This window comes from Tachysurus fulvidraco, chromosome 1 (assembly GCF_022655615.1).
Source record: "Tachysurus fulvidraco isolate hzauxx_2018 chromosome 1, HZAU_PFXX_2.0, whole genome shotgun sequence".
NCBI classification, from domain to species: Eukaryota; Metazoa; Chordata; class Actinopteri; order Siluriformes; family Bagridae; genus Tachysurus; species Tachysurus fulvidraco.
The window spans coordinates 38,822,516-38,894,604 of NC_062518.1; the positions used below are offsets into that span (position 1 = coordinate 38,822,516).

The 72,089-nt window shown below is 38.7% G+C and overlaps 4 protein-coding genes across 12 annotated transcripts in view; 2 read left to right on the top strand and 2 right to left on the bottom strand.

Annotated features, from left to right (window-relative positions):
* Positions 1 to 469: 469 nt before the first annotated feature.
* Positions 470 to 8,882, bottom strand: gmpr2 (guanosine monophosphate reductase 2). Its single transcript, XM_027178434.2, has 10 exons — positions 8,699 to 8,882; positions 7,751 to 7,963; positions 7,429 to 7,548; positions 7,176 to 7,259; positions 6,722 to 6,895; positions 6,529 to 6,610; positions 6,250 to 6,356; positions 6,111 to 6,153; positions 2,253 to 2,412; positions 470 to 1,273 (listed from the first exon to the last, which is right to left on the bottom strand). Exons 2-10 carry the CDS (start codon positions 7,835 to 7,837, stop codon positions 1,084 to 1,086), a joined length of 1,047 nt encoding a protein of 348 aa, XP_027034235.1. The 5' UTR covers positions 7,838 to 7,963; positions 8,699 to 8,882; the 3' UTR covers positions 470 to 1,083.
* Positions 8,883 to 10,667: 1,785 nt separating this feature from the next.
* nedd8 (NEDD8 ubiquitin like modifier) lies at positions 10,668 to 14,188 on the top strand. Its single transcript, XM_027178267.2, has 4 exons — positions 10,668 to 10,994; positions 11,301 to 11,348; positions 12,008 to 12,090; positions 13,762 to 14,188. Exons 1-4 carry the CDS (start codon positions 10,977 to 10,979, stop codon positions 13,880 to 13,882), a joined length of 270 nt encoding a protein of 89 aa, XP_027034068.1. The 5' UTR covers positions 10,668 to 10,976; the 3' UTR covers positions 13,883 to 14,188.
* A 2,458-nt stretch (positions 14,189 to 16,646) lies between these two features.
* Positions 16,647 to 35,301, bottom strand: slc7a8a (solute carrier family 7 member 8a). Of its 2 annotated transcripts, XM_047819815.1 has the most exons (12): positions 35,044 to 35,301; positions 34,333 to 34,750; positions 28,161 to 28,365; positions 27,051 to 27,202; positions 22,543 to 22,668; positions 21,886 to 22,039; positions 21,386 to 21,509; positions 20,942 to 21,045; positions 20,523 to 20,619; positions 20,262 to 20,411; positions 18,717 to 18,894; positions 16,647 to 18,619 (listed from the first exon to the last, which is right to left on the bottom strand). In XM_047819815.1, the coding sequence occupies exons 2-12, from the start codon at positions 34,472 to 34,474 to the stop codon at positions 18,459 to 18,461; spliced, it is 1,593 nt and encodes a 530-aa protein (XP_047675771.1). In that variant the 5' UTR covers positions 34,475 to 34,750; positions 35,044 to 35,301; the 3' UTR covers positions 16,647 to 18,458. The 2 variants fall into 2 exon arrangements, with proteins under 2 accessions (XP_047675771.1, XP_027034100.1); XM_027178299.2 differs by having other exon boundaries at positions 34,333 to 35,301.
* A 17,938-nt stretch (positions 35,302 to 53,239) lies between these two features.
* The window catches only part of svep1 (sushi, von Willebrand factor type A, EGF and pentraxin domain containing 1), an 85,056-nt gene continuing 66,206 nt past the window's right edge, over positions 53,240 to 72,089 (top strand). For 3 of the 8 annotated variants that reach the window (XM_047819704.1, XM_027178315.2, XM_047819718.1), the window contains exon 1: positions 53,246 to 54,179. In XM_047819704.1, the coding sequence (XP_047675660.1) occupies positions 53,718 to 54,179 (462 nt within the window). In that variant the 5' untranslated portion in view covers positions 53,246 to 53,717. Of the gene's footprint in view, positions 54,180 to 72,089 lie in introns of all 8 variants that reach the window. The other 5 variants (XM_047819731.1, XM_047819727.1, XM_047819742.1 and 2 more) reach the window with 4 other exon arrangements.

The window sequence follows — 72,089 nt, forward strand, 5'->3', positions numbered from 1 at the left end:
TATTATAACTTTATTATTGGGGCAAGTCATGGCCTAATGGTTAGAGAGTCTGACTCGTTATCCTAAGGTTGTGGGTTCGAGTCTCGGGCCGGCCACGACTGAGGTGCCCTTGAGCAAAGCACCAAACCCCCCAACTGCTCCCCGGGCGCCGCAGCATAAATGGCTGCATACTGCTCCGGGTGTGTGTTCACTGCTGTGTGTGCACTTTGGATGGGTCAAATGCAGAGAACGAATTCTGAGTATGGGTCACCGTACTTAGCCGTATGTCACTTCATTCACTCACTCACTTTAAATTATACTTGGAATTGCACATTTGCACATCATGTTATGTTACTAAATCCCTTAAACAAGCCATTAAACAAGGCCCTTAAATGAAATATTTGATGAATTGATCAGTACTGATAGTATAAAACACACACAAAAAGCAACACACAATAAACTAGCAACAAGATCACTGCAGTGCCAAGAGGACTGTCATCTCCTTTATTCATCAGTGCATAGAGGACAAAAGTATAATTAAAATAAATGTGGAATGGTAACAAGTGCTGTCAGAGATTTGGTCCATTTTGTAGAAAACCAGAAAACACTACAGATAATTAATTAAAACCTGACCTATGTAGAAGTACATTAATAAAATTGTTACTACAATAAATGGAAGAAATCACAAGGCTTTTTAACAGGATTTGGCTTTAAGACACAGTGTCAATGAAGTAACAGCAGTTATAGAAGTCACTGGGTGCTTCACTATATATACGTTTCTATTTTAAATGTTTCCCAGTAAATGAAATTAAAGGAACACAACTAGTAAAGATAAAATGTTGACATTCTCAAGAGATTTTTAAGTTAATCTGAAGAGCTTATTTATGTGAAGGCTATGCAGGTGAATTTCTCTTAGACCTGATAGTCACAACCAAAACACTACTATGGGTAAAGGTTTGTACCTGTGTGATTCTGTGTGCACGATGTGAGGGATTGTCAGACAATAAACGTATAAATTCTAAAACCTGACGTGTATCTGACATAGTTTAGCTCTTTAGTTTAACTAATGCAGTAAAATCTGTCAGACCACACCAGCATTCAGTCTTAGTCGTTGCTCCCAAACACGGTGTTTAGTTGTTGAGTCACTCTAATGAAAGTTGTACGGCGACTCAGCTCCTTCAGCTTAGCAGCTCCTACGTAGGTGCAGGTGGAGCGAACTCCACCCAGCACATCCTTTACAGTGACCTCCACTGGCCCTTTATAGGCCACCTCCACTGTCTTCCCCTCAGACGCCCTGTGAGAGAGAGTGAGGGAATATATTAGTGCATGGTATTACTGGCTTGTGTGACAGCATTATCTAAGTAGAAAGTGACTCCTTCTAAACATGGACTCTCTAAATTTTCCACCAGCGATCTGCAAAATATAGACAAAAGCCCTATTCGGACAGGACTAGTTCTCCAAACGACGTTTGAGTTAGAATTTATTTCAGCCGACGTCTGTTATTTCATGTATGGATTCGGACGGGACTAACATCTCTGTGTTTATTACGGAGGTAGGAGTGTCTGTGTTTTACATGTGGGCGTTGCACAAGACCACGTTTCCAGGATGCGTGGATTGCGTATGGTCATATGACCGATCAATAGTAAAATGGATGTGAAAAAGAAAGCGGCATGACACTGGAGTTGACACTGAAACTTGAATACCGGTGCACTAGGGCTAATACGGTAGTTCACGTACCAAAACAGACAAGAAAACCCGTTTTGGAAAAAACATTTTCGGCAATCACAGACATTCGCATTCAGACTTAATTAGATTTCTCAGAGGACCACAGATTTTGCTGAAAAACAGTAGGTTTTTCAATTTGCTCTGGAATTTTTACACAGGTCGTGTGAGAAAAAGACAGACATAGCAGATTCGGACAGGATTAAAATCACAAAGTACGTCTGTGAAACTGAAATTTCTCTAACGACCCCCTGTAAATCTAGTCCTGTCCAAATAGGGCTAAAGAGAAAGCGTGGATGGTAAAGGGAGGTGATTTGGATCAGTTCCAGGAGATATTTCAATCTATTATATGTACAGTTTACATATACAGGATTTAACAGACATTTGGCAGAGCGATTTACATTTATCTCATTTATACGGCTGAGAAGTCAAGGGTTAGGGTCTTGCTCAGCTGTGGTAGCTCGGCAGTGTTGGGATTTGACCCCATGAACTTCTGATCAGTAGGTCAACATCTTGACTACTAGCACAAGACCTGAGCGTCTTTCTCTCACCTGTACTCTGCTACTCCTCCTGAGTGCTTCTTCATGGCCGTGTCGGAGCTCATGCCGTAGAACAGTTTGTACTTTTTGCCATTTTTCTCGATGGTCTCACCACCACTCTCTGAGTGACCTGCCAGCATTCCACCCAGCATCACAAAGTCTGCCCCTGCGCCTGTCCATCACACAAATATATTTCACAGAATGTTAGACACGTGAGCAGAATAGAAATGCTGGTCTTTCATTGTGTCATGGCTTGGACTATTCCCTTCCTGAACACCAAGGGGCATTTTTACAGGCTTTGTTTATATCCTGTGTCACGTGTCTTTGTTTACGTTTATTGAGATTGAGGATCTTTAACCCTGTCTGTGATCTGTGCAACTGGTCCTCCCCAATTAACGTCCCCTATTTATCCCTGTGGTCCTGCGTCTGGTTTTTTTTTGGGTGTCCTCCTAGTTGTGTGCCTCCTGTTTCAAGGTTTTGTTCTCTGTTTTATCAGACTCCTCAATAACTGAACCGAACTCAAGCACAACACAAACACACACATACACACGATCTGCACTGATCTACACCAAATACATCCATCCATCCATCCATCCATTTTCTACCACTTATCCGGGGCCGGGTCACAGGGGCAGCAGTCTAAGCAGGGATGCCCAGACTTCCCTCTCCCCAGACACCTCCTCCAGCTCTTCTGGGGGAATACCGAGGCATTCCCAGGCCATCTGAGAGACATAGTCCCTCCAGCGTGTCCTAGGTCTTCCCCGGGGCCTTCTCCCGGTTGGACATGCCCGGAACACCTCCCCAGGAAGGCGTCAAGGAGGCATCTGGAACAGATGAATGAGTCACCTCAGCTGACTCCTCTCCATGTGGAGGAGCAGCCGCTCTACTCTGAGCTCCTCCCAAGTGACCGAGCTCCTCACCCTATCTCTAAGGGAGCGCCCAGCCACCCTGCGGAGGAAACTCATTTCGGCCGCCTGTATCCGGGATCTTGTCCTTTCGGTCATGACCCAAAGCTCATGACCATAGGTGAGGGTGGGAACGTAGATCGACTGGTAAATAGAGAGCTTCGTCTTGCGGCTCAGCTCTTTCTTCACCACAACAGACCGGTTTATCGACCGCATCACTGCAGAAGATACACCGAACCGCCTGTCGATCTCCCGCTCCATCCTTCCCTCACTCATGAACAAGACCACAAGATACTTAAACTCCTCCACTTGAGGCAGGAGCTCTCCACCAACCTGAAGCGAACAAGCCACCCTTTTCCGGCTGAGAACCATGGCCTCGGATTTGGAGGTGCTGATTCTTATCCCCGCCGCTTCACACTCGGCTGCAAACCGTCCCAGTGTATGCTGGAGGTCCTGATTTGAGGAAGCCAACAGGACAACATCATCTGCAAAAAGCAGAGATGAAATCCCATGGTCCCCAAACCAAACTCCCTCCGGCCCCCGATTGCACCTAGAAATCCTGTCCAATTAAGTCAGAATAATTAACAGGACCGGTGACAAAGGGCAGCCCTGCCGGAGTCCAACATGCACCAGGAACAAGTCCGACTTACTGCCGGCAATGCGAATCAAACTCCTGCTCCGGTCATATACTGACCAGACAGCCCTTAACAGAGGGCCCCGGACCCCATACTCCCAGAGCACCCCCCATAGGTCACCACGAGGGACACAGTCGAATGCCTTCTCCAGATCCAAAAAGCACATGTGGACTGGTTTGGCAAAGTCCCATGAACCCTCCAGCAGTCTGGCGAGGGTATAGAGATGGTCCAGTGTTCCACGACCGGGACAAAACCCACATTGTTCCTCCTGCATCCGAGGTTCGACTATCAGCCGAATTCTCCTCTCCAGTACCCTGGCATAGACTTTTCCGGTGAGGCTGAAGAGTGTGATCCCCCTGTAGTTGGATCCCCCTTCTTAAACAGAGGGACCACCACCCTAGTCTGCCATTCCAGAGGCACTGTCCCCAACCACCAAGTGATGTTGCAGAGGCGTGTCAAGCAAGACAACCCCAAAACATCCAGAGATCTGCGGTACTCAGGGCGGATCTCATCCACCCCCGGTGCCGGTGCATTGTGGATTGGGTGGCAGCGACCCAATCCCCAGACACGGAATCTGGCTCTAGGGACATGGAATGTCACCATGTTGGGGGGGAAGGAGCCTGAGCTGGTGCGGAAGGTTGAGAGATACCGACTAGAGATAGTTGGGCTCGCCTCCACGCACAGCTTGGGCTCTGGAACCCAACTCCTCGAGAGAGGCTGGACTCTTTACTACTCTGGAGTTGCCCACGGTGAGAGGCGGCGGGCTGGTGTGGGCTTGCTCATAGCCCCCCAGCTCAGCTGCCATGTATTGGAGTTCACCCCTGTCAACGAGAGGGTCGTTTCCCTGCGCCTTTGGGTCGGGGATAGGTCTCTCACTGTTATTTGTGCTTATGGGCCAAATGGCAGTGTAGAGTACCCGACCTTCTTGGTTTCTCTGGCAGGGGTGCTGGAAAGTGCTCCGACTGGGGACTCCGTCGTTCTACTGGGGGACTTCAACGCTCATGTGGGCAGCGACAGTGACACTTGGAGGGGCGTGATTGGGAGAAACGCCCCCCCCCCCCCCCCCCCCGAGTGGTGTTCTGTTATTGGACTTCTGTGCTAGTCACAGTTTGTCCATAACGAACACCACGTTCAAGCATAAAGGTGTCCATCAGTGCACGTGGCACCAGGACACCCTAGGTCGGAGGTCGATGATCGACTTTGTGGTTGTTTCATCTGACCTAGGCCATATGTCTTGGACACTCGGGTAAAGAGAGAGGCGGAGCTGTCAACTGATCACCACCTGGTGGTAAATTGGATCCGATGGCAGAGGAGGAAGTTGGACAGACTTGGCAGACCCTAACGTTCTGTGAGGCTCTGCTGGGAATGTTTGGCAGAGTCTCCTGTCAGAGAGATCTTCAACTCCCACCTACGGCGGAGCTTCAACCGGATCCCGAGGGAGATTGGAGACATTGAGACCATGTTCTCCACTTCCATTGTCGACGCGGCTGCTCGGAGCTGTGGCCGTAAGGTCTCTGGTGCCTGTCATGGTGGCAACCCCCGAACCCGGTGGTGGACACCGGATGTAAGGGATGCCGTCAAGCTGAAGAAGGAGTCCTATCGAGGGCCAAGCGAGCTTCAGCCCGGGTGGTTGCGGAGGCAAAAACTGGGGTATGGGAGGCCATGGAGAAGGATTATCTGCTGCTACTATAGTAAGTGTTCAAAAGACTCACAACTTTTATTTGATGAAGGTTGAAGTTTACAGCTTATTCCGACACACTATAAAGTCTAAAGCCTATACATATACCCTTCTAGACCTGCTGATTTGTAACAGTCACTCTTTATGCAAATTGGACACTCAAAGCCATGTCACAATCATGCAGGGAACGCCTTAGTGTTATGGCTGAAAAGCTTAGCTAGATATACAAAGCCTGTGCATTTCAGCCTGACCATTTGAATATATTAGTTGCTGCCACAGTCACACATGTTCTGAAATGTCAGTACGATGCAGGTCAGTATGTAGTGTTTCACTGGAGGAAATGGAGCCGAGCCCAGTAGCCCATAATACACCACTGACACAAAGATCATCACAATTCCTGTCACATGATCCATACTATATACTGTGACTATATACAGATGTAGTGAACTTTTAGGCAACTCTACAGTATAGATATAATGTTCTCAGGTTTTTCTGAAGATTTAGGATGCAGAATGTAGAATACAAAAATCTATCCCAATAACAGTAATATTTATAACAGTCGCACCGTCAGATTATTTTCAATAACCACAAGCAAAAAGCTACCACTGTGCAATACACAGAACGGGGCAGATACCAGAGTACGGAAACATACCAAAAGCCTTAGAGACATCACCAGGACAGGTACATCCTCCATCCTGGGTGAGAAAGCATAAAGAAACTGATTAAAATCTAGCAAGAACATTTGCTCCCCTAAATAAAAGCCTTGGACTAGTTAGATAAGTGTATCTCACAGAGATGATGTGTCCACCCAGGCCATGTGCAGCATCAGCACACTCGATTACAGCACTCAGCTGAGGGTAGCCCACTCCTGTCTTCTTCCGGGTTGTACACACTGAGCCTGCGCAGAAGAACCAGCATATATGATATATAATCTAAATAATTAAGACACATATGTAATGATTGACAACACTCAGATACCAGTGGATGATATCTACTAGCTGTTTAACCCCAAAACCACCTGTTTTAGCATCATGAGAATTGAATGACACGATATACAGTAGTGTTATCACCTGGACCGATGCCCACTTTAATGATGTCGGCACCAGCGAGAATCAGCTCCTCCACCATCTCTCCCGTGACCACATTACCAGCCTTGATTGACAGAAGTTTACAACAATGTTTACAACAAATTCCATTGCTCTAGCTCACTATCAGTCTGTATAAACAGTGTGCTGTGTTTGCTATACAGGGTGAATCACTGACCATGATGGTGTGTGAAGGGAACTTCTGCCTCACGTCCTTGACAAAATGCACAAAGTGTTCTGAATAACCATTCGCTACGTCGACACAAACGTACTGGATCTGAGGCACAGCTGCCAAGATAGCAGCGAGCCTCTCGAAATCGTTCTCGCCTGTTCCCGTACTGACAGCCACACTCTGAAGACAGACAGAGAGACACAGAGGGAATGTGACCTTCGGAGCAGAATCACTACTAAGTGTATTCATTAGTAAGGAATTAAAACATGACGAGGTTGTGTGATGTGAAGCCTGTTATCATCCTGCAAGTTAATCACATCTCAAAGTGTATTCCTTTTATACCCACAGGAATCTCTGTGCATGTTTACATCTTAACATATAAAATAACTTCTAGTATATAAATATACAAGTAAGTAAATAAAGGCTTCTCATTTTATTTATTCCAAGGTGTTTTTTTTACCTCTAGGCATTCTGGATGCTTTGCCGCAAACTCCTTCCAGTCATCTGTAGAGTAATGTTTGTGGACGGCAGTGAAAAGTGAGAACTGGAGGAAAAAACAGTGGATTAGTAAACCTACTTATTGAAGTTTGTGAGATTACATGCGCTTTAACCCAGAACAAATAAATTACTTTCTGTACTAACAATGCTCTTATTGTACAGCATTGAAGTCATATACTGTAGGTTTCACACAGGAAGTGTGTTAAGATTCATACCGAATGCAGTGCCACAGCCATCTCAAAGGTTCCAACCGTGTCCATGTTCGCAGCGATGATGGGAATCCCTCTGTAACTGCCTTTTGAGTTTCGGAAATTAAAGCTGCGAATCAGATCCACCTTACATACAGGAGTAGAACATGAGACAGAAGACAGAAGACAGAAGAACGTGAGAGAGAGAAAGGCATAATGCATAATGTAAAATACCATGACTGTTTTGACAATCAGCAGTTTTAAATGCATGTATTATTTAAATTACTAAGGCGATATGTTATTTCAAATTTTGAACAATTGTACAGTAGAATAACAGACATCCGTGTACCTCGCTACGGGACTTGAGCGTGCTGCGTTTGGGACGGAGCAACACATCCTTGAAGTCGAGTTTGATGTCGTTCTCGATGCGAGGCATGACTGCTTCACCTTGGGACTGTTAGTGTATCTGTGTATGTGTAAAAACTGTATCTCTGTGCTGCGTAGCAGTGCGTTCTTTGTACCTTCTATTTGTTTAGACAGATAGGAAAGCCGTCTCACAATCCTGCGGGAAAGAACGAGAAGTGGAAATGGTGTCACACGTGTCACACTGCAAGGGGAACAAATCTTACTCTCCATTCAAAAATTAATACTTGAACGGATTTCATATCAGGATGCATGAACGTTCCCTCAAAATACACTATATGTATCGTGAAATTAAGCTTTCCTGAAGTTTTGCTAACAAAACAGTGGAACCATATTACCAGAAATCTAGACTTTAATTTTCACTTTGCAGCTTGTAAACATCAGCAAGCTTTAAAAGTACAGCCAAGTCACACCAACATTTGTTAGAGAGGTGCATGAGTATGTTTATAAACTGATATATCAATATGGGATCATCATGTCATAGCTAGTTTATGGTATACAGTATAAAGGTCTTATAGCTTTATAACAAATTCTGTATGAAGATAAAATTTTCTCTACAAAACAGGAGTATCATCCTGTTCCTCAATTAAAAACTCCCTACATCATGAAACAGGTTGTTTCATATACCAAAGATCAACCATATCATATTATTATTATTATTATTATTATTATTATTATTATTATAGGATAATATTAGTGTGTCGTTCCTGGTGTAAGTTAGCTTTAGCATTGCTCACTGTTTAAACACATAAAGCTCATAATATCTACAGAAATGACATACAGTCATCACACAGTCAGTTCTACACAATAAACTCACGCATATATGTAACATGTACACATGTAAACAGTGTAAACAGGAGTTATAATAATGTACCTTGTGCTGTGTAACTGGAGGTTGTCAGTGTCACTGGAGGTTGTTACGAAGAGAAAAATAGCGGTTGATTTAGTCAGGAAGCGACATAGTGGAAAAAGGCGGTGTTTCTGCCTCGGACCTGTACACTGATGTGTGTAGTGTAGTTTTATAAGTTAAAATGTCAATGCTAACTCAACGGAAGCTTTGTCTATGTGGACTACAAAAGCTAGGACACGACAAACTGCAGAGGTTGTCTGGGGGTTGCCAGGTTGGCGCTTTTCAAATCTCTACTTTATTCTCTGATTAAAGATTTTGTTTGTTTGTTTGTTTGTTGACATTGTTTCAAAGCAGCTTATAAACATAAACATTTATCAAAAGGTTATTATGAAGAATAACATAATTAATATGATACAAAATTCAAGATTAATATTAGATATGTTTAAATGTGTTTATATGCATCATCAATGAGCAAGTCTGAGGTGACTCAGGTGACTGTGGTGAGGAAAAACTCCCGTAGATGGTAAAGGAAGAAACCTTGAGGGGAACCAGACACAAAGGGGAACCTCATCCTCATATGAGTGACACTGGAGGGTGTGATTATAAATATACAGTCTGATAAATGTTGTATTGATGAGGAGGTTGTTGTCCTCAAAGACCACATGGAGTTCACATCTCCTCTTTATTAGAGCAGAGTCCAATTGGAGCTGTACATATAAAAATATATTTAGAATCCATGCAAAATAAATTCAATTTCTCTCGAACTGTATTGAATCCTGGCCCAGAAGGTGTCTCCCCCTTTCTGTCTCAAAGCATGTGCTGACCAACTGGCTCCTATCTTCATCCATATCTTCAGCAGATCACTGGAGCTGTGTGAAGTCCCCTCCTGTTTTAAACTCTCCACAATCATCCCGGTCCCCAAGAAACCCTCCATCACTGGACTGAATGACGACAGGCCTGTCGCTCTGACATCTGTCGTCATGAAGACCTTTGAGCAGCTGGCACTGGCCCACCTAAAGACTGTAACAGAACAAATGCTGGATCCCCTACAGTTTGCATACCGACAAAACAGATCAGTGGACCGACTGCACTACATTCTGCAACACCTGGACTGCCCAGGGACATATGCTCAGATTCTGTTTGTCGACTTCAGTTGGGATTTTAATACTATAATTCAGGAAATTTTCCACTCATAAGGCTCACTGTACCCCCTGCCATCTGTCAGTGGATCACTAGCTTCCTGACAGGCAGGAAACAACAGGTGAGACTGGGAGGTGTCACCTCCAGTATTCGGCCAATCTGGCGCTCCTCAGGGATGTGTCCTCTCCCTAATGCTATTCTCCCTCTACACTAATGACTGCACTTCAAGTGACCAAATTGTTAAATTCCTGAAATTTGCAGAAGATACTACGAATTGTCAGTCACTACATCATCTGTATATGTTACACACACTACTGCTGCTGCATATTGTACAAAAGCATAATATTGAACAATATTGTTATTTGCACTATCATGCACTTCTCACACTTTATGTACATAACTGATCAGTCATATATTCTGTATTCATATTTAATACCTAATACAATATCTATATTGTATCACATCTGCATTTTCTTGTATAGTCTGTATTATATTTTCTTATATAGTATAATGTTATTTATGTCTGTACTTTTGAAAGTCACAAACAGCTGGAACCAAATTCCTTGTGTGTGTCAACACATGGCCAGTAAACCTGATACTGATCCTGATTCTGTTTAAGTTAGGAAATGAATAATGTGGAATATATGTTTGTAGTTATAGCCCTTAGGTTCATATTTTGTAACACTGACAAAGTAATTTCTAAAATGTTTTCTTAGTTCTTAGTTTTCTTATTAGTTCTTTATTATTTTATAAAGTTCCAAAAATGGTTTTACAGGGTGGGATTTTATTTATTGATTTTCCACCATGACCTGGCAACCCATGCAGACACGCTTTTTGCTCTTTTTTTTTGTCGCTTTTTTAAACGCAGACCGTTTGCATGATTTGTGTATTATCTATGAAAAGTAGTACTTATTTATTATATTTCCGCATCTGTTCTTCTTTATAACTGAAAAAGAAAATAAATTTTGCCCCGTTGTTTCTGTCGGAACTCATTCAGACTTGTGTCTGGTAGGAATTATTTGAGAGTTACACAGGAACTTCAATTGTACGCAAAAGATCCATCCCGGAAATTGTTGATAAAGAAATATTCTGTCTTTTTCCTACTTTATTGGTTGTAATTCTTGCATTTATTCGCGTGTGTTAAAGCAACACAAACGCCACAATGCTGATTAAAGTGAAGGTAAGAAGGAAGTCGGTAATATGTCGCCGTTTGAATCACGCTGCCGGTTAACTAGCATCTTTAGCCGAGCACTTTAGCAGGATGTAACGTTACTTGTGTACATTTAAACTTCTTACACTCATTAAACGGCCGCTTTTTAACACAAGTGCAATAAATTTCTACATATTCTGTGCTTTATAACTAAAGCAGTGATGTGTGTGTGTCATTTAGTCATCTAGTTGTGTTTAATCACTAGGGAACTGGAGCTAAGCTTTATGTTAAATTGTTAGCTAATCATCTGCTGTGTGCTGTTTGTAACTCCTCTAGACTCTGACTGGGAAAGAAATAGAAATAGACATCGAGCCAACAGACAAGGTGTGTTTCCTCTCTGTCAGTTTAAATCACACTTGTATTATTATCATTATTAATTGCTTGCTGTCTTTTATTTGCCTAGTTTTACATATTATAATTTAAATACATTTAGAAAAGTTATTATTGTTGTTGTTATTTCCTTGCTGTCTTATTTTCCTACATTTACATATTATAATTTATTATTATTGCTGGTATTATTATTATTATTATTATTATTATTATTAGTTCCTTGCTGTCTTATATTTGCCTAGATTTACATATTATAATTTAAATATATTAAAAATATATTATTGTTATTATTGTTATTATTGTTGTTATTATTTCCCTGCTGTCTTATTTTCTTACATTTACATATTATAATATATTATTATTTATTGTTGTTGTTATTTTTTTCTTGCTGTCTTATATTTGCCTAGATTTACATATTATAATTTAAATGTATTTTAAAAAATGTTGTTGTTTTGTTGTTGTTATTATTTCCTTGCTGTCTTATTTTCTTACATTTACATATTATAAATTATTATTATTATTTATTATTATTATTTATTATTATTATTATTATTATTTCCTTGCTGTCTTATATTTGCCAATATTTGCATATTATAATTTAAATATAATGTCATATTGTTATATAATGATATAATGTATTTGTGTGTGTGTAGGTGGAGAGAATAAAAGAAAGAGTGGAGGAAAAGGAGGGAATTCCACCCCAGCAACAGCGACTCATCTACAGTGGAAAACAGATGTAAGAGAAGTCAAGGACACACACAGGCTTTAAAAGAGAATAATGCTTAAAATCTAATGATGAAGTTGATCCTATCTGAACATGTTATGTAGTATAATTGTTTTGGTGGGTTTTTAAACCAGACTGTTAACATTTTCTGACCTGTAATGATGAGATTATTCATATACCTCAAATTTCTATTCATGCCCGTTTTCTATTTTCCATATTATTTTACCGTATCCGTGAGTAAGGGCTGCTGCAATTAGGCATTTCTATTGTTCGAACAGGTTTAAGGTTTCAGTGATGCATTTGTGCGTTCTTTTATACATTGCAAAACAAGAAAACACAGAATTAAATCTTGAAATTGTTGATCTTAAGCTGGGAAGAAATCTATAAAATTCTTGTCACTATGATGTGGTTATTAGCAGGAAAAGAGCATGGCTGCTCAGAAGAGAAGAGCGCCATACAAATCCATAAATAAATTCACTAACACAGCACTGTGCAGTTATTTTTAGATACATATGAATGGTCATTTAGTTCTAGTTAGCAATGCCATGTTTTTTTTTCTAGTGATAACCATCAGAGTTGAAAGTTCTAGGCATGTTAGTAGAGATAATGCAGCGTCATCCTGAATTCTGAGAAATGGACCTGGTTAAATTTTTTGAAGAGAGTCACTGCAACTAAAGTCAATAAGTTTATTATAGACTTTTTGAAATTATTATAGATTTTTTTATTTTTATTTTATTCCAGCCATTTATCTACTTTACGGTTTCACGAGTTTCAGTAATGTCTCAACCTTTTCAGTCATTACAGCACAGCAGATCACCACATTTTAAAGTCCACACTGTAAAGCATAAAATAAATCTTTATACATTAGAGACCCAATTCACTTTCCCATACAGCACTGGTGCTGTACTAACACTGTGCTAACAGCTTTGAAATGTTGAATCCTCAGCATCTTGTGATGGCTCTACAGCTTAGTAAAAAGTGTCCAGTGTTTCAGACTTTTCAGCAGTTCTGTGGGGCATCCCAGAAGCCTGCATACATAGCAGAACACTTTAAAATATATATATATAACTTTATTCACAAAACAACCGCTACATGATTGCCATTTGTTCGGAAATACTCACAGATTCGTTTCTTCCAACTTTGGCTCCCAGTTTAGCAAAACATGGCATGTGAGGTGTTTGCTATGTTTCCTGTTAAAGTCCAGCACAACCAGACCGTGTCCCTACCGCCATGAGGATGATGTCATTATGTTCTTGTTCCGTCAAAAGCATTCTTAAAGCCTAAAATACAATCAAAAGTATCAAAACTGTTGGAAGATGATTTGCTAAAAGTGTCATCACCTTTGTATTTGGAGACTTTTGGGACACCTTGTATTACACAGAACATTACAACATGGAAATTGTCTGTGCTGTCCAGTGATGGAGTCTTGATGATCAGCTTCACCTTGCAACATGGAAATCTGAAAGTCCATCATTTTAACAGCACATATAGCTGCTACAATGTGTATAATTAAATAAGTTAATAGCTCATATTTTAGATAAAATAATTGTCATGTCTTTGTAGTCCTCTGATCATCAGAACAAGCAGCACTCATTAAGATTACACACTCACTTTTTCAGACACAAATACGTTCTCTTTATTTCACGTTATTCCAGTTCTAAATGTTCCTCTGCATGTTTTCAGGAACGATGAGAAAACAGCAGCAGATTATAAAATCCAAGGTGGATCTGTATTGCATCTGGTCCTTGCATTAAGAGGAGGGCGAATGCACCAACACCCCAACAACCTTCTGCAGGCTTTATAAACTCCTGCCCTGTCTTCAGCAGAACATGTGACCTGGCAGCCTCAACACACATGCCACGCTTCCCTAAACCCATCAACTCACCCAAAACTCCACAGTGGCAACTCCGCTGGCTGTTGTGTAAAAAAGTCTCTATGTTACGTAGCAAACTACAGCATCTTCCTGTCCTCATCCCTTTTCCCATAATTTATCCTTCTTAGAGAACTGTCACGCTTGGTTTGTTAAGTTTAGAGATCGATGCCGAAAATATCGTTATTAAAGTGAAACTGATGCAATCGGATTAGCAGTTAATAAAACACAGTATTGACATTTTTCTCCTCTTGAGTTTTTGTGTCTGTCGTTATTACAGAGGATCTACAGAAAAGTTACTAGGTTACTATTTTTTTCATGAAAGATCCACTTTAAATGACCTGTATGTCAGTATTTAGAGTCTGTTGCATACGTTTAATTCATTTACATTTCCTTATTTTGTGGAAATGCAGCTGAAAATGACTTTATTTGGGATGGTCTCTGAGCTAGTGGGAAAAAAAACATAGCTTGCAAATTTATACATTCCATTTGCTTTGTGTTAACAGTCCAGGTTGGTGGAGGTGGAATATTTTCTTAGCACATGTTTGGTCTGTTAATACCATTTCTTCATCATTTGAACTCTACAGTCTATTTGAGTTTTGCTGCTAAATATATGCATTAGTTCATGGCCACAATTTATGGATCTTTATAAAGTTTGACCCTTTATCACCACATACATTACAGCACAGAAGAATTCTTTTCTTTGCATGTATTAACTGCCCCTAGAGCAGGGAGGGTTAAGGGCTTTGCTCAGGTGCCCATCAGTGGCAGCTTTGCAGTACTAGAGCTTGAATACCGATCTTCTGATCAACAACCCACTTGAGCCACCGATATTTACCATATTTAAAAGGCTACAACCAGAAAAATCTGCTTTCAGGAACATGACAATGAGTTAAGGGTTCTCCAGTTATGTTCTCAGTCAAGGTCTCTGAATCCAGTAAAGCTTCAAAAATCTCAAAGCAATGGTTCTAACATTTTGTCTGATCTGAATATGTACCACTAAGAATTGCAGCTGTTGAGAGCAAAATGAGGCCCTACACAGTATTGTTATAGAGTTCCTAGTAATGTTAAGTTGGAAAACAGCTCCAGGTTCAGTCCTGAGCTCAGGTTACTTTCTGTACAAAGTTACACATGTTTGTGTGCAGTGGGTTTCCTTCTGGTTCCCCAAACCAAAAACACTTTGGCCTGCGGACTGGTTACTGGTCTGTGAGTGTGTGAACATTTACATTTACAGCGATTAGCAGGCAGCATTATTTATGTATACATCTGAGCACTTAAGGAATAAGGATCTTGCCCAAGGGCCCAGTAGTAGCTTTGCGGTGCTTTGATCCCTGGGTCAATGTTCAGCCCTGGCTTAAGATCTACCACAACCCTGACCAGGATAAACACAGGCACTGATGCATGAATGAAAGGATGACTGCAGGTATGAGTTCCCATATATTGGCATCGCCCACTTATCCCTGTAGGTGGTGCAATTTTACAACAAACACATCTTTTAGTTCATTTCATTTGGCAGACACAGGTCCAGAGTGGCTTACGTTTATCTCATTTATACTGCTGAGCAATTGAGGCTTAAGGAACTTGCTCAAGGGGTCAGGAGCGGCAACATGTCCCTAAGATTCAAACTCACAACCATTCATTCAGTACAGACACCTTAACCACTGAGCCACCACTGCCCTCTTAGTCATGCCTCATGAAACAAACCACTCCATGTATTTGTGTATACAGTATAATTAGTCTTCAATACACAGCTGAAACACACAATCCATAAAAAAACAAGACCAGTAGAAACTTCATCTGGAAGTAATGTGTCTTGGATGATTTTTTTTATTATATAATTTTTACCCAACTTTTCATGTGAAAAAACAAAACAAAAAAAAATTCAAATCTAACAAAATCCATAAAGTAAAATAGAAACATCAACTTAACAAAAACGTTTAAAATATCACAGACATCAATCACGTGTTGCTGATGGTGGGTACAGTCATATCCTGTGGACACATCTAAAGTTTTCACTCATGGGTTACATCGAAATCTTCAAAAATCTGGATATGCACTGTGTTTTTGGTGAAGGAAATGTGCCAACTTTTAAGATTTCCCATCGTTCATCACGTATAACATGAAAGCTCTAGTACATACTACTCTCTTGCGAAAGCTCTTGCAAAACAATGTGTTTAGATTATAAACACGTGTAAAGCATACACAGATTTTTAAGCTTGGATAAAGATTTAACTGAGTTTCTTTCTTTTACTGTTAGACGTACGACTTAAGTGTCCTGAAAGTCAGCACTAAACATCCCATTGCTCGTAAATACAGAACCTACACGCATATTTAATCAGTTATATATATATAGGGAACAATTGGCACTCATTTTAGTGGTGATCATTTTTCACAAGTATTAATTAGATTAAAGTGTGACATCACTACACAGGCACATAAACAATAGACCCTGTGACCATGAACAGCACGTAGCATCTTTAGACACAACAGCAGACTCTGCAGAGTTTGAACTTTCTGTCCATTTTGCTATTGTTGGTAAGTAATTCTGTCATATAATTTATTTCAAACATGCATCTATGAATTAAAAGGTTTGGGCAACGAGATGTATATATTTTAGGAGAATATGACCCTACATGAAATCCTGCTACACAAACGGCATCTCACAATAGCAAATATGGACAATATAAGCACAGTCAGCTGTGTATACCTTCATTTATTTATTTACAGCGGCAGCACAGATAGAACGTGAGACTACAGTATATTAGACACAGAGAGGAAAGAACAGGGCTGGTTTGGTCAGTTAAAGTTATTGCACCCACATTAACACTTAGAATACATCTACCTTATTTGTATCATAATATGAATATCAATAGCACTCTGAAGTAACATTTGAACCATTTTCATGTCTTTTCCACATTCATTTTAAGAACAAAAATATAGCACTCCCTTCTTACTCTTGTCATTTAACTTTTTTTTTTTTTGAAAAATAAACTAAAGACAAACGAGTTATAAAAAAAACCTTTTACCGACATGAAAGGACACATTCACACACATGCACGTGTCTTATACTGTACTTCAGAGTGTGTGAATATAACAGAAAATCAGCAGTGAAATCATGGAGGTTGTTATTAAATTAGCTCTTTCTAATAAGCAAGTCAGCAGCTAGCATAGAATTTCAGAGACTTTTTTGTTTTTCGGAAACTGTTTTATCTTCACAGAAAATGTGGAAAAATAAAAGATTGTTTAATGGTGATAAGAAAAAAATATTAAATGAATGCCTAAATACAGACATGTTATCTAAGTATTATATTATATTAGAATTAAGGCAATTAAAATGTTAGATTTGTACACCAGATAAAGACTCTGGTAGAAAACTACTCTGAAGCACAATAATGTGGTTCTTAAATATATATTTTATAGACATTTATCTCAAACTTTAAAAAAGAAAATCCCAGAGTTATCAATTGGATAAAAAAAAAAGAAAAGAAGAAAAAAAAAAAAGCATTGAATGAAAAACACAAAAAGTAATAATAACAATATTTAGACTGACAAAACATCATAAAAAAAATAAACAATTACAATAAGTATGGGTTTTTAATTTAAAAAAAAAAAGGAATTAAAACACTCCCACACACACACACACACCCACACAAACACAAACAAACACACAAAAGCTGTTCTTAGTGTATTGGTGCAGCTGAATCTACCATGAAAGATTGGAATTAAAACACTTTGGTATGTTCATACTACACTCAAGATAATAAAAAGGTAATGAAAGACTAATACTGCACTAAGCGGACGCTGCGCATCTGGATGTGGCATATATAAACATGCATTTATAGTGTGTATGTGTGTGTGTGTGTGTGTGTGTGTGTGTGTGTGTGTGTGTGTGTGTGTGTGTGTGTGTGTGTGTGTGTGTGTGTGTGTGTGTAAAAGATACATTTCCACTGACTATATATCTAGTAAAAAAGGGTGAGGAGTTCTTGAGATCTGACAATGAGAGGTCCAACGCTAAACTGTGTATGATAAAGAACTTTTAGTTTAGTTGGATCTCTACATCAGCAAAGACGATGGATTTATTTCAGTATTACAAATCAGACATAACCAAAAGAGTAGTGTCTTCTGTACATTCAGTTTTGATGGTTTATGATCTTTAAATTTCCCTAAGTTGTAAAACAGGACGTAGAGATGATCGATATAAAGAAGTGTAGTTGGATTCTTTACAGAAGCCGCCGCAGTATGGCGACCATGTTGAGGTGTTAAGGTTAAAATGTAAAGGTCCTTTATCCATCCTCACTTGTGTCCTGTCACCTCTACCTCAATCTACCTCACTTCTAAAAATGACAACCCTGCAGAGGCAAAGGCAGATGCAGCAATCGAAAAAAGGCGTACTAGTGTGTGCTTAATGAGTTCGCGCTCACTTTAGCAGTGTGGATCTCTGTGTCAGTCGGGCAGCCTGCATTTGACTGCATGTGTGTGTGTGTATGTGTGTGTGTTCGCATTGTGGTGTTCAGCAATCGGCCGAGTTTGGTGCCGCACTGTTCGCTCCAGACAGAGGAGCAGACTCCTCCTTCATCTCGATCCCTTCTCCTCCGCTGCCATCTTCAGGTTTCTCGTCTTCTGCAGGATAGACAACCACACAGAACTTCTGGCCCAGGTATGTCATCTTATCTGTGGGAAATTACAAAGCACAGTATTAATACTGTCACATTTCATATCATAGAAATTACAAACAAATTAGGACAGGGATCAAGTTTATTCCACATACCAACAAATGTGTTGAAGCACTGAGGCTTGCTGTCCCAGTAGACACCCAGGAAGTAGACAGGCACTCCGGTGAGCATAATAGCCAGGCCGATGCCACAAACCACAGGTTCAGAGTACAGAGAGAAGACCAGGAGGAAGGCCCAGAACAACAGATAGATCACTGGCCACACAAGGCTGATCTGAGATCAAAACACAATTGTGTCATTAGATATTCATGTGTCATTAGATATTCTTGTGTCATTAGATATTCTTGTGTCATTAGATATTCTTGTGTCATTAGATATTCCTGAGAAAACTCAATGTTTTTGTGAAACAGGATCTTACTTCTTCTGTTTCATATTTTTAAATCAACGTGGCTCACAGATCAGCTCAAGGTGTTTAATTGCAAAAACTGCATAGTCTATCATTTAAAAAAAGGAGTTTAATGTCACCGTAAACTTCGTAAATGCTGTAAAATTCTAAATGCTTGCAACATGGCTGAAAAATGGGTTAGTAATAAATTTCATGTTGCATCATGAAATCATGTCTGTGTTACACTGGTTTCCCAGAGAGGGGTGTGGAGGGCCAAGGGCTGTCTGTAATTTGCATAACATCAGAATACAGGGCTGTCAAGTGTCACGCATTGATAGTGACAGTCACGCATTTGGGTCTTTTCTCATGCTCTCCCACCACACATCGTATTTCTGACGCAGAAAAACATTTTGACTATTTATCATATGTTTAATAAGCCGCAGCGCCCAAAATGTCTCAGTCCGCACCGCTGTCTCTATGGAACCAATCAGAAAATAGCACTATTGTATTTGGGTAAGATTTAAAGCAACAACCAATGAAAAAAAAAAACATATACTGGAATTGTTCACAATCATCCTCGCTCACCCACAGAGAAAACCACTGGAGCTGCAAGCATCACTTTAAGCACAGAGTAAGTCATGATCTGTTTTAATGTTACAACAAATTCATAACATGTTTGAAACAAACAATGACATTTTGACTGCTGTTAGAGAAACTTTCCCAGATAATCAGCAGTACTATTTCATGAGTGTCTGTAACTTAGCCAACAGTTTTACAGCCTGTTCACTGACAACACCTGCTCAGAACAATAGTCTAGGCCCCCGGCTTTATGAAATTTTATAAAATAATGAATTTATCATAAAATAATGAATTTATGATAAATTCATAAATGAAATCTCAGAAAAATAAGGCTACTAACCACCAGCACTACACTGTACAATTTAATATGTTTTGTTTATTTCAAATATTAAGTTTTGGAAAGTTTTAATGTTGTAATGTTTTTTTTGTTTGTTTGTTTGTTTGTTAGTTTGTTTATTTTGGGAGGGAGGGAGGGAGGTTATTAAAATATGTCACTCTTGCCTTCAAAACTTGAGAGCCTTGAGAATGTGTTTTTCTTGAAAAGAAAAGTTTCTTTTTTTTTGAATGACATTTGCCATTATGGTGATTTAAAATCCATCATAGAAAAAAATATGATTTCGCAGTGACTTAAATAACAGGTACTAATAAGTATTTTTGAAATATATGACCCACTCACCTTGATTGGTCGTGGCATGTCAGGCTGTTTGATGCGCAGGACAATCTGCCCAGCGACTGTGACACCATAGAAGAGGTAGTTGATGAAGCCCACGTAGTTGATAAGCGTGTACATATCGCTAGTGCACAGCATCAGAAGGGTTGAGATACACTGAAAATGAAAAAAAAACAGAGCCAAAAGAAATTTATTCCTTAGGTGATGCCAATAGATCAAGAATTCTGTTTAGTAAACGGCTAAAGAAGGAGTGTATATGTGACTCACAGTAAAGAGCAGAGCAGGAATAGGTGTGCAGCGCTTTACATGGATCATAGCTAGCAGGCTGGGGAGATGGCCCTCTCTGGCCCCAGCGAAGAACAACCTGATAGAGAATGGTGCACGCAGACGTTTTAGAACATTCGATTCAACAGCAGACATCAGACACTAAGTGAAGAGAGAATGACATCCGAAGATGACAGATATATACCAGGAGAATAGAACAGAGAACATTCTACACAACCAGACGTATTTACGAGCCAGAGGACATATCTGCACGACAGGTCAGTGATTGGGAGAACATATGGAAGAACATAACGTAACATGAGACAAGAACGACAATGAGCCCATGGTGGAGGACTGTGGTCACATGTAATCACAAAGCATGAATGGATAAGATGGATGAATAAATGGATGGTGAGACTGACCGAGAGGAGGTGAAGAGGGAGCCGTTGACCCCCCCAAAGGTGGACAGAGCTACCGAGATGGGCATGATCCATGACATCACTCCCAACAGCTTCTCACCAAACGTCTGGGAGAGAGCAAAAGAGTGGTGAATGAGAGCTTGAGCAAGAGAAATAGTGGAGGAGAAGAGCCTGAAAAAGTCTGAACAATCCGAGGGGTACGTTTTGTCGACCTGAGTTTACAAATAATGCAGTTTTTCATATCGGAGTATGGCATAAGTATCAATTGGGAGAAAATGTAGGAACAATTGATACTTAGATATGTCATCAAATACTAAACAAAGTTAAATTCATCAGTTAGGTACCAAAACAATCTAAAGCATTTACAGAAGTCAGTACTCTGCTCTGTGGTGATCTGTAAACTAGTGAAAGGTTTCATTCAGAACAATCAAGAGACAGAAAACTCACCACAGCAACAGCGTTGGAGGCCAACAGCTCCTGGGGGCTCATGGCAGTGACGTAGGCAATGTTAGCAAACACGTAAACAAAAGTCACCAGAGGGATGGAGATGAAGATCGCACGCGGCAGGTTTCTGTTCAGAGAGAGGTGAAAAATAAGAAAGAAATGTAAGAGAATGGCGACAAAGACGTCTCTTCTGCCTGTCATTGTTTTGAACTGAATTGCCATTAGTATATTATTTCTAGTTCTAATAATAATATCTCAACAAAAAAAAAGGATGGCTAGTGACTTTATTTTGTCAATTATTATAAACTAGTATGGAATATTGCATTCATAAGTATTTAAAAAAAAAACAATACGGTGTAGAAAAGTACTGACAAATAAACAAAATTTTGGTTGAATTGAACCATGTATTAGTTGGCAATATAAATAGTCTATGTGCTGGAAGACTATTCAACTAAAATGAATGAAAAAATTACAACAAATAGACTTGTAAACTTGTGACTTACACATAGGGATCAACCAGTTCCTCTGTCACATAGTTAAGGAAGTTCCAACCTCCATAAGCAAATGAGCCTTGCAGAAATGCTAGAGCTATCAGACCCACATCATAGTCCTGAAACGGCTCGAAGGCATTGACTGGCTCCAGCCAATAATAGTCGCCTGTACAGACAGACAGAAAAAGAGTAAAGAATAATTAGAAACCTAAACCTCCTGGCCTCATGAAAGTTTTTGCTCTGAACCGCAAGCTCTCAGTTCTTGCTCACTGATTGAATCCACACTCACACAAGAGTGAGCAACAAGAAAGCCGTACCCTCACAGTGGCAGTGTTAAACACCAAGTACAAACTCACAGCATTCCTGTTTACTTTCTGTATTCAGGGTCTAATACCAGCTGTCACTGCAGTCACATCAGAACAGTGTGTGGATTAAACCCTGATATAACAAACCCCTCTGTACCGAGATCCTGTCTAATCCTCGACAATGCTCTGAGAAAACAGAATTATCACAGCTTGGCTTTCATGTTGCTTTTGACCTCGATGACTTCTCTTAAGACAACAAGGGGAAGATGTATCTTTGTGTGATCAATCGAAAGCAGTAACACACACAAACATCAAACATGCGTACGTGAATACACAGAGACACATTTAGGCAGATGGTTCTTACCCTTGCAGATCTGAACAATGCCCATGATGATGATAAGGATGAGGGCCAGGAGTTTGCCGGCAGTGAACACGTCCTGTACGCGAGTGGCCCAGCGCACGCTGGAACAATTCACCCAAGTCAGCAGCACTTAAACAGACAGAAAGCAGAAGATCAACATCAGAATCATGAACACATAAAGTATATTCATGTGTTTAATAAGCCGTTTATTATTTCTTCCACAATTAAACCTAGAACCAGATCAGATTTGAAACGAGCATGTTATAATAATTAACATTAAGAGCACGAGCCTTCAGGATCGAGGATTTTTTGTGACTTGCTGCATTGTAGTATTAATTATAAATAAATTAATAAGTAAATAAGGAAATGTATGGATATAGCCACTACAACTGATTTACTAGGTTTCAGGGGTGTATTACAACATTAAATGCAACTAATGACACAGTTTTCAAATAAACTAAACTCTTTTCCAGGGATTAAGAATCTATTCAACTAAAAGCGCTGATCTGGGATCATTCGGTACCTGGTGAATATATAATCATGCAGTAGTAATATAAACGATTCTATATCAATACTCTAACATGATCAATATAGACCTTGATTTTATCAGGCCATTTTAAGTTAATGTAAAATTGAAAAAAAAAAAAAAAGGGAAAACATGCACATCTGTGAATCAGGTATGAGGTCAATCAGGTTTTAGCTGCATTAGCTGTTTTTTTTTTTGCTTGTGTAACATAAAATTATGAGTCAAGTGAAAGAATCTCACAAGGCTCTCAAATTCACACACACACACACACACACACACACACACACACACACACACACACACACACACACACACACACACACACACACACACACACACACACTTTCGAGCTTACTTGTAGAAGCTTTAGGTGAACTTCAACCTCTGGACTTGTGATTATGCTGAATGCTTATAGTTTGAGTCCAACATGTGGACATACAGTACAATGCAGGAAAGCATTTAAATCCCACCTCTTACATGCATAAAGTTCTCAGTAAAAACACAGAACCTGTCTACCACATCAATCCTGTGTCTGAGAAGCACAAGGATCTTCAGTTCTCACTAGGACACTAATAACACCGGCTTCAGGAATACACCGTGTATTAAATCAGTCAACAACGAGCCAGTGTTTACGGTGTCAGTTACAAAGATCAACTGAGGAAAGATAACCGGAGTCCCAAACACCCTGATAACTACAATCGAAAATAAAATACTCTCACAGTCCTCTCAGGAAAGAACACTGCGAATTATCGTAATTTGTCACGTCACCCAGTGCTGACCTCAGGGTCTGGAGACATAAACAGCACAAGTGACACCTCGAGTGGTTTGTGTCACCTGAGCTGGTGAAAATGTTAAGAGTATTCAGTTCCATGTAAGCAATAACGGTGCTTTTATCTATTTATTGACATCCTCGGCATAAACAGTTTTTCATGATAGCTGGCAACTGCACCAGTTTAAACGAGTAAACGGCTAAAAAAAGAAGCTGCACTCAGTGATAATAAATCTCTGAACATCAACCACAAGTGCAATGTGTTTTCCTTTTGCACGTAGCTCAGCCAAAAGCCATCAACAAAAAACGATTTGTGTCTAGAATTAATTATGACTTGAACATTTTAACAGCTGGCAATTGATTACACTCTGAATCGATCTGACTGTATTTAGGTGCAGTAACATATTGCATAGCTACTCAAAAATTCTCTGCAATCAAAGCTAAAACAAGAATTTAGTCATCTTTATGTCGTCTGTCTATACTTCTCTACGGGTTTAAACGGCTTCATGTTGTATAAAAAACACGTCACAAATACGAATTCAATAAAAAATGAAATATAAGGTGTTTTTTTTAAGTATGTTATAGACAGACATGATATTTCATGTCACACTAAACAGATTATTCATGTAAATCTGTTAAATAAGTATGAGATTAATCCAAGGGTTCTCTCCATGTGTGGGGAAAACTGTAAACTGTAAATATCAAATCTTTCCTAAAGTCATATTTTAAGATACTGGGTAATGAGTAGCATGCTGTAAAAGATAGAGAAAATACATGAGACCCTGATTTAAAATGCATGCATAAAAAATAAGCAAACACGTATACGAGATATACAAGAACTGCATCCCAATCTTCACTCTCATAACTTTTAAATTAAATTATTCATTAAGGGCTGACAAAATGCAGAAATAGGCACAAAAACACTCCCAGAATTCTTTGCACAAATAAACAAACCGCTCATTTTGCCCAGAGCCAAAATGTCTTATTCAACAGCTTTCTTTCAAATGTTAGTGTGTCATTAAAGTAGGATAAAGTAGATGAGTACAAGGAGAGCACTCTTTGGAAACAGTGTGTTCTTTGTAACTTTCCTTCCTTTATTCTTACTGTAACAAAATATAAAAAAAAAACACTTAGTACACAAAAACAAAAAAAAGTCAACCTTCAACTCTTTGTGTCTAATCCAACTGTAAATCTAGTAAAGCATCCTGAGGGCATTTCTTCTTCCTAACTGATGGCACTATTGTGAAAAAGACAAAAACAGAGGTTGTGAAACAGCCCCCTGTCCTCCTGGAGATCCTCTTACACCAGGTTTAGACAAACAGGTACTGTAAAACTAGGTCAGCGTCTCTTCTCCACAATGTACTGTGTGTCTAGAACAGATTCTGGTTCTTTGGATCTTTCTTTTTCCTGTCTCCACTCATCCTGGGGTATTTGTGATGGAGTGTGAAGTTTGTAAAACGGCTTTTTTTTTTTTTATAAACTTCACACTTCAGAGAGAGAGAGAGAATATAGAAAAGTAGCATCTGCCTTTTTTTTTTAACAGCATTTAACAAACAAGGAAACATGAAGAAATCATCAACCAGCAAAGATTTAGGTCTCTGTAGGCAGACTGAATCCAGTGGCTGCACTGAGGTTATATTGTACAGATAAAAACCCAGTTTTGTCTAAATGTTTTGGATTGTTTTCCAGAATCATCCACAACAACAGCTCACAAAGTTCCAGAGATCACCAAAAAAAATATCTGGATATGAAGTGCATCATGAATTCGTCTGCAGACACAGAATCCATTCAGAATTTCTATATTTCGGGGTAACTTTTAATTACTTTTCTCTGTAAAGTTTCCAAAAGATTTTCAAGACAAACACATTTACTTGGACTGATGTAAATATTGCATGAACTGACTGTTTGTCTAAAACAAGCACTGAGTCGCAGTCACACATATAATGGTCCAGTTAGGAATTACAAAGGTCAGGTTCGATGCTAATTTGCTAATCACTCCATCATGGACAAACAAATAAGATGAAAATGTATGTGGTCTAGTTTTCCTTGCAGTTTGAATGCAGTCCAATGAGAAATAAACGTGTTTATCTGGTTTAAAGCAAGACTGTTTGTCTCTGGTATGATTGGCAATCAGATTATAAGAACTGCATCATCACTGATCTTCAGAGAGCCTCTCATGAGCGCAGCATTGTCCCAGTAACAGTTCTGATCTGGTATCGGTTTTCTTTCTGGCATGCCAATACACTAAAAATCAGCTCTGTTCCTGCATCGACTCTATAGCACTGATGCTTTGTTGGTACAAACCCCTATGATTATCGTCATGATGAGCAAGTTGTTATGGCGACCACTTTATGAGAAAAGGCTGCGCACGCACCATGACTGAATACCTTCTGGTATGAATAAGGAGCATTAAACAGCAAGAAAATCACAAACAGATGACAAAACAATGCATTTGCATAAGATGTTGTTTCTTTTGCGATGACTTGGTGGAGGTCAATAGGAATTGTGCATGAAATGGTGCTCAAATAAACTAAAAATATACACATAGCTTCAAGATCACTTTTATAGTCTCCAGGAAAGCTTCATAACATCATGTCTATATATATATATATATATATATATATATATATATAACTGAAAGAAATAATAATTCAGATCATGTCACTGACTATATATGGGGCAAGTCGTGGCCTAATGGTTAGAGAATCTGACTCGTAATCCTAAGGTTGTGGGTTCGAGTCTCGGGCCGGCCATGACTGAGGTGCCCTTGAGCAAGGCACCGAACCCCCAACTGCTCCCCGGGTGCCGCAGCATAAATGGCTGCCCACTGCTCCGGGTGTGTGTTCACGGTGTGTGTGTGTGTTCACTGCTGTGTGTGTGCACTCTGGATGGGTCAAATGCAGAGAATGAATTCTGAGTATGGCTCACCATACTTAGCCGTATGTCATGTCACTTTCATATATTGTGAATGAACGATGCACTGAAGTGTTTTTTTTTCTTTTTCAGGAAACCAGAAATAAACGTGAAAAGCCACGTTTGGTGCTCTGAGCTTGGCATAGCGCCAAATGTGTACCGTGCATGCAACATACTTATGCTTGTGTCTGTGGTGTCTTACCACAGTGTTTCTCTGTCTCTATCATCTATTTCCTGTCTTCTCACTTTCACTTTATTTGTCCAACCACCCCCCACCCCCCTGTGTTATGCTTGAGGACTTACAGAGACACAGGGCTGCGAGTAGGCGAAGGCCATTCTCTGGCGGGAAGCAGGTAGGGAAGAGCGGCTGAAGAACATAGTTGGAGAAGGTGAGAGCGATGACCGCTTGGTTGGTGGGGTAGATCACCAATACGGCAATCCATAATCTCAAGAACCTGTAACACACAAGACCATAAAGCACACAAAGATGATCACACGATCCTGTAGTCTATAAGTAGACTCATGTGTTTCTACATGTCCATATCTATTACATAAAACTAAATCCACTCTAGAACAAATATCACATTCATATCGTAGTATTACATAATATTAAACCCACTATCACACTCTGGAGAAATATGTTGCAAAATATGTTGGAATCATTTCCAGTGTATTTGTATTTCTCACACAGAGTAACACAATGTGAGTGTGGGGCTCAAAAGCATTGATTATACTCACTGGTATGTGAATAATGCATAAGCCTATTAGAAGCTCTGCAGTAGCATTGGGAAATGACCACAGTTTGTACTAAATCCCCTTAATTATGGTGAATGCTTATAGACACACATTGAAAACTTCAAAAAGTTTAAGTTTCTAGTTTAAGAAAAGGTCAATAGGGGAGACAAGTCATGAGACTTATCTGAGTGGTAAGAAAGGAAATACAAAGACTTTTCATTCATTTTCCAATTTTCCCTCTGCTATAGGTTCCTGCTTTGATAATCTTGTAAGCCTAATGCCTGCAATTCATTATGCCATTAAGTTTAGTATAATAAAATCAATTCAAAAGGCATTAGCGAAAGCTCAGAGAATACAGAACACAACAGATGCACTTTAAAGTCCGTCATCGAGACTAGGAATCATTTAATTTGCTAGAACATCCATTGTTTATCTGTGAAAACTGTTTCAGATGAAGATATAAAAATAATAATAATTCTGTCATGTCATATATATATATATATATATATATATATATATATATATATATGACGGAATGACAGAAAAGAGCACCCAAAGCCTCCATAAAAAAAACACCTTTAAAGTCTAGTGTTAGGAGGCACTAATTTATCCGTACTTGTTATAAGCAGCTGAGTGTGTGAGCTGCACCTGGATTGTCTCGTGTAAAGACATTCTCACCCTGCCAATCCACCGAAGATGTCCTTAACATAAGAGTAGTCACCACCAGATTTAGGGATGGTGACCCCTAGTTCAGCATAGCAGAGAGCACCGATGGCAGTAATGACTCCTGTAACGATCCAGACGATGAGTGCTAGGCCCACAGAGCTAGCATTCTCCAGCACACCCTTAGGACTGACGAAGATCCCCGAGCCTATGATGTTACCTGTGACACACAGAGAATTGAATGGAACGGTTATTTTGTGAAAAAAATCAGTTTTAAAGTTACAGCATCTCTGAATTGGATAACAGTCAACTGTCCGGTGTGTGTACAGTTATTACTGCATTACTACACATATATAAATGCTTCACTGCACGAAAAATGAAAAATATTATTTACAGTATTTTACAAGAGCCAATCACTGATCATGGCTGTGGATGTATTTATGCAGCGCTTTGTATGCTTGGGCCTTGTATAGCTGACAGGAAAGCATTTCAGCTTCAGATAAGAGTAGAACACGTAGCAGCCAAAGGTCACAGTGTGACAATGCATCCTCAGCAAATCGAACCAAATCCCTCCGGAAGAGACAAACAAGGCTGAAGAGGCTGAAATAAAGATAGAAAGACGGATACAGGTCTGTCTGGAAATAAAGATGTTCTGAACAGAAAGAAGCGGCACCGATAGAAATATGACATAAACAGGAGTGATCAATGTCAGCTGGCATGGCAGAGAAAAATGGGATATTTATCGTTATAAAGAAACCAGCAAAGCAGAAAAACGCATCGACCCGGTTGTTGTAAATCAAAGCAAAATGAGGATGTCAGGATAAAGAGAGAAAAAAAAAAAATCAAGGCCAGTGGACAGCATGAGTAGTTTGCTGAGTCAGTACCAAAGACAGGAGACACAGACCGGGGTTAATGGGTACAGCTTGTCCATGGGTGGGTGTGTGTGTGTGTGTGGGGGGGGGGGGTGCATTTTATATAAGACACGCCTTGTTCCGTTTGATCCGAGTGCCTCCAACAGCTTGTGAACGTGTGAGTGAGTTGCTACATGCATGCATGCATGCACACGTGCATGTTTTAAACCAAACACTGCTCCATTCCCAGTGGATTGTTCATGCATACTGGGAAGACTCTCCAGGAACAAAGGAGAAAGAAAATAACCATGAAGTTCACATGAAAATCCCTGTGTGACCTTTAGTATGAACAATGTGACCTTATCATTGGAAATCTTTACAGTCTCTTTGAAGATTAGCTTCTCTAATCTGCCTCCTACATTCAAGTCTTACAAGAGAAACCATAACACAGCAAATAACCCTAAAGAACCCATAAATGAAGAGCTTCGTATGCTCAGAAATGACAAACAAGAGCCAGATGGGTAAAAGCTGCTGAATAGTACTCAAATCTTATATGGATATGTAGACCAAAGGTCACACATAAGATAATCACATTTATTCATGCCTTGATGTTTACCTGATTATTACTATCCCTTTTTGAGCTGATATCAGTACATAAAACTCTGTCTGGTCCATACACACAATGCACAAGTGCAGAAAACTGAGAATCATAAAGCACCACTATTCACAGCTCATATTCACTTCCTGTTTTTTAGTTTGGATATGAAAGTTTGGCCTAGCCAATTATGAGTTACACAACTATGATCTCTGGCATCGCTTGGCGCCTTGTATGTGCAAGATCTGGCCAGTGGATTCTGTAATCTGGTTCCAACCAGCTCAAATTGCAACTCAAGGAAGGCAGCAGTCTGGTATTAATTGACTTAAGCACACCTGACCCAAGGGCTGGTTAGAACTAGTTTCTCTTCACTTCTCCTTCAGACAGCATTATGCAGCTCACGTGCAGCTCCAGTAGCAAATGGACCCTCGGTGCAGTGCTGACTCCAGTGGAATAGCCAAACACGAGGGCTTCCTGTTCACGTACTTCTTCCCCTCGCTTCCTTTTTCTCTGTGTGTGAATTAGTTAGTGTTTGCTAAAGCAAAGACAGTCCTGTGACCTATCAATCCTACCCGAGTGCTCATAAGCATCTCGCACTGTCAGACAATAGTAATATTACGTACATGATTTAAATGCAACCAAATGCTGAGGTTCTTTTAAAAGCTGGGATTAAATCTATCAGTCTAAACTGTCTTTAATCTGTGGCCAGATTATTTTATTGAGGCTTAGACCTTGATTGCTCTTACAAGGTATTATAAGCAGAGAACACACACCTAATAATTTACACTCGCGGTACCTTTGGACTTTAAGATTAACTGACTGTTTAAATGCACACACAGTGTAGACTCCTTCCATAAAGGTTAAATCAACCATAAAGGTTAAATCATCTTGTAGAAGACTTCACTATGCTGACGATTACAATTTGTTTCATTGTTAAATATCTCTCCATTTATCAGAACATCATTATGTACGAACCAATCAGTACTGAGAATACAGCTTTGTTGTACAAATTCAATTAACAAATCTCCACCCTACATTTCGGCACCCTATCACCACCCCAATGATGTTATCATGTGTTACTGTTTATAAATCCCACAAACAGGCGAGATGCCACTAACCTCCTCCAGCCCCCTATATTGACTCTCCTCTGTTGCTCTATTGATCTGGCTGTATTTCTGTGTCCCGCTAACAGGAAACACTGAGAATGATGGAGAGTAATCTCCAGCACTGGGGCGGTTTATCCGTCAGTCAGATTAATCACCAGCTCTCCAGCACAACCATTTAGCAGCAGTAGACTCTAAGAGGATTATTTTAGTGTAATCATCAGAGTGTGTTTATCTCTGTGTTACAGCACAAGTACAAGACAGAAGCCACACTGATTCCTGTAGAGCAGCAGAACAAGGGCCACCATATTGTCCAGGGCAGAAGCTATAAATTCATATTAATATTCTCAGGATTATTACAGACCATGAGCTGTCATTATTTTCTATTGGACCAAGCAACACTCCTTTACTTAGTCACTAGCTTGAGAATCACATATGGGAATTTCTAGGCTTTCAAAATTAACCCTGACCTCGTCTGTCACTCAGCTTTAAGAGCACAGCCAGTGAGGTGAACTTGGCAAGAAACAACTTACTAAGTAGAGACATGACAGAGAAACTAAAGCTTATACTTGTATTTACAAAACCCAGTTATTGTACGTAACTTTAAACATTTGCCAAAAAAAAATAGTCCATAATGACAGCTCAGTGGCAAGACAGTATTTTCTTTTAAATTAAAAGTGTTCAAAGTTTCCAGGAAAAAAACCCTTCTCACGAATTAGCCATGTATGGAAGATGTTTTTTAAATGTGATTTAAATCAATTAAATGACGATGTGATGAAGCCTTAATAAATGCCTTAAGACTAAATGCTTAAATTCCTGATTCCTTACATTCTTATTTTACACTTACTATGCTGACAAAAATAATTAATGTTTGTTAATGTTTGAAATGTTTGTGCTTGCAACCCTGTGATTGTGCTTTTAGTACTACTGTATAATTAGGTCTGCGAGGATATTTGGGAGTTTAACTATATAAATAATAAGGGACGCAGGGTGTCTGCGAGATATAATCTAGCCTAAGACTTCCTATAGTCGTGAGCCTGCTGTGGTTCACATATACAGCTCTTTGAACATTCTACGGAAGGAATTTTATACACAAACATTAAATATCCTGTTTCAAACTATTGTGACCTTGTTCATTTTTTGCACTAACAACAAATACCGAGCTTTTCTCCTACAATAGACGACTTAAAAAAAAACATCTGTTCAGCAAAAGGAAAACAGAATTGTGCTCTTTTCAGTTTCGCAAACAAGCAGCTTTTACTTCCGCTTGCAAACCACACACGATTGTGTAGATGATGTAAGCATAGCATGACTACCTTTCCTTACTGAAACTTACCAGATAAATGCTGAAATCCACCAGTGTTTTTATCTTCACTCACTTTCCCAATGCTTGGTGAATCACAGTCAGCACTAACACACTGTCACTAGAGTCACGATTAAACAACTATTCTTGCACCAAACATTAGCCTGAAAATAACAACCCCAGACCCACATACTCAGAGGGAAGCTACTGGACATTTAATGCTTGGATGCACTCCAACTAGGCCAGCAGTAAATCCATCAGCATCGCTAACCTGCGTTTGAGTCGAAGCAGCTCTAAAGATATCTGAGGTAAAGATTGTTTAACAGCCTACAAGCTACTAACATTCAGTCATCTTGATTGCATCATGATGATTAACCACCTCACACGTTTGCTTCTATAGCATTTACTAGAGATTCATCAATCTTAAGCATCAACCTGGAACTACAAGAAACATTCACCTTGTCCTGCTCATGAGCCATGAGTGTCCCAAAAACGGGAATACGATTTAGACAAAAGAAGAACATACTGAAAACATCAAGCATGTCACACAACAATTGAAAGCCAAGGTTGGGCAACTCTGCATCTGTTTAGAAAAGAAATGTCAATCACGTAGATGGTGCTTTATAAATACGTTGCATTTTACTAAAGTGTTCATTATCCTTAAGTATGCAGATGTTTGAGACACCCTGTATATGCAAATAAACCCTAGCTGAAGCAAATTGAAGTGGTGTTCCTGATACCTTCTGAGAAATTCAATGAAACAAGCACGGAACAAAGGCCGGCTGGTAGTCCTGCGGGAGATCCGATACAACAGTAAGCTTTTAATAATATTCACGTGATTAGCATGTGGACAAGAGACTATAACAAGACTAAAGAGGAAAACTCCACCCTGAAACACAGGGTGTAATGAGATGATCAAACCAGTCTGGGCACTGAGCTGATGGGACACATTGTTAGCATAATTACAATGACAATTAGGAGACAAAAAAATATTCAAAACATTTGACATAAACACAGTCAGACTTGGGCGTCAAGAACAAGAGCTTCTTTTCTAACTCATTAAAGTGACGTGACATACGGCTATGTATGGTAACAAATACTCAGATTTCGTTCTCTGCATTTAACCCATCCGAAGTGCACACACACAGCAGTGAACACACACACCGTGAACACACACCCGGAGCAGTGGGCAGCATAAATAGTGGAAAAAGCAAATCTTGGACATCAAGCTAAACTTATATACAGTGGTGCTGAGTTACAACACAGAATTAGGGGAGCTAGTTATTAAATTAAAAAGAATTAGGGCAGCTAGTTATCTATTAAATGAAGTGTATGATGGTGGTGAGGTTGTTGGCTGGAAATTTGCACCTGATCGGAACCTGAGCAGATTTTACAGATGCACTCTTATTTACAGGCTCAAGAAATAAAGCTCTGGAAATATTTCAGCACAATTAGTAGACAAATAATGTTTACTTCCTGTTTGTCTTTGAGCAGAAGATGATGTAGTGACTGATTTTCCCTAAACAAGATTTAACGTATGCATTATTAGACATGATGATAACGCTTCTGCTTCCACTAGCTCTGAGGTTCAACTCTCTCTAGAGATCCATCAAACAGGCCCAGACTATTCAGTTTCCATGGAAACCTTAGGCCATGCTTCTTTTCAAGGTCACAGCTCCTCCTTCGCTCCCCTCACCTGGCTCGTTGAATCCCATGAGAACAGTCTTACGTTTCTCTAAAAGGACCCTGAGCCCTAATATGGACGTGAGACATTATGTCACAAGCAATGCTGCTGCCAGATTAGTAGGAAAGAACAAAAGGTTTGTTGACATGTGCTTTGCTCCCATGCACTTCAATGTCTTTCAATGTCAAACAATGTTTAGCAACCTGCCTGCGTTCACAATCGAGGACTTAGCTGTGTGGAAGTACAAGTGATGTAGGATAAGGACCATTAACCCTCTGTCTTGAAAATGGACCTTAAACACTGATAGTTAGATACTACAACCGTTATTGGTTTAATAATGAACTCTCATTGTCAGTTGAGTAGTATGACTGATAAATATTTTTATTATTATTATGCTTTGGTAATTGACTTCAATGTCAGTTCTGAGTAAGATTGATTCAAATCTCCAGGATTGCCAGAGGACCAAAGTACGAACCTTGATCAATGTCGTTAAATCTTAACATATAGATGAAAGTGTGTTCCAGAGAAACCAATGTAAATACACTCAGTCATTTGAGTCATAGCTGTATGCTGACTGTGTGCTTAAGCACTGAATTGCATATATAGCACTCATAAAGCCTTATTACAAGAAAGAAATGTATTATTACTAACCGATAATGATCCCACATGCGCTCCCAAGCCCGATCTCCTTCTTCAGGGCCACAGATGATTGTCCTTCTCCTTTCCCGGCTTGTGTCGCTTCTTCCGCGCATCCAGAAGCCGCGCTTCCTCGGTGTCTCGGTCCGTCCGTCATGTCCCCTTCTGTCTAAGCTACTAAGCAGAGCAGAGAAAGCGCTTGGAGAAGGCTGTGTTGGTGATGCCTGCTGGTTTCGAGTGCTCGGTATGTGTGATTTGCAGCTATACGAGCGCAGTGTTTTCGTTGGGGAGGGACGACACCGGATTGATCTTAGTTCAAGTGCGCGTAAAGAAATGGGACACGGTGAGGAACAGCTGATGTACAGAGATGATCAGCATACCCGCTCTGCGTCTTCACACTTGTATAGAGATGATCAGCATACCCGCTCTGCGTCTTCACACACGTAAAGAGCACAATAGGAAACACAACGAGTATATACACGATGCATATATGATATGATGAAAGTCCAGCTTTCAAGTTCAATTACTGTAATCTAGTCAATGTGACGTCACAGTTTTAGATGAAGCTAAGAACACATCCCAATAGGAATGAGATCAAATCAGTGGAGCGTCTCTTTGTTTATTATTTATATCTTTGTGCGTAATTTAAGTTTCCGGCTTATCCTGAGACTCCACAAAATCATTGCACAAAAAAGGAAAATAATGTATATTTGTATATATATATACTTTGTTTTTTTAAATGACAGCTTCTTCCACCCCCTGATGTAGACCTGAACTGAATGTCCTTTCTGTGTCCTCACTGAGACCGTGTGCTTCAAGCGCTTCCTTGTTCCTTTTATCCAAAGCGCATCCTCCGAGCAGACACAATTCTCTCCCACTGCACTGATGCAATAGCACTGAAGATGAGGAGGAGGTTGAGGACGACAACGACGACGATGATGTGTGTATATGCATGTGTGTGTTTATTTGAGCTTAGTCTGCCTTTAAAACCCGTAAAGCAATGACGTTTTAAAGACCAACCAACCTGAACCTAAGACAGCCAACACTGGCTCCTCCCCGTTCAGTACAATCCCTCCTTACACCAACACCGCACGGCAAAAAACACAATCTACTGAAATCCTGTTTTTCTGCCTATAGTGACTCATTTATACTTTACTTTACTCCTAAGCTCTTAATTAAGCGTCGCTGTAATTTTGCAATGAACCATGGAGATGTTAGGAAATTTGCATACCCTAGGTGTAGCACAAACACATGTGTACAAGGCTACAAGGAGCTATTTTCTCGCAAGAGAAATGTCTGATATACATTGATTCTGTGATCTTGCAGGTAAACTTTTAAATCAATAGTTTGCTTCACTGGTTTAGCACGGGTTTAGCTTTTTTATATTATTCCTTAAATAATATCTCACACTCAATTTATGATGGACAATAATTGGGAAAACTTTTTATTAAGCTTCAGAAAACTAGTAATTGGAATGCCTGTATACTATAAACGCCAGGCCCTGATGCATGGTGGATCATTGGGTGCATGGTGAGTGAGATTGTTCTATGAGGTAGTCATTGGGGGTGTGTATGGGGTGGGAGAAAAGCACCCCATACAGACAAGATGTTACACTATGCTGTAGCCTTAAGATTTCCTTTCACTGGACCTAAGTGGCCCAAACCTGTTCCATCATAACAATGCCTATGTTCACAAAGTGAGATCCATGAGGACATAATTTGGTAAAGGTTGGAGCGTAAGACGTCGAGTGTCCTGCACAGAGCTCCTAACCTCAGATTGATATGATGTCACACAAGCATGACAATCATCACGAGCTCTTATTTAAGATGATAAAATTAGTTTCAAATTGATCTGGTTGGCTGATGAACATGATTATGTGCGAATAAGATTACCGAGACAAATGTTTGCCCAACATCTTTTAAAGAGGGTGTGTAATAATTCCCAGACTAACCTATGCTTGCTTTTTGTTAATTCCATTAATCTCAAACCTCCTGTTCTAAACTAAAGAAACTTCAAATGATGAACTTTTTTAAAGCAAAATGAATGGAAATATGCTACAAATGTAATATAATGAAATATATAGTATGAATATAATTTCTTGATTCCCTCAACAATGCTGATATGGTGTTGATAAGAGAAAGAATGTAATATATTACACTAATCTTAACTGTGTTGGTCAAAGGCCATTTTGTTCAGAGATAGAGACAATGAGAGAGAGGGAGGTGGAGGACGTTGCCTGATATGATAACGGTACTAGATTTCCTCATGGATAAATGAGAAAAGAATAAATAACACAAGAATTCAAGATCTTTACCTGATATGGTCTAAATCCTCCCATTCTTATCCTCAACACATTCTACCTTTGTGAGGCAGAAGTATTACAGAAATGACACCATTTCTAAACACCATTCCCAGATTAAATATTTACATGTTTATATAAACTGTCTATTTGAGTGATAGGCATGCCATAGCTAACTGCTGCTTGCTGAGCTGACACTTATCTTGAGGCAAGTCATGTGTGTGGTTTTAAAAACGAGTTAATACAGAAGTACATATTTACTCTCCAGCAGCTTTAACAGGATCGTCTGAACTCTAGCTCATTCATGCAACTGGACAATCAAACAAGAATCCTGAAAATCATGCAGATACAGGCCAGAGCATATGGAAATGCAAACGAGGTTTAATGTCAGTGAGTGGTGTCTAATCACTCTGCTCTTATAAAGCTAATCTGTCTCATGAAGTTCATGAAGCAGGCATGTTAGAACAGAGGAAGCACTGTGAATGCAGTCGTTCTGCTGCCAGACCTGGAACTGCAGCATCTGCATTACAAAAGGGAGATATTAACACGACGGAAACATGAGAACGGCCGATAGGCATGAGGCGTTTGTAGAGAGTGGAGTAAGACCTGTTGCCCTGCCTCGAGTTTAAACTCCAACACATTGTCACTGATCAGCAAGTCTTAGAGGTGTAGATAAGCCCAAGTCTATATTCTCTCTCTCTCTCTCTCTCTCTCTCTCTCTCTCTCTCTCTCTCTCTTAGATTCATGTGCTTTCTTGGTAATAACAGGGCAGTGAAAGGTGCACAGATTTACAAAAGAGATACGGGGTTAATAAATAACCAAAGCTTTTAAGCCCATTTGCTGCCCAGTGGCTGGAAAATAGGGACCAATAACATCACCTAAAAGCAGTTAGAATTTTAAACACCTGAAGAAATATCAGAAGTCTATCTGAGGACGAAATCTGGAATGATTTGCATATTTATTTATTTAAAGATGATTTACGTAATGTTTTTAAAATGCCCGAAGTTGCTGTAGAAATGACTCAAAGTAACACTGTTACTATCACTGGGTAAAAATGTTTTGAGATTCGAACGAACCAATAGAAGTCCTGGAGATATTGAGGGAGGGCAATTCCACAGTTTATTAGTCATGTAAAAATTGAGGCAAGCCTGGTGTGTGGTACCGTGTGTAATCTGCTGCCAGAGAATTATGGTGCAGAATGGGATGCAAAATGGTGGAAAAGCTGAGATAGTTGGCATAATTTAAGAAGTAATGAAATGCACAGGCAACCAGTTTGTACAGTTTTTCTTGCCTTGCAGGGCTTGACGAAGAACATTCTTCAGCTGCGATGTTAATATCCTTAACTCAAAGAATCAAGCGAGAGAAGGGTTTATTTTCTAAACACACACAACCACATGTAAAACACCTCTTACTTTTAAGTAGGGAACAACTTGAATCAGAACATTCTGAACCAACCGAAAGAAAAACATTAAAAGCTGTTTCTAAAAGTTAAATATTAATGTACACTTCCTGTTTCATTCATGTGTGTGTGTGTGTGTGTGTGTGTGTGTGAGAGAGAGAGAGAGAGAGAGAGAGAGAGAGAGAGAGAGAGAGAGAGAGAGAGAGAGAGAGAGAGAGAGAAATCAGTGTGCAAGGTAGGAGAGAGTGCAAGGAAAAAACCCTCTGTCCTGACAGCAGGACATGGTGGAAAATAATTCCCAAGAGCTGTTGACCATGTAGAGGATGATGATGTGACCGGCTCTTGCTTGCATACCTCATTTATAGACCTATGCTATGAGACAACTGACTTCTCTGTGAGTTGCGTAACCTACTCAGAATTGCTAAGCAGAGACAGATGTATAAAGAGGAATAAGGAAACTAGTGTATGAGGAAAAATAAGATCGTGACGTGACAGCTAAAGGGGTGTCTGTATGCATGTAAGAGAAAAACACAGTGAAATGGAGAGCAGTTTGTGGCATATTTACAGAAATAAAAAGAGAATGGAATTGCAAGATGAGTGAAGAGAAACAAGGACCAACGTGAGAAGCAGAGAAGGGGTTTGAAAGGGGGCGTGAGTGTTTTGGAGAGAGTGTAATATGAGAAGCATGTTTACCATGCACAGAGACATGTGCTCCAAGAACAATGTTTCCAGGAAGACTTCTCTCCCTAGCGACTTTGTATTTAGCTTAATTCGACCCTGCATGTCTGGCCAAAGGCAGTGTTGATGATACATGTAGTTCCCTCTTTCTATATTTGTGTTAGTGTGTGTATTTGCTTTCAGGATGGTTCTGACATGTTATAAAGTTATTCAGCAATATATTCTGTTGCTCCCCTATTCCTCTTTAGATTTTGTGTGTGTGTGTGTGTGTGTGTGTGTGTGTGTGTGTGTGTGTGTGTGTGTGTGTGTGTGTGTGTGTGTGTGTGTGTGTGTGTGTGTGTGTGTGTGTGTGTGCGAGTGAAAGTGACTGATTTTGTGTACAAGTTGATGGGTGATGATGTGTAGCTTTTTGTTGGTGTGTGAGTTTAATAAGCTTAAGGTTACATCTGATTGCCTTTCTCTTTGTGTTGTATGTCAGCATACTTGAGGTCCACCAGAGAGTCTTTATGCCATTAATCACATCATTCACTCTTATGTTAATGCGAGATAATCTCTGATTAATGTGAACATGTGTGTTTATTTGTAAGCGTTTGTACGACTAAGCCTTTGAAGGCCATTCACACAGACTATAATTACTGTGTCAAAGCCCTTGGTCTTGTTTGTCCACACCTCCTCCTGTGTCTGTGTTTACCTAGCCTCTTTTTTTAGCTAAATTTGTAGACTCTCAGATCAGAACATTGTGTCGCGTTGTTTTTTTAATCTGAGAATAGCTCTTCACATTGTTTCTTAGTCATGATTGTGCAGTCCAGCTGTGCTGCTTTTCCTTTAATGTGACCGCAGACGGCTGTCTCACTGATCGTCAGATTGATCACCTCAGGCCAGTGATGGCTCTGTGAATGGGTGTGAACGCTTTCATCACACAGCCATTGTGTAAAACAGGTTCAGTGTAAGAGCCAAATGGAAATGAATGATTTGCCCTTTGTTAGTTTTCGATAAGATGATGGAAAATTTATAGCTTAATGGTTTTGATTGATTGTAGAGTGGAAATGGGATTTTCAGGGGGATTGTGTTGGGACACAATCATATGGACAGTAACACCATATCACTAATACAGTAAACAAAACACACTGTATAGATTTTGTATAAAATAATCAGTAAGAGTGGGTGCTATGATTTCCAATGAAATCATTTGGAATATTTATTTATTTAAAAAAAAATTATTTTACAATTTTTAACAGACTTTTTTTTAATGCAATACTATCATGTCAACTACAGCGTGCACCAAAAGTCTCCATACACAGCAAAAATTATCTTATTAAAAAAAAAGAAATGCTCTATATGATTGATATTTCTTTGTAAAAACACATGTAGTCTCTCTTTCCCAATACTGGAAACCAGTTTGTGATCATTGCCAAAGTGTCTGAGGTGCTGACCATGTTCCATGTTAAAGTTCATCACAACCTTGTGACAACTTCCCAGATCAGCCAAGAGAATGATTTCAATCTGTTCTTCTTTGTGCCCTTAAAAGCTAGCCAAATATGAAGTTTATATATATATATAAACTACATGTGGAAATTTTGGAAACCATTTGGGTCACCTGTCAGTCTCTATATTTCATGCAAAATGAATCTTATTTCCTGTTTTCAGTTATTGTGAGAGTGGCTACTAAAGTCATTCCAAAAGTACCAAAAACAGCACTAACATCTCACTCAACACTTAGCTGCTTCTGTTTGTAATCAGTTTACAGTCTTCAGTAAGGACATGGAGATGAAACAAAATGTTAAGTGTGTACATTTCATTTGTTATTTGACATACGATCTGTCACCTTGTCACTAAGATGCTAGTAGAGTAGTAGACTAGTGCAAAACAACAACAATAACAAGAAGAAGAAGATACCCAGGCACAGGACAACACCTGGTAAAGGTTTTAATAGATTTACTGAAATATTATTCCTGTAGTCTTCAATAGGAGCAGCTCACCTCAGTGACATGTTTGATAGGACTGGAAATGAATATTTATTTTATTGTGGAATAAATGCTGAAGTAAGAAAGCTGAATGTGCCTCAGGAGCAGATTTACAAAACCAAATCGTAAAATGTGTAACCCCTCCACATAACGTAATGTTTCTCTCAGCAGAGTCTCTAAAAACTCATTGTTCTAGCACAACTGAGTTGCTTCAAAATGATTTTTGATTTTTAACCCATATATTAATATCCACATATGACAAAACAAAATTTTAAATAAATTAAAATAAACAAAAACGTAGTATTTTTGTCCCATCATATTTATTTATTTATTTATAAAATTGATTTAAAAAATATGAAGTGAAATTTACACTTTTAAAATGAGTTTTGTCTTTTACATATACATATAACTATGAATATGAAATAAAATTAAATATTAGAATAAAAAAAAAAAGTCATTAGCCAAGAAAAGTTCTCTGTAGGTTTTGCTGAATGGTTGCTGCTGAGTAAACAAATCCCAGGAGATGAGTTTATCTTGCAGATTTGTTGAATTATTTAGAAAAAAATGAGCTTCTTGTCACCATAATTCTGTGCGTGTAAGAGTTTTGATTTATGATTTTTTTAACGCTTTTGGTTGCTTTCATTTCTCCATTAGAAAGATTAGTGTATTGCGTGTGACCTGGATTCGCATGTGTCACAGCTTCCTGTGTGTGTGTATACATGCTGTGTGTAATTGTGATTTTTGTGGGCATGTATATTGAAGTGCACTATATATCTGCAGCTGGTGTCAGCGTGAATCTCCTAATCCATCTGTTACACTCAGTAGGTCATGCTGTAGTCTGCCCTCAGATGTATTTGAACATGGTGTACACACTATCTGTCTGTTTTCACTCTCACTGCAGGTTCGTTCCATGACTGCCTCAATCCAGTTCCTTCTGCTTCTTCCCTTTCCTCGGGCATGCCACAACCCCTCCACCCTCGACTCTCCTGTCTGTCTGAATGTGTGATAATTCTTTAGTCAGCAAACTGACAAATTGTTCAGTGTTTGAGTCTGACCTGATTTTGTCTATATGCTGGGTGTGTGTGTGTGTGTGTGTGTGTGTGTGTGTGTGTTTGTGTGTTTGTGTTTGAAGATAATTTATGTCATATTTATGTGGAATTTTTCACAGTGTGTCTGTGGTGAAGTTTCCCATGCTTCTCCTGAATTTAAACATGCAGGGTTTTATATAGTCTTTTGCTTTGCAAGCATAGTCTCATAAATAACAACGATATTCCTGTGTGTGTGTGTGTGTGTGTGTGTGTGTGTGTGTGTGTGTGTGTGTGTGTGTGTGTGTGTGTGTGTGTGTGTGTGTGTGTGTGTGTGTGTGTGTGTGTGTGTGTGTGTGTGTTGTATGTGTCTGTAGATATATTTAATCACACAAACCTCTCTCACTATACTCATGTAACAGCTTTATGGTCCTCAGGGTCAAAGCCAATTTGAAGACTATCCTGAGAACACAGTGTGAAGAAATTTATTGTTCACTGACACATTCTGTCTTTGGTCAGACAGCATCGGTGTGTGGGCGTGGCCCTTCATCCAGCCGCAAAGCTAATGAATTATTCACGTCTCTATGCTCTAAAATATCTCCAGCATAAAGGAAATGTCGCATGCAGTCATGAGTTCCCATGACGATTCATTCGCTGATATGATATGAGTGACATGTTACACTAATGTCACATCACGTACAATAAAAGAATATTAATGCAAATATCTGTCGTATTTCTAAGCAAAACACATGTAAAGTCTCCATATTTCAATTGTCTCCATAACAGAATATTTCTTCAGTGTTTATGCCTAGGCTTTTTTTTTAATTATCATCCTTAAAGCGGCTTTAGTAGATTAAAGATATCGCAACAAGGCATTAATAATGTTGCCATAGATAAGTCCTCAGCTCTCTCTTTGTTTTATGTAGCTCCATGTTCCTGGAGAAACGTTGTCTCATTTTATTGTGTACTGCAACAGCTATATATGGTTGAAATGACAATAAAAGCTTTTTGACTTGACTTTATCTTGAGATAAAGCAAGGACAAGTAAAAGACCTCGTAATCTTTTCCTGCAGCTATCTAATTGTAGTAAACACTATATCCCGGTCAGGCTCCTGAGGGAACAGGAATGTATCTCAGTACCACAGGGAAAAGACCAGAATATACACTTGCATCCCAGGCACAAACACTGTTGATGAGACATCTGTTGGTGGTTTTTTATGAGGTGAAAATGTAATTCAATTCATTTCAATTCAATTCAATTCAAGTTTATTTGTATAGCGCTTTATACAATTGGCATTGTCTTAAAGCAGCTTTACAGAACATGAACATAGAACAAAAGGTTAATATAAATAAAATAATAGAAAGATTAATAGAATACAAAATTCAAGATTAATATTAGATAGATTTAAATGTGTTTGTATTTATCACCGATGAGCAAGTCTGAGGTGACTCAGGTGACTGTGGTGAAGAAAAATTCCCTTGAATGATAAAGGAAGAAACCTTGAGAGGAAAAGGGAACCCATCCTCATATGGGTGACACTGGAGGGTGTGATTATAAATTTACATGGAAAATGGATGTAACATTTCGACTATATGGCTAAAAAGTGTATGGATGCCTGAATATCTCAACCATATGTGCTTGTTGAACATCCCATTCCAGATTCAGTCTCTTCTGGGTATCATGGTAGTGTAGTAGATGTTATGGTAGTGTAGTGGGTGTCACTATAGTGTAGTGGGGGTCATGGTAGTGTAGTAAATACCTGTAAATTATCCATCTTCAAATGCACAAAGATAACTAGAGCGCTAACTACACTGTAGCATGAAGGTCACAGATGATGTATTTTCAGCTCATTGTTCTTTGTTTATTTAAGTACATGATTGGATGCTAAACAGAAATGACTGATGTGTGGAGTACAGAAACGGCCTTTGATACTTTTTCTTCTTGAAAATATAAATAAGTAAGAGCACAAGTATACAGCTTTAATAAAACTCAAGTAACGCATAAATGCAACAAAATAAAACTGACGTAAATGTATAAAGTTGAGTTACTGAAGTATTTTCCTGCCCTGCTTGTGGTCCTATTCCTGCCTCACACCCAGTGATTCTGGGACAAAATCCAAATCCACTTTGGCCTTTAGGATACACCGGATACTGAAGATGAGTTGAATGAATCAGCTGCTGCGTTTCTCTGTGCATGTTTTTATTAAAACTACAGCCAGAACTTGATGAACTCTGCCTGAGAGGATTGTGAATTAATGAACAGAAGCACTTTTAATATTATTATTATTATTATTATTATTATTATTATTATTATTATTATTATTATTATTATTATTATTATTAAGATTAAGATTAAATAATAATAATAATAATAATAATAATAATAATAATAATAATAAACAGTAGTGTAGTGGGTGTTATGGTAGTGTAGTAGGTGTCATGGTAGTGTAGTGGGTGTTACGGTAGTGTAGTGGGTAGTCTTGCTGCTTAAATTTTCACAGTTCAATCCTGAGCTTGGCTTACCGTCAGTGTTTGCTTCTTCCATTTTTTATTCTCCATACATATGAGTGAATGAGTGTGAATGGGTTTGTTCTTGGAGCCCTGTGATGGACTGGTGTCTCCCCTGGGGATAAGCTTTGGTCTCAATATGACACTGACTAGGATAAAACACCTCCTGAATGAAGGAATGGATGGATGAATGAACATTGTCATGACATTACCTATGATGAAAGCTCTTACTGAGAGTTCCCTGTGATAATGACATGACATGTTATACAACTTAACATAAACCATCATGGCAAACACTCACAACTTATTATATCTGCCATGACAAATGGAGGACATAGTTAAGTCAGTGTTGTAAGTGTTATAAACGTTGTACTCACTAAACGTTAAGGTCCAGTGTGTTCAAATGAGTTATTAGGGTTTGAAATATCCAGCAGATGGAGCCAGTGAAATGCAAACAATCTCCTTTGCAATGAGGTTCAAACATAGACCTCTACAATTCTCTGTATTCTCTATACATCTCATTAAAAAAATATGTGTGAATAAAACCAAAAATTGCATTTAGATGATATTTGTGAGGAAATTTTGTAAACCTAAATCCAGGATTGTTTATTTTGGTTAAATTCTGTATTCCTGATTAATTCTGTTTAATATGATGATTACTTTTGAAATAAACCCAATAAATTAAATATGACATTCTTCAGCAGTGTAATGAGAATGCCTTAAAGCCTTGACATTCATAAAGTTGTAGGTTTATTAATATATTATCAGTGCTTGTGTAAATCTTTGACTCAGACAAGATTAGCTGATCATTGTAACTGATATTTCAGTTGTTATCGTGGTGTTGCACAGAGGACAGGGGCAATGCAAGCTGCTACAGAAGAACTTCTTAACAAGATGTAGTAAAAGAGCAAAGGTGAGATTCATTATGCATTCATTTCACTTCTTTATAACCCACTGAAATTTCTTTTTTATGACCATATAAAGTTGTGTAAAGCATTTTACTGAACTGTAGATCTTATCAAATCATAAAATGTCCCTGTTTATTTTCCTGAATAGTTGTTGAAACAAATCAGTTGATTTGGAGTTGAGTCCAGGTCATTCTGGGGATTTGATTAATTGTTCAACAAACTGTTTAAATATAGCAAGAATACATACAGCAGAATTAATAAAATACAAAGTGTTACATTTAAACTGCAATATGTTTTGTATTTTTTTTGAATAATTGAAATTACCTTGGTATGAAAAGCCAGAGACTGTCCTAGTTACGGAATCCAGCTTATTCGGTCATTTCACTGGGTTTAATACCAGCGACTTGGCCTCAAGATCCATCTTCAAATGCACAAAGATAACTACACTAGATAACTAGTGTAGTAGATGTTATGGTAGTGTAGTCGGTGTCACTATAGTGTAGTGGGGGTCATGGTAGTGTAGTAAATACCTGTAAATTATCCATCTTCAAATGCACAAAGATAACTAGAGCGCTAACTACACTGTAGCATGAAGGTCACAGATGATGTATTTTCAGCTCATTGTTCTTTGTTTATTTAAGTACATGATTGGATGCTAAACAGAAATGACTGATGTGTGGAGTACAGAAACGGCCTTTGATACTTTTTCTTCTTGAAAATACAGTATAAATAAGTAAGATCTCAAGTATACAGCTTTAATAAGACTCAAGTAACGCATAAATGCAACAAAATAAAACTGACGTAAACGTATCAAGTTGAGTTACTGAAGTATTTTCCTGCCCTGCTTGTGGTCCTATTCCTGCCTCACACCCAGTGATTCTGGGACAAATTCCAAATCCACTTTGGCCTTTAGGATACACCGGATACTGAAGATGAGTTGAATGAATCAGCTGCTGCGTTTCTCTGTGCATGATTTTATTAAAACTACAGCCAGAACTTGATGAACTCTGTCAGAGAGGATTGTGAATTAATGAACACAAGCACTTTTAATATTATTATTATTATTATTATTATTATTAATAATAATAATAATAATAATAATAATAAATAAGGTTTGTATGCAAGCTATTAAAAATGATCTATACCAAATTTAGACAGTAAATGCTATTGAAATTTTTCATGCTGACATTGATAATTATATTTCTTTCTTTTCTCCTAAGCAATCATTTGCCTATGACCATATTAACAGAACTAAGGGAGGTTTTGGGTATCATGACTGTTAAGGGTACGTGAAGATCACGCTGTGACTCAGGTTATGTGGTTGAAATCGCTGAATGGATAAACCTGATGAAGATGTCAAGGATCTAATGAGGACAAATGTAGCCACCGAGTTCGCTGAGTTGAGCGTAAGCTGAAAAAGTGCTGACTGTGTAAACTTGTGTTCCAACAACAACCTCTTCAGATACTTCCTCCCATGGAGTTGTGGTGGAAGGCAAATAAAAGGAAGAGCTGACAACAGTGTTGATGATTAAGGCCTTTCTTCTTTCTTTAATGACTTTCTGTTCCTTTTCTGGAGCAGTGATGGCTGTATACCAGCAATATTACTGAATGTGAGCTGAACCTCATTGCTTCATGAAGTATTCGGACGTACTATGAGAACATACCGACTACATGTGGTCTATAAGGGCAACAAACTCCTCATCATTACAGAATTTGTCAGACTGTATATTGAATTAGCATATATTTATAATCACACCCTCCAGTGTCACCCATATGAGGGTGAGGTTCCCCTTTGTGTCTGGTGCATCTCAAGGTTTCTTCCTTTACCATCTAAGTGAGTTTTTCCTCGCCTCACTCACCTTAGACTTGCTCACTGGTGATAAATACAAACACATTTAAATATAAATAATATTCATCTTGAATTTTTGTATTATATTAATCTTTATATTAACTTTTTGTTTATGTTCTGTAAAGCTGCTTTGAGACAATGTAAATTGTTAAAAACGCCATACAAATAAATTTGAATTTGAACTTGAACGATTAACTATGCTGGATCTTTCCCAGAAAAATGGAAAGCAGTCGATGTAATTATCACCAAATTGGGTAACCATCTTCTGGACTTCACCCATGAATGTGCTAAATTATTTTACAGCATGTCTCTCTAGAAGAGAATGACCAATTAATAAAAAACTAACAGTGGCCACATTGAGTAAAGCTAGATAAGATCAATGGATCCTCAGGTTCTGATGATTGGATTGTTTGAAATGCATTTAATTAGTAGACCTCTAAACATTTCCAGGGAATATGTTTGTTTTTTTTTGCTTTCCTCAGAAAAACTGTACAATCAACTCTGTCAATGTCTGTGTGGTAAAAAGCAAAAAAACATTTTCTATTAAACGTGGCCATCTTACGACAACATGACATCTGACATGTAGACTGCTGGGATTGAAGCACTGAATGTGTCTCTGTAAAAATGAAACCTTTCTTCAGTCTTAAACTGCACACCAGAAATGACAGAACTATAAATAAACACCAACAATACTATAATTCATATTGTTATGTCACCACACCACAAGTCACTGTATTCACACGCTATTTTTTCCTAGATTTTATCTATTACTTTTTACTTATACAACAAATCCCATTTTATTGTGTAGTAAATTCTACATCTTTATTTTATTTTATTTTATTTTACTCTACTTTACTTTTGGGGTCCCTGGTGGTCCAGCTCTCACCACCACAGCCTGGACTCGATTCGCTGCAAATTGTATGATCTGCTTTGACTCTTTGACTATTTCTTTCCGTGGCTCTATTTTTATAACATGGTCAGTTGTAGAAAGAGTTTCACGGCAAACTGTACTGTGTATGATTGTGTATGTGAGAAAATGTTGACAGAATTTGAAACAAATAATCATGCAGCAGTAACTCACTGTGAGATTCCTGACTTATAGTACCAATTAAAATTCAAAGCTCTGCCAAGTTGTTCTGGAGATATTTTAATCGCTGTCTAGATTTGCCACATGGAGCTCTTGAAGAAGTGAATGGATTCAGGCTCCATTCAGGAAAGAGATCTTGAGTTTATAAGAAGCCTTAAACAGACGGAGACAATCAGAGGGATAAAATATATTTCTTCAAAAACAGTGATGGACTTTTTGTCCTTTTCATATTCAGTAACACGCCTCGATATGAGCCAAAGAAACCAAAAAGGCAGCTAGTCAGCTAAAGAGAAACCTGGTGATGATGACAACCTTCAAATAAATCAACCTTTTTGTAGCCAGGGATGTCTTTAACACTAAAATAAATTACAATGACCCCTGAGTAAAGATTTATTTTTGGGATAAAATCCCATTTAAATATTAGGCTAGTTATTAGAGCCATTGAACCTTCTGTTCCTGAACCTTCAACTGCCAGAACATAGAGCATTCAAGCTGATATGATTTACAGACAGACTTATTTTAGGGTTATTGGGGGGTCTGAATTAAACCTATTGAAATCAGGTGATCAGTCAAACAGGCTGGAAAAGAGAACTAGATAATAAATAGAATAATTTTGGTTGAGCTGTGATTTCAACCGCTGTATTAAATCATAAAAAAACACCATATTTGAGAACCAGTGATAAAGTATTATTCCAATGAGCAGTCTATAGCTGGAATACAGCCGTCAACCTGCTGAAGACATGATCAGACCTGGCAACCTTGTTCTCCGTTCTGTTCTTCTCACTGCCATCCACTGGTCAAGAACTGTAAACACAAGCATGCTACACTTTTTGTTTACATTGTGCTCCTCTATGTACAGTTCAGTATTGTTTAAAGCGTCGACGCCGCATTCATCCAGGACTCTGGTGCTACATACATAAGACACAGAGCTACTATTCAATTCAATTCAATTCAATTCAATATTATTTGGATATAGCTTTTAACAATGGACATTGTCTCAAAGCAGATTTACAGAACATAAGAAACATAATACAAAAAAGTTGAATATAATACAAATATTAATATTATATAAAGGTTGTAGATTAAGATTAATATAAGACATATTTACCTATTTAAATATGTTTGTATTTACCCCCAATGAGCAAGCCTGAGTTGACTGAGGAGACATAAATCAACACAGAGCTAAGGACTGAAAAGTTCATCTAGCTACATAAAGGCCATGCGTACATAAAGACTGCAATACGAGACAACACGATATATTACAGGACAGATTCTAAAATTATTAAAAGGATTTTTTAAATAATAAAATAATGATAAAAAGAATAAATAATAGTGCTGATTAGTATACTGTATACAGTATTTAATATATTTAAAATTATATAACATTTCTATTTACATGTACTGAAATGTGTACATGGTAACTGCTTTATACAAAGGGTCAGATTTTCATCATTCCTAATGAGTGTATACTTGCGTGACCATCCTATAAACTCTAGCACAAAGTTAAATGAACTATTTTCTGGGAGTTGATTTTTCAGCTCTTTTCAGGAGTTAAAACTAAACTTCTAGTAAATTCTACTAAAATATAGAGTAAAAAAATTAACACCTAACTAGAGTCTATTTAAAAAATAACCCTTTCGTAGTTTAAAAAAAAAACTAAAACACTAAAATGGTTTCAGTTGAAAACAATAACACAAAAATACGTTTGGTAGACTCCCCTCATCCAGACTGATTACATTTAAACAACTGACGGTTAAGGGCCTTGCTCAGGGCCAGCAGCTTGCTGGACATGGGACACAAACCTACAACCTTCTGATTAGTAATCTAACACCTTTACCACTGAGCTACTACTTCTAAACAAGAGCAACATTCTCTAAAATCCTTCACAGTATAAAAATAGTTTAACAGTAAAATGGCACTTTTACCTTCCTCACAACAAAGTCTAAGCTGGGTGCAGGAAAGATGTTGAATAAAGCTCCTCAACACCGAGGGCATGAACACCAAAATATTACGCCATTTTGAAGTACCCTTAAAAACAAGGGTACTTCAAAGTGGCTACTTGGGGCAGTCGTGGCCTAATGGTTAGAGAGTCTGACTCTTGTAATCCTAAGGTTGTGGGTTCGAGTATTGGGCCGGCCACGACTGAGGCAAGGCACCGAACCCCCGAACTGCTCCCCGGGCGCCGCTGCATAAATGGCTGCCCACTACTCCGGGTGTGTGTTCACGGTGTGCGTGTGTGCGTGTGTGTGTGTGTGTGTGTGTGTGTGTGTGTGTGTGTGTGTGTGTGTGTGTGTTCACTGCTGTGTGTGCACTTTGGATGGGTCAAATGCAGAGAACAAATTCTGAGTATGGGTCACCATACTTAGCCGTATGTCACTTCACTTCACTTCACTTCACTTCACTTCACAAGTTTATCCCAAATCCCAAGCTTAGGACTAACTAAGCTGGTTTTACCTTGGAAATGAACGCAATGAATTTATATCAGTAAAAATATGACTGTTTGCTCAAAAAATGCTGCTTTTTTATGTACATAATGATTACATGTAAGTGGAGTCACATGGCCTGCAGGGGACGCTGTTCTGCCAGATATAAAGACAACATCGTACACTTTACATGCCAAATAGGTGTCGTGTTGTTGTGCAGAAGGTTTATATTCCTATATAGACAGCAGCTCTACTTTAAATATTGTGTTACCAGACAATAATTCAGTAATTACTATTGAAAGCATTTATATTGTAGTATTTAGTAATGAAATGTTTAGAATTCGAATATATGAAATTCGTATTCACATTTTTGCCTTTTTTCAATGAAAGTCTTCGTTATGTTTTTGTTAAGTTGTGTATTATGTAATAGTTTGCTTTCTTTACTGATTTGCTAATTTTACTTTGTTGGAAAAGTAATTTTTATTTGAATTATGACTCATTAGTGTTGAAGTCATAATGTAAACATCCGTAGGAACAAAACTAGGCAGAAACGAAAAACCCTAACAAATGGAATGCAATTCAGTTCACATAAGAACATGAGATATGAACTGCTAACAAAATGAAGTTGTTACACACTAATTAACTGGGGAAAAAATATAAAGATTTGATGAAAGTTTGAACAGATTCAGTGCTAGTTAATACTCACTGTTTTACATTGTTTGTGTGCCAGCTGTTTTATTGCTCAGGAACATTTCATTGTTTGGCACAAGATGAGGCTGTGGAGCAGAACACGAGACAACATGTCTTTGACCTCAGTGTGTGTGTGTGTGTGTGTGTGTGTGTGTGTGTGTGTGTGTGTGTGTGTGTGTGTGTGTGTGTGTGTGTGTGAGTTTCTTGTCTACAAAAACATCAGAGCTGAAAATTCAAATATAAAAATTTTATTTGAAAAATACAAATTTTAGAGAGAGGAAACTAAGCGTTTAGTGAGTCGGTGTATCTTCGCTCGTGGTCGTGAAAGAAACGAAGAGGAAGGCCAGAGAGTTAAATGAAGACAACCATAAGCATGTTTAAGGTGTTTATGTTCTACTAATATAGCTAAATTTCTACATAGGCGCTCACCGGCCTCTTTATTAGGAACATCAGAAAACTAGCAATTAACATTAAAGCTTTGTTATTTGCTTGACTGTTCTGAAAACATCTTCTGTTCCCTGAGAATGCCTGATGCTTTGTCCTTATATCTTTGAGTCGTTTTTTTAGTATTAGTATTAATATTAGTATTATTAACATTAGGAAGAAACCTTTAGAGAAACTAAAAAGACTCAAAACGAAACTGATAAAAAAACATTCTATTTATTAAATGCGAGGTGTATAATTCGAATACATGAAATTCATATTCGAATACTTTTGCCTGCTTCCAATCTCCATAGGAATCCCTGTGCGTTTTTACCCTGCCGTGGCCTCCTTTATCTCTTCATTACTCATCTTGGTCTTGTCTCTCCTCTGTTCTCCTCACAGTCCATCTCCATCTCCTCATTTTCTCCATGCAGGTCTTTGACAGTACGCATATTGCCTGAGTTTAACCTCCAGCTGAAAGTCGGTAGCTGATGTTAAGAGTACATGCTCGCTTTCTTCTCCTGTCACTTATTGTAAGGGATTATCTACTCTCTAAATCCAAACATTTTTTTTTTTTTACAGTTTTGACATGGAAACTGGATCTACGGCTGAACCGTGTGTCTGCACCCCTAACACCCTGTGACGTATACATGAGTTTGTTTTGGTTACAGATAAAATCACAAATGGAACAGTGTGTGTGTGTGTGTGTGTGTGTGTGTGTGTGTGTGTGTGTGTGTGTGTGTGTGTGTGTGTGTGTGTGTGTGTGTGTGTGTGAGACGTGGGGGCTGTGGGGAAATCTTGGGGGTCTGTTGTCTTTCTGCAGAATTTTCTCCCCATAAGGCACCCAGGGGAAGAAGGAGGAAGTGATAGAGTCTACATAGAACGGTGATCTTTCAAAACAACGTAGCAGAAGTTTCCTATAGGCTTCGTTCCTGTGTGTTATCTGTGCTTTGAAGTTCTCTTTTTTTCTCAGGGTTTTTCAGATTTAAGAGTTTAAGATTTAGCTGAAGAGTGTTCTCCAAACTTAAGTTTATGTTAAAAGCAAATCCATTCCTACCTTTTCCCGATGTGGGTTTTAACCAGGTTGAATATGGTGATGGAATTAAAAACACTGAGCTACAAATCCTTGTTATTTAAGTAAGATTGTTAAAAAATTGAGTGTTTTGCTTGCTGAGATCTAAACCAGCAATTTTGGTCTAGTGAATTTAAGCCAGGCTTGGAACTTAATTTTTGGATTTGGATATTAAGTGCAATTTGTCTTTTTAAGGGTTTAACTAATCCATTTTCATTCCCCTGGGTCTTTTTGTACCAGCTTCATTCTTGTCTGGCACTTTCTTAGTCTGTCTGTCTGCTTTTCTCCCTGTATCTGTCTTCTTTTCTCTTCCTCTCAGTGTTTCTCATTAGCGATGGCTCTTTTGGTATCTGCTGGGAGGCACAGTGTGTTGTGCTCTGTGTGTGTGTGTGTGTGTGTGTGTGTGTGTGTGTGTGTGTGTGTGTGTGTGTGTGTGTGTGTGTGTGTGTGTGTGTGTAGGAGAGGTGGTGAGTGCCAGACATATGGAGTTGATCAGCAGACTGGGTGCTGATGTTTTCTTTGGGAATGCTGACAGACTGACAGGCAAACTAGTGTGATCCAGTGACACAAAATCTCACTCAGGCTCTGCTGAACAACCAGAAGAAGAGAGTGAGCGGAGGGAAAGACATTTATTGTAACTGCCCCTTTTTTCCACTCTTGCTGAGAGTGCATTCTCCCTCTTACTCTCTCCTCACAGTTACTCTCAGTCTACTCTTCTCATTCCCTCTCTCCTTCACCCCGGGACAGACACGCATGCACTCCCTGACTCTCCGTCTCTCGTGGAACTTTTTTTCACCCCCACTCTCTCTCTTCCTCTCTCATTTGAAACGATTCTGAGAGGGAGGGAAGTATTTGAAGGCTTGCTGAGATGCAGAAACTCCCCAGACGCCTGAGACTGGAGCGGTGAGAGGAGAGGATTTGCTTTGCCACACACTGACTACTCAACTAAATTATTAGAAGAGAAAGAGAAAACAAGAAGCTAAAGAGAGAGGAGGTGTGCGGCAGACTGATATAACTAATTCTCCTTTTCTGGAAGTCACTGCTGGCACTTTCACCTTCCTGCAGCACGGATGTTATGGCTGCTCCTTGGTTGTTAGTGACTGTGTGGTTCTCACTGCTGAGGACAAGTGGATCCACCATTCCATCTCAGAGCCCACGCGACATCTCAGAAAGCGCAGAGAGCAAAATAGAACGTCTGGGCCAGACCTTCAAGCGTAATGTGCGTCTGCTGCGAGAGCGTGCCGGCCACCTTGAACTTGTCTTCCTTGTGGATGAGTCCTCTAGTGTTGGAGCAACCAACTTCAGGAATGAGCTGCACTTTGTGCGGAAGATGCTCTCGGATTTCCCAGTGGCGTCTGAGGCCACGCGTGTTGCCCTCATCACCTTCAGCTCAAAGAACCATGTGCTGACCAGGGTGGACTACATCTCAGCACCCAAAGCTCACCAGCACAAGTGTGCACTTTTCAATAAGGAGATTCCTGCCATCACGTATCGAGGAGGAGGCACGTATACCAGGGGAGCTTTTCAGCGAGCAGCAGTAAGTGTGTGGACTTGTTAAACATGTGCGTATAAGTGTTTGCACGGAAGAGTGAAAGTGTGTGTGTGTGTGTGTGTGTGTGTGTTTGTGTGTGTGTGTGTGTGTGTGTGTGTGTGTGTGTGTGTGTGTGTGTGTGTGTGTGTGAAAGAGAGAGAGAGAGAGAGAGAGAGAGAGAGAGAGAGAGAGAGAGAGAGAGAGAGAACTGTCCTTTAGCCATGAGGACACTCCACCAACTTGACAGCATGAACATGTACTGTAAGCTGAGCTTTCTCTTATTGTTTTACTGTCTGACTGTTACAAATGGTCAATGGGTGCAAAAGGAAGTCAGGGAAAAATGGAAATGTAAAGTGAGAAAGAGAAATGAAGCCAGAATGGAAAAAATGGTTGTTTCTGCACATAAGTAAAATTACAGAAATGCTGCAGTGTCGGTTAGACTTATGGGTGACTTATTATAAGTAATGCAGTTCACAGATGTAATAATGAACAGACCAGCTTTATATCATCTTATCTTTTTCCCATTCTCACATCCATGTGTTCAAGAGCCAATCGGATCAGTATCCCTGCTCGGCCTCAACATATTACACATAAGAAAAATGAGCTATCACCCAAGCCGTTAAACTGAGATGAAGAGGATATGGAGTGTGAAAGTGATTCATTCCTCTAATGCATAGGTGAAAGAGCAACGTTGTGTAATGTGGTTATGGCCCTATTCCTCTTCTTCTTCACTTCACTCCCTTACCTTTCACTGGGTTCATGGATAAAGTGGTAGCAGAGTGTCTGCACCTAAATGGAGAGGCTGTGTGAGTCCAGAGTGAAGCGAGGAGACACGCTGACTTTCCGTACACCCCCAGCTACACTGTGTCATGCCATTGCACTGTGTTGTAGTTCTTCTACTGTGTTATTTTGAGATGCATACAATTGATACAAAGCAACTGAACTAAAAGTTTTTGGGGGAAAAAAACAGACAGTTTTAATGGTGAAAATACATGAAAAAATTCAAACCCTTGCTCGTCAATCACTAAGTCATTTCAAGTCATTTTGTTTTGATTAAAGGAATAGTTTGTAATGTCTCTGCTGCCTGCTAATGGAATAACAATTACAGGCCTTCCTCTTCCACTAACTGACACCATGCCCTCTAGAAGAACTGCTAAAACTTCCAAACAGGTTTGTCTATACAGCCCACTACTATACCAGAAAGTGGAGCAGAGCTCTGGGTCATAAAGCATAAACATAAACCTTGAATTGAAGAAACCAGGAAGACCTAAGGATTGTCTATGACCAGCCAAGGACACTCTGGTCATAGACACACACACTCTTGACAAAAACTGGACCTTTAATTGATACAGTGGTTAAAAAAAAAACAGTTAATGATCTTTCTTTGGAGAAACATCTCATCTTTTAATGATCATCTTTCTAAAATGACTTTATTGCTCTTATCTCCATAACAAATGCTATCTCCGACTCCTCTTACCTTGACTCATAGGCCTTTTCCTAGTTTCAAACCTGTTTGTGATTCCAGGCAGAAACCTGTTGTTTCTAAGTTTTTAAGTTAATTCTTGGATTCAGACAAAAGACAGAGATTAAGACGTTCTTATTTCTGATACATTTACATTTACATTATTTGGCAGACGCCCTTATCCAGGGTGACGTACATAAGTGCTTAAATCTCTAGCACTGACTACATTAATGCTGGCATACTAGGTAAATGATAAATGACCTTTACTTTTTTCTGACTGATATATGACCACATTTGGGTTGAGACTAAACTGCACATATGATTTATTGTTCTCGCCACACCCCACACCACCTCCCCACAAAATGGGTTGTATATATTAGGCAACTTTGACAGTTTTCAACATTGAAGACAGAAAAACATAGTCAAGTGTAAGGGTCTGAGCAACTTGTGATGGCTAGTCTACTGGGACAGAGCATCTTTGAAAAGGCAGGTCTTTTTGGAGATTACAGGTATGCTGTGGTTAGTACCTACCAAAAGTTGTCCAAGAAAGGACAATCAGTAAACCAGGAAGAGGATTATAGGTGCCCAAGGCTGACTGCTGGCCTGATCCAAGTAAAGAGCTACTGGAGCACAAATTGCTGTCAACAGTATTGCAGGCTGTAATAGAAAGATGGCAGAACACACAATCCATTACAGCTTGTTGCAGAACACTCAGAGTGTCTATACTGACCCCCATGTCCATTCTTACTGCCCATATGGGCACATAGGGCATTAGAATTGGACCATGGAGCAATTTAAAAAGATGGCCTGGTCTGATGAATCTTCTTTTCTATCATGTGGATGGCCGTGTGTGTGTGTGTGTGTGTGTGTGTGTGTGTGTGTGTGTGTGTGTGTGTGTGTGTGTGTGTGTGTGTGTGTGTGTGTGTGTGTGTGTGTGTGTGTGTGTGTGTGTGTGACTTCCCTGGAAGGAGATGTTACCATAATGTACTATGGGAAGAAGGCAAGCTTGAGGAGCTAGTGATCTGGGCAATGTTCTGCTGGGAATATTTCATATTACTTTGACATGTTCTGCCTACCTAAATGTTGCTGTAGGCCCTTTCATGGCCTCATTCAGAGGTATAAATCACCCAACAATTGTTCAGGAATGGTTTGAGGAACATAAAGTGCTGATCTCCAGATTCCCATAGTTATCAGTCCAATCATGGGACGTGCTGGACAAAAGCGTCTGGTCTATGGATCTTTGTACTTCCATATATAGAGTATATATAGGGAACTGGAAGGTAGGTTTTAATATACTACAGACCTCCCGAAGTCTGTAAAAGCATAGATATTGTCTGTTTTTAAGAGATTAAAAAAAAACCCAACACCTATCATTAGCATAACATTAATGTTTTATTTATAAATAAGTTTTTATAGCTACTTGCATACTTAAGTGGTCACTTAAATTGAATAGGTTTAAACCAACACTCACACTCACTTTCACTAAGCTCTTTATCCTGGTCCAGGTCATTGTGGACACCAAGCTTTAATAGGCCATTCAATTATTGTAAATTATTAAATTATGAATCAAGTGTTGAAATGTTAAGTCCCAGAAGGCAGAAAGTTTGAGAATCCCTGATGTTGTGCCCCTGTGTTATAGTAAAAATATTGTAATTATAAATCGTCATTCCCATTTATCTTTAAATAGGAACCTTTAGGATTTAAAACCTCCTGATTAACCAAAGAACTCTCGAGGAACCCCATATGTATATGCAGAGATATTTTAACAGTAAGCATCTCAAAACTTTAATCTTTCTAAGTGTTTTTTTTTTATCTGATATGCTGTGGTTTGTGTAAGCACTCAGACGAGGTAAATGTAGCTCCATGGTTCTCTGTGATGGTGGGATAAAGGTTAACTTTGGGAGATTGGATGATGGAATGAATGTCTCGCCGATTACAAAATTCCACACAGTCAGCTCTTTAAAGCCTTGTGCACTAAACTATGTAAATGTGGAACTTTCTTCTTTTACAGTAGTCAGGTTCTTTCCTCTCTGATGATTTGCACTTTGTATGATTTACCTGCTTTCTAAAGATTTCCATTCCCTGCTAGTCTAGTCTTTCCTCCAGAGAATAGCGGCGCCAAAACAACTTTGTGCTCCCCCCTCTCTGTGTGTGTGTGTGTACAGTGTGTGTGTGTGTGTGTGTGTGTGTGTGTGTGTGTGTGTGTGTGTGTGTGTGTGTGTGTGTGTGTGTGTGTGTGTGTGTGTGTGTGTGTGTGTGTGTGAATTCTTTTCTGTATTCTCCAGATTTTTACCTGCCCACCTTTCTGATTAAGGCCAGCAAGGAGGTATAATAGGTTGATGATGAATGGATTTAAGACTTATGCATTAAAATGAAAGGCTTTCTGTTAAATCAGGGATTTTGGAAGGTTTGTTGTATGGCCAGTGATTGTAGCACAAGTGAAGGCAATTTTTGGAATTTCCACATAATATTTATAGCATTCTCACATACATGCACACACAAATGCAAGCAGCTGAGTCTCCTCAAAACACGTGTAGCGGACAGCTTTGTCAATTGTTTTATTCCATGTGTGCAGTACAAGTTTTGTGTAGGAGGGTTGAAAAGAATTCTTGCATAATAATACCATTTTCCTCTTGAAAAAACCTCCTTTCCCAGCAGAAATTCCAGAGAGACAGAGGTGTTTTGATTGTCGCTGAACCTTCCAACAAGGTTTTTGAACCCAGGACTGTGGGAGAAAACGTGTTGCTGGATGTAAACAGACTAGCTAGTCCGAATTTCACTTACTACTGTAGCTGTGCAAAACCATCTGTCAGTAAGTCTCTGTCTACACTGAGGCCCTGATTTACTGAGCTCCAAAATAACAAATGCTAATTTGCATGGTCAAGGGGTGAAATTGCGTATGCAAAAAGTGGGCGTGTTGTGAAGAATAATCGGTTGTGTGAAGTCACTTGCAAAGTAGACATAGAAAACAATATGTAAATGAGGTCTTGGCACTTCCTGTTAGTTTAAATGAACTGAACTTTATCACATGAGCATCATTTCACGATTAGTAACGGCTGAAGGATGTGTCGAAAAACAATATAAAGGAAAAACAAATGCTCTTGTTGATATGTAGCGGTGTAGATATTATTGTACGAAACATATCGAGGCATAATCTGAAAATACTCTCCTTAAAGCCAAGTCAAATATTTTACAGAAACTGATATCTGTGTAAATTGAATAGCCGGCTCTGGGTGTAGTCGTTTCTACACACAATCAGTCCAGAATTGCTAATTCAATAACGCAAGCACACAAAACCAAACTTTGGTGCTTTTTTGTGCAATCCTTCATAAACCCTGTTAGTAAATTCAAAAAAAAAAAATAATAAAAAAAAATAAATAAATAAAAAACTTGCACAATTGTTGCAGGTTAGCAAGTCTACATGGATTTTTACTCAGCCCCTTAGTGACCCTGAGCATGTCTCTGTTTTTCTGAACAAAGAAGCATAAAAGCACAAATGAGTAATGTGTGCTGGCAAATCAAAGTATTTTTTTATGCCCTTGTGATATTTACACGCACATGGACACACACATACACACACTATAAATGTGCTGACAATCCTCTTTCTCTGATCTACAAGTCTAGGTGAAATGAACGGAAAAAGCAGTGGGTTTAGTAGAGATGTTAAAAAGATGAAAAGGAAAAGCGAATTTTCCGAGCCAAAAGTGTTAATTACAGAACAAATAAAAGAAGAAGTGAGATGAAAAGGAAAGACAAAAGGTCAAAGCATAAGGAAAGGAAGACAAATGAGAAACAGCAAACAGCCCTGGCATTCGCTCTATCCCTGCTGAGATGATAAGAGAGGATTGGTTTTCTACAGCGAAACCTTGCTGCTTCCTGCACACGTGTTTGTGCTGCTAATAGGGATTGATGAGAAAGATCAATACGTGAAACGGGCCTCTTTCTCCCCCGCAGCCAGATAAGATGGCCAGGAATTTCTTTAAAGCACCCTGAAATCCTGAGATATGCCTGCAGAGAGAAAGAGACAGATAAGACCAAAGGCCTCTGCCGACCCCCAGTAGACTACAGTATAACGTACAGAGGATGAATGAGATGTCTGACAGGTCTGTGCTGAAAAGAACTGGCTGTGGTTTTGTAGTAACAAATGAGTTGCAGTAGGGAACACTGTGTGTAATGCATGTAAGTGAAGAATCTATGTTAAACTCATGACAAATGTGTCAACAGTACAATTCAGATTTGGTCATGAACCAGCTTACAGACATCCAGATGCAGAATCCTTGACAAAAAAGGAGCACATCCTCTCTGGGGGACACCAGACAGTAGGAGTATAAATCATTACAGTATACAGGTGTAGAAAAGTAAAGGTAAACAGTACAAAGTGTGTTAAAGGATTGTTCAGGGTGTGTGTAGGTACGGTATCTAAGCACAGAACCGTTTATATAAATACAGCAGCAGCTCTTAGGTACAAATCTACAGTATACAATAAATTGTCAACTGTTATCTTTGAAAGACGAAAAAGCACAGCTGCATTTTTTTAGTGCAAAAGTCTAAGTACTGAAAAGCTGAAGATTCTGAAAAATCGGATTAGACTCATGCTTGAAAATAAACAGGACAAAAGCGCATTCGAACAAATGGAGACAAATTACACTGTCGCGTCTTCAGTGGTGTTCAAAATCAATTAACCCTTTGTTTAGGCGGCTAATATCTCACTGAACATTTGATTTTCCTACAAGCTTCAATAATTAATAGATAAAATGTATTGTAAAAGAAAAATACTAGCTGTAATCTCCTTAAGTTTTTTTTTGTTGTTGTTGTTCTGATTAAACCCTTAAACAAAATATGCGGATCTATGACGAATACAGTGGCCTGTTTCTCTGTCAGAAAGCTTTCTATGTGAAACTCTTACAACACTAAGACCTTTCATCTATGTAACAAACAACTTCTAAAATAACTTCTAAAAAGTCTCTCAGCTGACAGTCCTTGTGGTTTTAGATTTAAATGTACAGCATTTGACAGACACCCTTAGGGACTTACATTTATCTCATTTCATATAACTGACCAATTAAGGGTTAAGGGCCTTGCTCAAGGATTCAGTAGTGGCTGATTTGTGGAAATGGAATTCAAACTCCTGACCGTCCAGTCAGTAGTCCAACACATTTACATTTACATTTACGGCATTTGGCAGACGCCCTTATCCAGAGCGACGTACATAAGTGCTTAAATCTCTAACATTGACTACATTAATGCTGGCTCACTAGGTTACATATTTAAGATACCATGAGTTTAAAACATTTGTTCAAAGTTACAATGAAAAAGTGTCAAAGGTTTTTTGTTTGTTTGTTTTTTTTAATGCAAAAAATAGGGAAAGAAGTGCTAGTTGAAGTGTTTCCTGAATAAGTAGGTCTTCAACCGCCGTCTTCAACATCTTATACGCTAGGCTACCACAGACCATCGATATTCATTCAAGATTGAACACCAGTAAGTGACTTACAGTTGAAAAAGTAAGTCAGATCATTTGGTCCTATAGTAGATGTTTCCTGTCTTCTCACGGTCTAAGGGGGACGGCTTTAATTAAGTGGATGAAACGTTACCAGCTCCATGGACAGAATGAAAAGAATCCCCCGATTTAACACTTTCCCAACTCTTATCAAACTTCATACTTTTTTATGTCTGGGTCTTTTTAACTTCGATTTAAACTTCTCAGAGTAAGTGAACTCAGCAGGTCCTACGTCAATCAAAGATCATTTCAATGATTTTAAACACCATGTTGTAAGTTTGTCCCATTCACCAATTCTTTCTTTAATTGCATCCGTCATGGGCATGTTAAAAGTTCAGCTCCTGGTTTGTGCCGACCAAGTGGGGCATGTGATGGAAAATTCAGCATGGTTAATATAGTTTATAAATAAAGTTTCAGTATAGCAAATGACAGAATGTGGAACGGTTGATGAAAGCTAAGCTTAAAGGACTGACTTGAAAGCTGGGGTACAAGAGCTGTACAGGGTACAAAGAATGAGTCAGACTAAATAATAATAATGTAATTGCTTTAAGCATTTACAAATGTTTCAATGAAGGACTGAAGAGAAAATATGGAGAGACAGGATGACAATGACCAGAAAAAAGAACTGACCATGCCATAGAGACAATATTTACTATTTTGATACACCCTAGTAAATCAGCTTCAGTGAGTATATGACCATGATAATTAATATTCATGCGCATCGTAAATGTTTAGTGCAAAGGTGCAAGGCTCATGTAGCTGAATTCCTTACTACAGGTATAGACTGGACACATTGGTTTGCTTACATGGTAACACAATTATCACATTTAATTATTCTGCTCCAGTGAATGCATTATTCTGCTCCTGGATTAAATTAATTACATATTTGTTAAGTAGATTAGATAGATCTAAGACAATTAGATTAGCCACTAATTTTTGGCAGGTGGGAGTGGGGTTAAGAAAATTAGCAATGCAAGTAAATCTAGGCATGATATCCATTTGGTTTGAATGAAAATCAGATTGGACTTATTTAGTCAAAGCTTCTGGACTTGTAGTTTACTTTGAAGTTTGTGCCTGACACATTTTCAGTGGACAATTTCCATAAATCTTTTCGGAAAATCGGTTAAATGAATTCAAGGGGTTCCACAAAGAGGCAGACTAAAGTCTAGATCCATTCCAATTAGCTTCAATATTGTGCATTGATTCAATATTATTTTATGATTCATTCTTTAGTAACACTTTAATGCTAGTCAGATTCAAGTTGGTTATTCAGGAAACACTGGGCATGATGTGGGAATACACCCTGGATGTGGCCAGAGTCCATCACAATGCACCATGCAGTAACCTGAGCTCAGGATCAAACCAGGAACCCTGGGGTTGTGAGGTGGCAACACATTCCACAGTGCCACCAGAACCTGTACTGCTCTGCACAGAACTCAGAGAAGCAGATTTCAGTTTTTCCAGCTCAGTTTGAACACTGATTGCCTTTTGCACTGGAAACGGTTATGGTGTCATTGGCTTTTGTAGGAAATAAACAAAGCTGTTTATATTATTCTGAGAACAGAACGTCATCTTCACCTCCATGCTCAATGTGTCTTAGTTATCACACAAACTAGTGTGTGTGTGTGTGTGTGTGTGTGTGTGTGTGTGTGTGTGTGTATTTTCAATATATTTCCTCATTCCTTCACAAAAAATATTTCCTAACAATTACAATCCCTACTTTATTTCCAAAGCAGCATTTTTAAACCATTGCTGAATTTTTCCTCTCTGAAAATAACCTGTTTCAAGCTCAGGATATGAAGATGGAAAGCAATCCTGCTGATGCAAATGAAGTTTAGCCAGTTATGAAAGCCCCAGACTGCAATACAGGAACCTACAGGGTAACTCTATCCAGAACCTGGCAATGCCTCACATCGTGTTTAACATTGTGTGATTATTTTTCCGTTTTGGCTGTTGGCTCGAAGCAGTGAAACATAGCCATCCCTACACAAAGACTACAGATATTTTTTATAGCATAATGCTGTTGAATTCTTCACTCTGATTGGTTTTAAGGTTAGAAGACGCTCTGACGGGAGGGATGCTGAATTCATATCAGAGCTTTATATAACCATGTTCATTCTCATACATTATCAAATTGAACTTGAACAGTTCATTTACAGGGATGCACTTGTATGGATGCACCACAATCTATGCTTAATAACAAAAGGGTTTTTTTTTTATTTGGTTATTATACTTGATTTTTGGAGGTCCTGGGAGCTTTTTGGTTAGCATTCTTGCATCACACCTCTAGGGTCGGGGGTTTGATTCCACCCTCCACTGTGTGAGTTGAGTCCTTCGGCTTCCTCAGCCAAAAAAAATACATTGTGTTGGCTGATTGGCATCTCTAAAATGTCCAGTAGTGACTAATAGCATGGGTACAATTGTGCCCTGTGATAGACTGGCATCCAGGGCATACCCTGCCTTATTTCTCAAGTCTCCTGGGATATTCTCAAGGTTCCTTGCAACCCAGTAGTATAAGTAGTATAGAGAATGGATGGATGGATGGATTATAATACATTTGAAAACAGTGAGATGTTGTGCGAGATGTTTAACATTTACAGACCTTGTCTCCAGCAAGTTTTCCACCAGTGGAAAATTTGGGCTTACTGTAGTATGACAAGCTGTTTTTGTTTATAGTTTAATTAAAAAAAAGAGCTATTTGAGCTGGAACATCTGTTTATAGATTCTATAATGTAACTGATAAGAAGAACTAACTTATCTCAAATAAAACTATGTTATTAAGCACAAGTGTAAACAGATTTAAGTATTGGAAAATTGCTGTAGCATTAAGAGAATAAAAACTTGTGCTTTCCGATGCGCTATTTCGGGGAAATAATCAGCCTTGGAAGTGAGAACACCACCCCATTATAGTTAATATTCTAATGACAGCTTTTATATTTTAAAGTGTTTTGGAAGCTCCAGAGCATGGCTGAGAGAGCTTATGCTTTAAATAGTTTAGATCCCAGCACTCTTTAAACTAGGCGTGATTTAACACTTTGAATGAGATACAGAAGGTGCAACTGACACCACTGTGTGTATTTGTGAGTGGATGACTGATAAGACAGTGAATGGACATACCGAGAGTATTAACACTTTATAGGAGTTTTCATATTACTGGCCTGCTTCACGGTCACAGTTCAGCCTATCCCCAGTATTCCTGGGATAGACTCCAGATTCACTGGCATCTGGCCATGCAAACATGATTACTGAAAATAAATGACTGAATATTTGACCCCAAAAAAATACCAGACACCATTATAACACCATGACCCCTTGCCAGTAAAAAAAAAAAAAAAAAAAAAAAGATCAGGAATTCAGTTTGACCAAAAAAAAAACCCCAGAAAGATGCAGAAGATGTTATCTACCACTAAGCCAACAGATGTTTTAGCTTTTTGTTTGCTGTAAATAATTATGTTTGTATTGACCAGATGGATAACTACATGTGTATCTTGTTACAAAGCTGAAAAAAACAGAGTACTATAACTCATCAATATTCCAAATTCTCTTTTTCAAGCTTTGTCCTGTTGAGTACCCAAAATGTCTACTAATTACTGTTTTATAAGTAGATTATAGGCTTTGTGGGTTTTGTAAACTCGGTAAACTTTGCAGGTCTGTAATTTAAAAATCGTATAATCATGCTACATTGGGAAGCCTAATCGAGTTAATGTTCTTTCCCTGTGTGTATCTTTGTCTGTCTCTTGTCTTCTGAAACATCTTGGTCCAAAGATTAATGCCATTGTGCCAGGTGCTCTCAATCAGGTACAGATGGGAAGGCAAAAGCCATGCTGGTATTTGTAGGCCTCTTGAACAAATTCTTCTCACCAAGTCCAATAAAGGATATATAGCCTCTGAACTGGGTTATAGAGATCAGAGTTAAGCCACCAGTGGGAGGTTCAACTTAACCTGAGGGCAAACAGCTTAAGACCAAGAGGCTTAGTCTAAAGCAAACAAAGTATTGGCATCCTCTAAATAATCCTGGAGATTGCAAATGTGGCACTTCAAAGCTAAAGAACTCCAAAATGGGAACCAATCTAAGGGCACCTTCAAACCTTCTGTACAATATATGGCTAGTATGGTCAAGTGGGCCCACAATTTGTTGTTAAAATTTACAATTTTAAAGTACATAACTGTCTAGAATGTTTTTGAATGTTGTATACTGTAACTAAGATTTTGCCATTACATTACCTAGGCCACACCAGCATGACAATACCTCGTCTCAGGCCACAAAGAAATCCCACACTACCACTGGCTTTGGTGGACTATGTCTGCAGTTTATTTAATACAGCGAAATAATCAATACACCTCACTATCACACCCTCAGTACTGTGGTCTCTGCCTTGGTCACATCCAAAGCTGTTCTGAGCAACATTTACTTTATTAATTTTTTTTCCTTTTAAAGGAAGAGTCACATTTCACTCAGTTCCATCAAAACATGTACCACATCACACTGTACCACACACACACACACACACACACACACACACACACACACACACACACACACACACACACACACACACACACACACACATTCAATATGATGCATATTGAATAGCTTCAATAATTATAGAACAAACTGCATAATCTACCATTTTATGCATTTTTATCAAAGAAACAATGCCGTTTTAAAATGGCGCTCAGGTGGAAACTTGGTCTCTCAGTGCTAATTAACACAAAACTCAAAATATACCCATAACTAGCGACAATTAAACATACTCACTTACTCAGTCCGGCATTAAACCATGTCATCCACAGATATCGACCACAATCTTGACTTAATCTGCTATATTTTTGCATTTCACTACTGAATCCATTTGCACTATACCTGCTGTTATGAGTGAGGGCGGGAATCAATTAGGCAAATCCATGGGTAGAAATGTAATGTCAAAAATAAAACTCAAAGTATTATTTTAAAACAAAAATGTAATTTACCAACAATCTTATAAGGATATGAATAGTGATATATACGGAGAAACAAAAATAAAATTAAAATAGCTATAATCTATTCCCCCGAGAATTTCTTATTATTATTAGATTGCTGGAACGGTCACAATTAAAACGCTACAATACTACAGACATAAAGTATATTTGACTTATTGTCACATCACAATTTAGAGTGAAGTTTATACTTTTGGTTTGCTATATGCTTTGGTTCAGTTTCACACGGCACATAAATAATTTGTGTACTTCAGTCAGGGTTAATTTTTCTTTTTGTCCTACTATCCAAATATCCACCTCCAGGGTTGGGGGTTCGATTCCCACCTCCGCCTTGTGTGTGTGGAGTTTGCATGTTCTCCCTGTGCCTCGGGGGTTTCCTCCGGGTACTCCGGTTTCCTCCCCCGGTCCAAAGACATGCATGGTAGGTTGATTGGCATCTCTGGAAAAATTGTCCGTAGTGTGTGAGAGTGTGAGTGAATGAGAGTGTGTGTGTGCCCTGCGATGGGTTGGCACTCCGTCCAGGGTGTATCCTGCCTTGATGCCCAATGACGCCTGAGATAGGCACAAAAGAAACCACCTGAGACGAAATACATAGCATCATTAATTCACTGCAGACATTTAAGTTGAGTCAGATGGTCAGAAGGTGGTCACCTTCATTTGGAGGTGGTTTTGAAGTTGGCAATCTAAAGGGCAAGAATGATATAGTCAAGTATCCTCAAATACCAGAACTCAAATCTTAGTATGAATGTAAGCAGTCCACAACTAAGTGGTTGAAAAGGCAGTATAAAAAGCACGAGAGCAGTTCCCTCGTCCTTCTCCCTCTAATTTGCCCTTCATTTTCCTGTCTTTTTTTAAATATATCTAGTGTCTTGTGGGCATGTTGGTTTTTTTGTTTGTTTGTTCGTTCGTTTCTTTGTTTTTTTATCCCTGCATATAATTTTTCTCACCAGAATTTGATAAAGCACTGATGAGGTTCTCTCGGTTTTAAATCCATCTCCCTCCTAACAATTATGCTGCTTTTCAATTACAGTTAAATTTACCAACTGTTTATGGAATCTTTCTCGACTCAAATATAGTGCATGTATTATTGACTTCATACACCAGATTGCACTAGCAGTAGAAACTGTATTTTATAAAGTGTTTTCTCTCTTAGTCTGTTATGACCAACACATCTGTAAAGAAATGAAGTTTTTAGACAAATGCTGTTTGACAGGAATCAGTTAACCGTGCTCTACAAAGTATTGGCCCAGTGTACTACCTTGTTAGTTAGCATTTTTTAAGAATTTGGGAGAATTATTCTAAGAATTAAGCTAACTATGTGCAGTTAGCAGAAACAGCTTCATAGTTTAGTTTGAGGTTTTTTAGTTATGAGTAGGGTTTAAAAAAATAGCCATGGAGTAATTTCCATATTTATGATATATGTTTCTTTCACTTAAATTTATCAACCAATCCAGCTTTAGACTGTAAATTATTTTCAACATTACGTTGGCTGTGAATGATACATTTCTATATAAAGGTTAGCTTGGGATTTCTAATAAAATAGTTCCATGCACCGATGTATTAAACAAATCGAATTGGAGTTCTCTAAAGATTAAAGTCTATCTATCTAAAGATTAAAGTCAGCTTCAAAAATAACATTTACAATGGTCAATTAGTCGTTTTAGTTATTTTACAGTAGGACATTATGGACTTAATAACATTATCCACTTCTATTTTCCTATTTTATATCATATTTTATATAGTTTTTTTTAATAGGATTTTACATAGTTTATACTTTTTTATTTACCTATCTCCTTTTGGTCTTGGTTTAATTTTATCCTAAATTACATTCCTTTTTTATGCTTATATACCGGACAGTTGCAAAAAATGTGACAAATAAAATTTGATTTGATTTGATTTTAATAACGTAACTTTATTCCTCTTATATCACAGTTATTTGCCAACAATAACATTTTTTTTAAGTAATGAATGGCATATTTCATTCGTTTATAGTTATAGATGTGGAACCCCTACATTACAAGTAATTTCCTATTATAACAGATAAAAGAAAGTCAGAGGTTTTATATCTGATCGTTATAGAGTGCTGACACTGGAGACTCCTTCCATTAATGTGAAATAAACATCTTCTCGCAGAGACCTTCACCGTGTCACGAATTCTACATGTGGATTTAAGTCTGTTTATGTGCATCCATCATCCATTGTACAATTCCGTGTGAATATGTGAATGAGCTGTTACTAAAGTCTCATTTATGTATTCGAGTGAAAACATTAATATACCAAACCTGTGACAAGCAGCTCTACTAATCACCAGAGGAGGGAATTCTAGAGCACTGTGGTTTAAAAACATTTATTGATCAGTTTGGTATTCATTTTAGTTGAGAGGTTTATACTGGAAGAACATTTGTTCCACATTTACACCACATATCATTTCATAAATGTTCCCATGATCATTTTAGGATTAGTTTAAGAGCTAATGTTGCTCAATAGTACAAGATTATAAGCAGTTCATTTTATCCAGATGAGGATGTTTTTGACCTGCGTGATCATGTTGAAGTTGTTAGTTTATAGCTCCAGAGCCAGGAACTGATACTGAAGAAAAAAAATACTCCTTCCAATTCTGCCCAAGCATGGAGTACGGGCCATTTGGATACATCCAGTTTTATTTCTTTATTTGTTTTGAATTTTTTTAACATGAGATATTCCAGTCAGCACATGGAACAAAGTCCCTTAAATATGCAAACCTCTCTCATGAGAGATGAAAGTAAACATTTTTCTTTCCATTCCATCATTTCTTCATCTACATATCATAGTGATTCTTGTGCAGCTGAAATCTCATTGGATTCATCATTCAGATAAGCGCTAACTAAAGACAGATAACACTTGATGTGAGACCAGTTTAAATCCTTTTTTTAAGTTTAACAGTCTCTTTGTATTGTATGTGCAACATGGCAGAACCTGTGTAATTGTTGTGTTATCGTGAATCAGGAAATTCTGGTGTGGTTTTGCTTCACTTAGCATGCTTTGTGGAGGCATGTAGGAAGTAGATGATTGGATAAAAGATTATCTCTTAGCAGGTGTGAGAGCTCCAAGATTAAAAACACAGCATGGCTCTGAAGATGTTTAATAAAATTTTGAACAAATCACAGACATGTAGCTAATGATTCATGAGCCTGAGATACTGTCAGTGTTTGTGTGTGTGTGTGTGTGTGTGTGTGTGTGTGTGTGTGTGTGTGTGTGTGTGTGTGTGTGTGTGTGTGTGTGTGTGTGTGTGTGTGTGTGTGTGTGTGTCTGTGTGTGTCTGTGTGTGTGTTTGTGAGAGGGAGAGACAGAGAGACAGAGAGTGGAGAGAGAGAGAGAGAGAGAGAGAGAGAGACAGAGAGAGAGAGAGAGAGAGAGAGACAGAGAGAGAGACAGAGAGAGAGAGAGAGAGATTTTTACTGAAACCTCTTGAAGTTTATCTTGTGATGTGATCCACGCATTCTTCAACACTAGCTTAAATGCACCTACAGTACATCATGCTGAAACATGACCAAAGCCATTGAATTAAATTTCAGTGGACCAGCATCAGTTTAGCCAAAATGGTATCTTCTAGTCACCCCCCTGCTTGAACAAGGGATGGTAGTACTGTATTAGTCTGTTCAACTTCACTATTAGAAAGACTCAGGGTTTCACCACTGCTGAAAGGCCATGACACTGCATTTACTGTAAATAGGTTGCCTGCCCAGTATCTGGTGTTTCTGATATACAGGATACTCAGAAGAAATATCTAAAAGGTTTGAGTAACAAACTTTAGGATGAAGAGCTCTAACATGAGTGAGCGACAACATCAGAGCTACTGTGCTTGTAACAGGAAATTCAAGGTGTCTTAAAGGTATTTCCAGCCCTAATGTTACAGAGTAAAGGAATGACATAAGTGTGAAAAATTATAAGTAGTGTCTTTGTTTGGGGGTCAAAATAAAGTGCTAAAAAAAACTAGAACAAGAAATCACAGGTCAGACTTAGTAACAATACATGATAATACACAGAACTACAGAAATATATGGAACTGTCATGGTAGCACCAACAGGTGCAGAACTACACAACCCATCATCCCCAGCACCTCGCACGTTTATAATCATGTTTCACCTTCATTAGCACCACTATTTAAGTACCAGTTTTTCAGCATGTCAGTCAAAATTTTTGCTGCTTTTTTTGTGCCTGAATCTCATTATTGATTGTATTTTGTTTGTTTTTGCCTTGTATTTTTGCTTGTTTTGTGCTGTATACAATTCATTCATTCATTCATTCATTCATTTTCTACCGCTTTATCCGAACTTCTCGGGTCACGTGGAGCCTGTGCCTATCTCAGGCGTCAACGGGCATCAAAGCAGGATACACCCTGGACGGAGTGCCAACCCATCGCAGGGCACACACACACACACACACACACACACACACACACTCATTCACTCACAAACTACGGACAATTTTCCAGATATGCCAATCAACCTACCATGCATGTCTTTGGACCGGGGGAGGAAACCGGAGTACCCAGAGTAAACCCCTGAGGCACGGGGAGAACATGCAAACTCCACACACACATGCTAACTACTAAGCCACCATGCCAACAAGAACAGGTGACCACAAAATAGCAACAAACCAAAGACAGGACCAAATCAGAATCAATGATACATGGTAATGTATATAAAATGACATGATGTGGCATATTTCTTGATTATTCAGGCATGACTGAGAAAAAACAAGAAATGTGCTCACTTACCAGTGACAAAAACAAACCAGTCGAAAAGCAACTGCTCCTGATGCGCTATGTGATCAGCCTCATCAAGTTACCTTGGACTGTGTGTTTTTACTTGAGGAGTATCCACCAGCCTGCATACATAACAACATTATAAAATGCTTCAAGATGTTAATCATGGCTCATAATAAGTCTCTGTTTACAACACTACATAGTCTCAGAAGCTCTTCATATAGAAAAGAAGAAAAGCTCTTAGTTACAGTTCCCCTTGATTACAGCGCATCTAACTGACTAAATTGTTGGGTTAGATTCTAGAGTTATATCATGACTTCCATGGCACTGAGACCTGATCAGAACGGCTGATAGTGGTGTTAGTCCAGAAGCACGATTGTGAAACACCTCTCATTCACCTGGTTCTACTCATGAAAAACAATGACTGTAAATGAAGCAGTATGTTAGAACAGGTGCATTAGATTATAAAAAAGTTTAAAATGGTTCACATTATGAGGACCGGTATTTGGGAACCACAGTCACAAATATATTTTGGGGAAGGAAAAAAGTTTGTGTGTGTTGTGTGTTTTTGTTTGACCACTATGTGGGCAAAGGAAGGACTAGTTCAGGAACAGTGGTTCACAACACAGCTGTGCCACCACATAATTACAAAGGTCTGTGTGTGTGTGTGTGTGTGTGTGTGTGTGTGTGTGTGTGTGTGTGTGTGTGTGTGTGTGTGTGTGTGTGTGTGTGTGTGTGTGTGTGTGTATTGGACCACTTTGCTGTTTTTAAGAGTTAATGTTTGGAACGTGCGAATGGAAAGAGTATAGATAAGTGTATACATTATTCATTACAACAAATATGCACAATATTACACAGTATCTTAATTTGCATGCAAACACGCTGTCAATATAAAAATACAAGATTTTAAAAATCGCAAACCATATCATGTGCTATGTTTTTGTTGTGCTAAGTATTTGCCCAGTTTCATAACCGAAAAGAGAGCAGGATATCATGTATCTCATGTATACCAAAGAGAGCAGTTAGAGTTCTCCTCCAAGTGTGTTTAGCTCCGCTATAATGTTTCATAAGCACCACTTATTGGCTTTGTGTGTCTGAGAGATATCATATGATTGTCCAAACCCCAAGATTGATTATCATGAAATGGGGAAACCCTGCTACTGGGTGGGATTGGGAGATGATATAATTAGAAAAACTAAAAAACTCAGAGACTGAACCAAAATGTGCTTTTTA

Bases quoted from the DNA above. Each gene is read 5' to 3' on its own strand.
- gmpr2 (XM_027178434.2), bottom strand. From the start codon at position 7,837: ATGCCTCGCATCGAGAACGACATCAAACTCGACTTCAAGGATGTGTTG. The intron at 6,357-6,528 runs GTGATAACACTA...TCTTCTGCGCAG, and splicing joins TAAAGTGGGCATCGGTCCAG to GCTCAGTGTGTACAACCCGG. The intron at 2,413-6,110 runs GTATGTTTCCGT...TGTGATGGACAG, and splicing joins TGATGTCTCTAAGGCTTTTG to GCGCAGGGGCAGACTTTGTG.
- slc7a8a (XM_047819815.1), bottom strand. From the start codon at position 34,474: ATGACGGACGGACCGAGACACCGAGGAAGCGCGGCTTCTGGATGCGCG. The intron at 21,510-21,885 runs GTAAGTCACAAG...CTCTCTGAACAG, and splicing joins GAACTGGTTGATCCCTATGT to AAACCTGCCGCGTGCGATCT. The intron at 21,046-21,385 runs GTGAGTTTTCTG...GCTCTCTCCCAG, and splicing joins CCTCCAACGCTGTTGCTGTG to ACGTTTGGTGAGAAGCTGTT.
- nedd8 (XM_027178267.2), top strand. The intron at 11,349-12,007 runs GTGTGTTTCCTC...GTGTGTGTGTAG, and splicing joins ACATCGAGCCAACAGACAAG to GTGGAGAGAATAAAAGAAAG. The intron at 12,091-13,761 runs GTAAGAGAAGTC...GCATGTTTTCAG, and splicing joins ATCTACAGTGGAAAACAGAT to GAACGATGAGAAAACAGCAG.